General features: G+C 45.3%; 3 protein-coding genes across 4 annotated transcripts; 1 reads left to right on the top strand and 2 right to left on the bottom strand.

The window, feature by feature from the left end:
• Positions 1-39,171: 39,171 nt before the first annotated feature.
• Positions 39,172-44,745, bottom strand: LOC109751515 (casein kinase II subunit alpha-2). Its single transcript, XM_020310405.4, has 10 exons — positions 44,256-44,745; positions 44,009-44,138; positions 42,567-42,761; positions 41,813-41,970; positions 41,254-41,344; positions 41,110-41,175; positions 39,892-39,974; positions 39,735-39,798; positions 39,592-39,660; positions 39,172-39,486 (listed from the first exon to the last, which is right to left on the bottom strand). The coding sequence occupies exons 1-10, from the start codon at positions 44,579-44,581 to the stop codon at positions 39,427-39,429; spliced, it is 1,242 nt and encodes a 413-aa protein (XP_020165994.1). The 5' UTR covers positions 44,582-44,745; the 3' UTR covers positions 39,172-39,426.
• Positions 44,746-52,084: 7,339 nt separating this feature from the next.
• LOC109751514 (uncharacterized) lies at positions 52,085-54,854 on the top strand. Of its 2 annotated transcripts, XM_020310401.3 has the most exons (4): positions 52,085-52,173; positions 52,246-52,336; positions 52,441-52,872; positions 52,951-54,854. In XM_020310401.3, the coding sequence occupies exons 3-4, from the start codon at positions 52,555-52,557 to the stop codon at positions 54,505-54,507; spliced, it is 1,875 nt and encodes a 624-aa protein (XP_020165990.1). In that variant the 5' UTR covers positions 52,085-52,173; positions 52,246-52,336; positions 52,441-52,554; the 3' UTR covers positions 54,508-54,854. The 2 variants fall into 2 exon arrangements, with proteins under 2 accessions (XP_020165990.1, XP_073354334.1); XM_073498233.1 differs by having other exon boundaries at positions 52,085-52,336.
• Positions 54,855-57,297: 2,443 nt separating this feature from the next.
• LOC109751517 (QWRF motif-containing protein 2) lies at positions 57,298-62,021 on the bottom strand. Its single transcript, XM_020310407.4, has 6 exons — positions 60,584-62,021; positions 59,481-59,600; positions 58,711-58,824; positions 58,527-58,616; positions 57,850-57,957; positions 57,298-57,756 (listed from the first exon to the last, which is right to left on the bottom strand). Exons 1-6 carry the CDS (start codon positions 61,880-61,882, stop codon positions 57,691-57,693), a joined length of 1,797 nt encoding a protein of 598 aa, XP_020165996.1. The 5' UTR covers positions 61,883-62,021; the 3' UTR covers positions 57,298-57,690.
• Positions 62,022-72,089: the final 10,068 nt, after the last annotated feature.

The raw sequence follows: 72,089 nt of genomic DNA, 5'->3' as shown, positions 1-72,089 counted from the left end.
TGAGCTTTTGCCAATCTTTATCCTTATCATTTTGAGCGGTCCACATCTCTTGTCCATGCCATGGCAATCATTGAACATCATGTAATATTTATCTTTAATGGATATTTGTTCAATGAGCTATATGTTGTTATGAATTACAAAAACCACCCGGGGATTAGTTGCACTTTGAAAGGGGTTGCCAATCCCTCGACGGTTACACGCAAGATTAAATTGTATGGTGATAGATATATAGATCAAACAAAAATATAGAATAAAATAAATAAAAGAAAAACGCAGCAAGGTATTTTTGATTCTAATATATGATACAAGATATACCCGGGGGCCATAGTTTTCACTAGAGGCTTCTCTCTTGAAAATAGCATACGGTGGGTAAACAAATTACTCTTGGGCAATTGATAGAAAAGCAAATAATTATGACAATATCCAAGGAAATGATCATATATAGGCATCATGTCCGAGACAAGTAGACCGAAACGATTCTGCATCTACTACTATTACTCCACACATCGACCGCTATCCAGTATGCATCTAGTGTATTAAGTTCATAAAAAATGGAGTAACGCCTTAAGCAAGATGACAGGATGTAGACAAGATAAACTCACGCATGAATAAACCACATCTTTTTACCCTTAATAGCAATGATACATACATGTCATGTCCCCACCAATCAATGGGATTGAGCACCGCAAGATCAAACCCATTACAAAGCATCTCTTCCCATTGCAAGATAAATCAATCTTGTTGGCCAAACCAAATCAATAGATCGGTTAAGAAATACACGGCAATAGCAATCATGCATAAAAGAGTTCAGAGAAAACTCAAATAATATTCATGGATAGATCTGATCATCAACTCAGAATTCATTGGGTCCCAACAAACACACCACAAAAATTCATTACATTGGATAGAACTCCAAGAACATCAAGGAGAACATTGTACTGAAGATCAAATAGAGAGAGGAAGCCATCTAGCTACTAACTATGGACCCGTAGGTCTGTGGTAAACTAATCATGCATCATCGGAAGGGCAGCAAGGCCAATGTAGAGCCCCTCCAGATGGGATCTCGTGGTTCTGGAACTTGCGGTGGCAGAAAAAGTATTCCGGGTGTCTCTCTGATGTCAGGGGAATATTTGAGTAGTTATAGAGGTGGCATTAGGGTTGGAGCCATGAGGGGCCCACAAGCCTGGGGAGGGAGCCCCCCCCCCCCGGGACGCGCCCCTTGATAACCCACGAGTATAGGGGATCGCAACAGTTTTTGAGGGTAGAGTATTCAACCCAAATTTGTTGATTCGACACAAGGGGAGCCAAAGAATATTCTCAAGTATTAGCAGCTGAGTTGTCAATTCAACCACACCTTAAAGACTTAATATCTGCAGCAAAATATTTAGTAGCAAAGTTGTATGGAAGTAACGGTAACAGTGGCAAAAGTAACAGTAGCAGTTTTGCAACAATTGTAACAGTGGCAGCGGAAAAGTAACAGAACAAAGATCAATATGAAACGAACTCGTAGGAAATGGATCAATGATGGATAATTATGTCGGATGGCATTCATCATGCAACGGTTATAACATAGGGTGACACAGAACTAGCTCCAATTCATCAATATAATGTAGGCATGTATTCCGAATATAGTCATACGTGCTTATGGAAAAGAACTTGCATGACATCTTTTGTCCTACCCTCCCGTGGCAGCGAGGTCCTATTGGAAACTAAGGGATATTAAGGCCTCCTTTTAATAGAGTACCAGACCAAAGCATTAGCACTTAGTGAATACATGAACTCCTCAAACTACGGTCATCACCGGGAAGTGTCCCGACTATTGTCACTCCGGGGTTGCTGGATCATAAAACGTAGTAGGTGACTATAAGTTTCAAGATAGGATCAAGAACACAAATATATTCACAAAAACATAATAGGTCCAGATCTGAAATCATGGCACTCGGGCCCTAGTGACAAGCATTAAGCATAGCAAAGTCATAGCAACATCAATCTTAGAACATAGTGGATACTAGGGATCAAACCCTAACAAAACTAACTCGATTACATGGTAAATCTCATCCAACCCATCACCGTCCAGCAAGCCTACGATGGAATTACTCACGCACGGTGGTGAGCATCATGGAATTGGTGATGGAGGATGGTTGATGATGACGATGGCGACGATTCCCCTCTCCGGAGCCCCGAACGGACTCCAGATCTGCCCTCCCAAGGAAGAATAGGACTTGGCGGCGGCTCCATACCGTAAAACACGATGAATCCTTCTCTCTTATTTTTTTCTCCCCGGACGTGAATATATGGAGTTGGAGTTGAGGTCGGTGGAGGTCCAGGGGGCCCACAAGGATAGAGGGTGCGTCCTAGGGGGTGGACGCGCCCCCCACCCTTGTGGCCAGGGTGTGGGCCCCCTTTAGTTGATTCTTTCGCCAATATTTTTTTATTTATTCCAAAACTTATATCCATGAAGTTTCAGGTCATTCCGAGAACTTTTATTTCTGCACAAAAATAACACCATGGTAATTCTGCTGAAAACATCGTCAGTCCGGGTTAGTTCCATTCAAATCATGCAAATTAGAGTCCAAAACAAGGGCAAAAGAGTTTGGAAAAGTAGATACGATGGAGACGTATCACCCCTAGGGCTTGTCGCTCCCTCATGGCTCTTCTGGCCTTCTCCCGAACCTTCTAGGGTCTCTTCTGGTCCAGAAAAAATTAATCCAAATTTTTTCTCCATTTGGACATCGTTTGATATTGATTTTCTGAAAAGCCAAAAACAAGCAGAAAACAGCAACTGGCATTGGGCACTAAGTTAATAGGTTAGTCCCAAAAATGATATATAATTACATCTAATGACGTGTAGAACATCCAAAATTGATACTATAATAGCATGGAACAATCCAAAATTATAGATACGTTGGAGACGTATCAACTCACAATCATAAAAGATGTCCAAGATAGTATATTTATATGTGAATCTTCTCTTCCCGTATTAACTCTTTCAAGAATTGCATCATTGACCAATGCTATGTTTGCTAACTTCCAATAAATTTTACCACCTGCACTTTTTTTATGTGATGTCATTACTTTCCATAAGATTAGCATATCATATTTTCCATTATTTTCATTTGTATGATTGGAACATAAAAGTAAAGAAGAAAAACTCAAAGTACTCTTTATTGTATGACTCTCAGCTCGATTACATAGATAGATAGATCGCGAAACTAGCACTAAAAATAGATCATACTAAACTATTATTCTACTAAATCACGAAATAGCTGAGGATCAAACTAAAATAGGTAAAGATAATAAAAGTTATGGTGATACGATACCGGGGCACCTCCCCCAAGCTTGGCACAAGCCAAGTAGAGTGTCCATACCCGTGTACTCAAGTTTCTTTCTTCGGTGATGATGGTGGTGATGAGATAGTGGGCTTGTCCTCCGGCTTCCATGGCATAGGTTCCCCACCATAAAAGGATGAGCAAGTCTCTGGTGTCCTGAAATTGGCAACTAAACTCGTACCTTTAAATCTTGCCTCATACTCAACATTTTGATTTTGAAGATCGCAGATTTGGCCCTGAAGATAGTCAATTCGATAATTGATCTTGAAAATAGTGTCTCCAATCTCCTTTCCATTCACCCTATGATCATGGGTGAATTCCCTGATCATGGAGTTCTTCACGTCGAGTCCATGTTCCACCATCCCTTAGCACTTGAAGATCTCTTGCTCCACCACTTCGAGCCTGGCCTCCACACTTCCGGTCTTCTTGGGCCCTTGAACGTCCCGGATATGAAGCACCTTCTCATGCATCTCAATGGCTTGAGGGTGTTTCAACACCTCCGATAGGTAGGGTTGATGACCTTCTCGTAGAAGTTGTTTGTAGCGACCAGACCTCAAACAGTCTAGTCTCTGTGCATCAGTGTCATCCCTGGATCGGTAATGCTGACACGCATAGTACTTGAAGGATTTATAACAGAGTAGCAATCACACACTTATTACATCGAATGTCTCAAAAAGAGAACTTATTACAATAAATACGGCTTAAGGCCATCTAAAAACGATAACAGCGGAAGGCTTGGAAGATAAAGTGAGTCCATCAACTCCAACGGCATCACTGAGTATAAGACCACGACCTATGGCACCTTACTCATCGTCTGAAAAGTCTGCAACATGATACGTTGCAGCCCGAAAATGGGTCAGCACATGGAATATGCTGGCAATATAACACACAGAGAGTAATGAACAGAATAATGCTATCACTACATGCATGTTTGGCTGGCGGAAAGCTCTATGGTTACAGTTTTGCGAAAAGCCAATTTTTCCCTACCACAAAGGAATAAATTTTATTTAACTATCATGGTGGTTGTTAAACATTGAGAAGGTACCTCCAACTCAATCCCAATTAAGAACGTGATTAACCCAATCAAATTAAATTAAGTAACATGATGATGAGATTCACATGATAATCCAAGAACTAGATACTCAAGATGTCCATAACCGGGGACACGGCTAACCATGATTAGATTGTACACTCTGCAGAGGTTTGCGCACTTTTCCCCACAAGACTCGATCGCCTCCGCTTGATTTCTCGCACTACATGGTGTTTGAGAAACGGATGACCGAGACACAGTCTTTTAGAAACAATACTCTTTACTCCGGGTGGACAGTTACACCTACTTTCCCCTACATCTGCTAGCCCACCTCTTCAAGAGGTCATGTAACCTGCTCAACTATGCTAGAGCCCATAATAGCTTGTGGCCGCACACGGAAGTTTCTAGCGTGGAAAATCTCATGATCCCTTTGAGTCTGGGTGGCGGTCCATAGGATGATCACACGGGTACTCCGGGATATCCAAAAATACAGGCAACACTGGGTTCTCCAGGTGCCTCAATCCACCCAGATGTAAATTAAAGTAACCACCTTAAGTTGAACCATTAATTAACAATCTCACATCTGTCATGGAAAACTCTCAAACCCAATCCACGTCTACGAGCATAGCATAGCAATATAAGCAAACGTAGAAGTAACTCCCAATGGTTTGATATAAACAGGGCAATAGGTACTACCTCATCTACTTCCCAAAACTCACATTTTAATCAGATCCTAATCATGCAATAGTTTGAGGATTGATCTAATGCAATAAAACTGGGTGGTAAAGAGGTATGATCAAAGTGTTACTTGCCTTGCTGATGATCCGTGAAACCTAGAGACTCGTAGTAGCACGCTTCGCACTCCGGGTACTCTATCACAAACAAACAATACATACATAAGTAATCGAGCAAGGGTGCACGGGTAAAACTCATAATAAAAGATCTAACCAGAAATTTCAACTTAAGAACTCCGGTTTGCAAAAAGAATCAAATCGAACGAAGCAACGAAACTCAAACGGCGAAAGAAACAAGCTTCGTTTACTAATCTAGACCTAAGTCAAATTTTACAGTAGCAAAACTTGTTTGAGTTGGTTAATCAGAAAGAGGGTTTCGAGACGAAACTCTAGGCGCTTCAATCGCCTGAGTCCGATAAACGAGCGAAAAGTTTCGCGGGGCAGCGGCGATGGCGGCGGCGGCGGCTAGGGTTTCGCGGGGCGGGCAACGGCGGCTCGGGCTAGGCTGCGGGGCTCGGCCTCCCGGCTTATAAAGGTCGGCCGGGCCAGAGTCCTAGCCGGACACGGCCCGGTAGGTCGGTTCGTTTTTTTTTAAATCAGACATGCAGAAAAAGAAAGAAAAGAAATACTAAACGGACTCCAAAAATCACGAAATAAATTTTCCCTGTCCTCTAAAAATAAGCCGGACAAGATGAACATTTATTTGGGCCTAAAATGCAAATTTTAAAAACGCGTATTTTTCCTAATTCAAATAAAATCAAATATTTGTTTTTAATATTTTTCCTCCAATATTTCATTATTTTTGGAGAAGTCATATTATCCCCTCTCATATATTTGATATGAAATATTTTCGGAGAGAAAATAATTAAAATAAATGATCCTATTTTCAAAATTTGAGAAAACCCAAATATGAAAATAACGAAATCCCCAACTCTCTCCGTGGGTCCTTGAGTTGCGTAGAATTTCTAGGATCGCAAAACAAAATGCAATAAAATATGTTATGCATGATGATCTAATGTATAACATTCCAAATTGAAAATTTGGGATGTTACATTGTCCTTGGAGGAGCTTGGTGGAGCCATGGCGATCTAGATCTATTCCTTTTCAGGGTTCTGGAGTGTTCTGGAAGGTCTCTCTTATGTATTCCTCCGGTGTCATAGTTTGGACAATGTTAGTTTCAACATTAATTGGTGTACCTAAGATATAATGCTTAATTCTTTGTCCATTGACCACTCCCGAATTAGTGCCTTCGGAGTTCTTGATTTTAGCTCCAGAACGAAAAACTTCTTCGATGATATACGGTCCTTCCCATTTAGAGAGAAGCTTTCCTGCAAAGAATCTGAAACAAGAGTTTTACAATAGAACATACTCACCCACTTTGAATTCCCGTTTTTGGATTCTTTTATCATGCCATATTTTAACTTTTTCTTTAAACAATTTGGCATTTTCATATGCTTGAGTATAAGCTCTATTAACGGTCTTTTGCAAGATTAACTTGATTTCTCTATTGCTCAGTTCAACTTGTCCACTAGACTTAGGATGATGAGGTGATGCAATTCTATGGTTAACATCACATTTAGCAAGAAGTTTTCGGAAAGCGCCATAAATAAAATGTGAACCACGACCAGTCATTAAATATCTAGGGACTCCAAATCTCAGGAAAATAATTTCTTTAAGCATTTTAATAGAAGTGTTATGATCAGCACTACTAGTTGGAATAGCTTCTACCCACTTAGTAACGTAATCAACAGCAACTAGAATATGAGTATACCGATTAGAGGAAGGAAAAGGTCCCATGTAATCAAATCCCGAAACATCAAATGGCTCAATAACAAGTGCATAATTCATAGGCATTTCCTGACGTCTACCAATATTACCAATTCTTTCACATTCATACAAGACAAGACAAACTTACGTGCATCCTTGAAGAGAGTAGGCCAATAAAAACCAGATTGTAATACATTATGTGCAGTTCTGTCTCCAACATGGTGTCCTCCATAAGCCTCGGAATGACCCTTTCGTAGAATTTGTTCCTGTTCATGCTCAGGTACACAATGTCTAATAATACCATCTACTCCTTGTTTATAAAGATGTGGATCATCCCAGAAGTAATGGCTTAAATCAAAGAAGAAAATTTTCTTTTGTTGGTATGTGAAACTAGGTGGTATATATTTTGCAACAATATAATTAGCATAGTCTACATACTAAGGAGTATTACGAGAAGCATTTATAACAGCTAGTTGTTCCTCAGGAAAACTATCATCAATAGGTAGTGGGTCAATAAGAACATTTTTCAACCTAGACAAATTATCAGCTGCGGGATTCTCAGCTCCCTTTTTATCAATAATATGCAAGTCAAATTCTTGTAGCAATAGAACCCACCTAATCAACCTAGGTTTAGCATCTTTCTTTCCCATAAGATATTTAATAGTAGCATGATCGGTGTGAACAATTACTTTAGGATCAACAATGTAAGATCTGAATTTATCACATGCAAACACAACTACTAAAAATTCTTTCTCAGTAGTAGCATAATATCTTTGAGCACTGTCTAGAGTTTTACTAGCATAATGGATAACATTCAATTTCTTATCAACTCTTTGTCCTAGAACAGCACCAACAGCATAATCACTAGCATCACACATAATTTCAAATGGTAAGTTCCAATCAGGTGGTTGAACAATAGGTGCAGAGGTTAAGGCTTTCTTAAGTGTTTCAAAGGCTTCTACACAATCATCATCAAAAACAAATGGAACATCTTTTTGCAAGAGATTAGTAAGAGGCCGAGAAATTTTAGAGAAGTATTTAATGAATCTCCTATAGAAACCAGCATGACCAAGGAAACTTCTTATACCTTTTATATCTTTAGGACATGGCATTTTCTCAATTGCATCAACCTTAGCTTTATCTACTTCAATATCTCGTTCAAAAATTTTATGCCTGAGGACAATGCCTTCATTTACCATAAAGTGGCACTTCTCCCAATTCAAGACAAGATTAGTTTGTTCGCATCTCTGCAAAACTCGATCAAGGTTGCTTAAGCAGTCATCAAAAGAAGTCCCATAAACGGAGAAATCATCCATGAAAACCTCAACAATCTTTTCACAAAAATCAGAGAGTATGGCAGTCATACATCTTTGAAAGGTGGTAGGTGCATTGCATAAACGAAGAGGCATACTTCTATAAGCATAAGTTCCAAAGGGGCAAGTAAAAGGAGTTTTCTATTGATCTTCTTGTGACACAAGTATTTGAGAGAAACCAGAATATCCATCAAGAAAGGAAAAGTGTGTGTGCTTAGATAGTCTTTCTAACATTTGATCCATAAAAGTCAAGGGGTAATGATCTTTTCTAGTAGCTTTGTTTAATTCCCTAAAATCAATTACCATCCTATGACCAGTTACAATTCTTTGTGGAATGAGTTCATTTTTATCATTAGGAACGACAACTATACCTCCTTTCTTAGGAACACAATGAACAGGACTTACCCATCTACTATCAGCTATGGGATAGATTATACCTGCTTCCAGAAGCTTTAATACTTCAGTTCTTACCACATACTTCATCTTAGGATTTAACCCTCATTAGTGATCAACAACTGGCTTAGCGTCAGGCTCCATATTAATTTTGTGCTTACATAGAGTGGGACTTATGCCCTTGAGATCATCAAGAGTATATCCAATAGCGGCACGGTGCTTCCTCAGAGTTTAAGTAATCTCTTTTCTTCATGCTCTGAAATGTTAGCACTAACAATATCGGGATATATTTGTTTTCAACAAGATAAGCATATTTCAACGTATCAGGTAATTGCTTTAACTCAAACACTGGGTCATCCTTAGGTGGAGGATGACCTCTAAGAGTTTCAACAGGCAAATTATGTTTAACGATAGGTGCTTGCATTCGTACAGCGAGCTGCTATACAAACGGTTTTTAACCCCTTTCCGCGACGGCATTTTAAACCGTCGCCAATGAGTGTGTGAGATAGGGGGTCCTTCCCACATGAACCAAAAATTGTCGGGGATAGGGAGCCATGATGCAGACGCCTTGCCAAATGGAATTGTACGTGATGCAGCACACACCAAATTATGTCACACGTGTGGGATCGGTGATTAAATGATTCTAATGATACAGTGAAACCAAACGATGTGTCGTAATGAACCATTTGGGAAACTGTATCTAAGGCACACGGGCCAACATATGAACTGTGTGCGATATGTGCCCCATCGCACACAAGTTTTCTACGGAACTCGTTTGCCATGCATGACTCCATCGCACACCTTTCCGAACAATTACCGTGTGCGATAATGTTCTATCACAAACAGTTCAAGAGCCCTTTCGCACACATACAAGTGTTGCAGACCGTTTGTGATTTGTTGTGTATCACCGACGATTGCAGTAAGAGTGACATGTGCTTTTCGTTTGGGATCCCACATATTTCCTGAAAAAATTACGACTAGGGTTATATTTTACATTGGGCACGGTTTACTCTGAGCTCTCGTGTGCAATAATGTGGTACCACAAATGGTTCTGGAGCCCCTACGCACACGTAGTAGTGCTGCAAATCGTTTGTGATCTGCTGTGTATCACCGACGGTTCCGCTATGATTGACGTATGCTTTCCGATGTGGATCACACACACTCATTTAGTTGAACCGTGTGCGAAGCAATTGCTAGGTTAAAGCAAAAATATCCCCTTTGAATTGGCATACAAAAAGAAAATTTGCCACAATATGCAACTGAACAAATAGTGTCCACGGGAAGAATATTCATCAGATTTCACAACAATTGCAATTGAACAAATGGTAGCTAAATTCCAATGATTTGTCGACATATATATGCATCACATAATTAATCATAGTGTACGAAATACGAAGACATCATCAGATGGAAAACAATGGATCCATGTGTGTATGTTTAGCGGCAAACTCTTACTCAATATTTCAGGAGAAGGCATGCTGAAATCTTCATTATCACCAGTGGGATTGATGTAGTGATTCAGGAAGAAGTCGCTGATAAATCTCCAAACCATCAACAATTCACCAGCGGGGAGCGGTTCAAGGGTCCTCGGTTCTAAGATGAGCTGCAGTATTTTTAAGATCAGAATGTGCCATATGAGTGGAGTAGAAGATATTAATTAAGATAGACTTACTGGTAAAAATTCACGAGCATCTTCACAACTATCAGCAGATTTGCAGATGGAGATCATGTGTCTGCAAACATAGTATCCACAAAGGTTGGTCCCTGCTTGTTGCTGAGGACACTGAAATTTTTTGTACAGAATTAGTCATGTATTTGTCCTGTTACGAACAACCTAACCGGTGTTAGATGTTTTTTTTCTTTGGACAAAAATAGAAAGAGGTTTATTTAGAAGCTTGAACATTTGACTAGCGTAAGAAAACTTATTTGCAGACTATTGGATACATTTTCCAAAAATAACGGATTTCAGTGTGTTACCGAAGAAACGATCTCGTGCTGCAGAGGTAGTTCCCTCTTGAACAAGTTCCCTGGTTTAGTTTTCAACAATGCGAACACACTGTAAATGAGGATGAATTTTCACAACATCAATTATTTAACCAGATATGAATGAAAATTAATTTCAACGGCACAGAATTCAATACCTATCCATGAATTGCTGAAGATGCGTCAGATCCTAAGCGTTTATTGACTCTCTGAGAATCCATGTAGTAAACTATGTTCTTGTTTGGAACAATGAATGCCAAGATCCAGTGATTGCTACATATTAAGAAAGCCATGAACTTATGAATTATGTCAAAATCTGAAAGACAATCAGTGTATGTGTGGTTGTTTATTTGACTTACCGTTCATGATATGGCCAGAGAATTGATTTTGCATGGGACGTGTTTTGGAAGATACAGGTGACCGTGTTAATGGCCCACTCCCGTTCATCCTTACCATGTAATGTTGTGCCATTTGCTAATGCAGGATCTACGAAATACACACTCTCCCTTTTTCTTCTCTGCGCGTTCAATCCCTAAGAGGAATAAAATGCAGTTACCTATTTATCATTTACAGCCTTGTATGGAGAAGTTGATCAGAGTTTGTTAAGTACTTACAAAATCAGGCATCTAACAAGAATGGCAACGAGCTCATTGAAGTTGAAGAAGAGATGTAAGTCCTCAAAATTCACACTGATGGAACCAGGATCGTGTCGGAAATGATCTATAGCAGACTAGTAGAACATGATGACCTGCTAACATTTGATCCATGCAATATTTATGTAACTCATGGCAACTGGAGTTGCACCCATCAAAGTATTCGCCAACAAGAAATGGCTGGCCATGGACGTAATTGTGTGCTTCAAGTACGTCCGCTTTATTTTTAGCAAGCACCAAGTCTATTTCTGCATCATTCATGCCATCAGAAATAATATTACTCTCTGATTCGAACAACTTGTTGTTAATTTGGTTTTGGGCGATGAGTGCTTTAAATAAGAGGCAATCGTTCTCATTCATGTTCGCTCTCTGGGCACGCTTCCTCACGGGTGCAGCCTTTTTGCCCGCTTCCTTCTTGGTACTTGAAGCACTTCTAGTACAAGGTCTGGATGGCTGAAAGGCAGACTGCCGGGCAGACGGTAAAGCTTCAACGGACTGCTTAGCAGACGGTTTAGCTATGCCGGACTACTGATCTGGCGGTGCTGCTATGACAGGCTGCTAGGCTGTAGGAGCAGAGGCATCGGACTGCTGACCATGCGTTGAAGCTATGTTGAGTTTCTGCGCAGGTGGTGCTAACTTGTCGGTGTGCTGAGGAGGCCGTGCCAACGCGTTGGTTTGCTGAGCAGGCAGTGCTGACGCATTGGTATGCTGATCACGCGGCTGTGGACCGACGGACTGATGAGCAGTCGGTTCTGGACCTACAGACTGCTTAGCACGCGGTTCTGAAGCATCAGACTGCTTAGCAGTCTGTTCCACCAGGTTGGTTTGCTGAGCATGTGGTGCAGCTGGGTCTCCCCCCCCCCCCCACCCCCGCTGCTTCAGCGGCCGGCATCTGAACCGGTGGTGTGTCTTCGACAGTTGTAGGCCTTGACACTGGCTTCTCTGGGGTGGACGATGACATGGCCTGTACGGCACAAAGTCGGGCGAGCTGATCACAGGTTGATGCATCAGCCGTCGAATTACGAGTATTAGGTTCCTTGGGGGAAGCACGCGGGAGCTGCTATGGCAAGGAGAGCGTCACCGGTTGAGGGGCAACATTGGTTGCTCTTGGCGGGGCTTCAGGGATCTCATCCATGAAGTTTATTTCCTTTCTTGGCCACTGGATGTGATGTAACAGTGTTTCTCCCAAGGTCCTATGCTCATCAAAGTCCCCTAGGACATTCTTCAGGGCAAATTCACTAAATCCAGGCTTTACTTCAACCGCGTAGCACTTCACACAGCCCGGCTTCAATGGCACATTGTCTAACAAGAGGCCCTCTTCCAAGAAGCGTGGGCAAACCTAGGTTGTTGCACATTTTAATGTTCCTTCATAATGTGTAAGCACGCCCTTCAGTCTGTCTTTCATTCCAGATAGATTAGATATAGCATCATCATGAGCAGATGCATTCTCAGTGTCGCTTGGGTTAGCTGATGCACAACTACTCTTATGCGGTGTTGTCGCGCAATAACCAGCATCCTCCATGCCCGCCTCCCCTCCCATCTGCTAGCTATCTGTCAGTGTTAAGAGTCTTTTGCATCATCATTGACTCCTCAATTTCCTTTCGAACAGTCGGATACATGTCCTTCCTCAACCTTTCATACAATTAATTCTACTTCATTTAACTCCTCGCTTTTTTCATGCTGAGCCTCTCTTCTTTGCTAAATGTGAAAGCCCTCTTGTGCGGGAGATTAACATCTATACCCCTTGCACGGACAGGGGGCTCTCTTGTTTCCAGAGCATCGGACAGAATATCACATGGCCCTGAGTTCCTGTAGAACCTTCCAGGGATCTCGGAAGCCTTTAACATCGCGCGATATAGTTTTTCATCGTGTGAGTTTTAAAAGTAATAAGTTCCATCATCACACCTCCTTACACGTGCCCCTAAGTAGTCTCCAGCGCGTTCGCCCCTGATTTCACTAAAGGTCGGTTTCCCACCCGCAGCTACTGCTTCTTTGTCCTCCTGGTCCCATACGGTTTCACGCCGTAGTATCCTGCCACACCCATATGGTGGGGGTGTGTGTTCCTCTTCTGAAGTTCCGATTGCTTGGCACTCTTCTCAGCAAACTCTATAGTTGCCCTGACCCTTTTGAATTCTGCCCAGTCCGTCTTTGTAATTTGGGGGTATGCGGGGATTGGGTCCTTGCCTTCACTCAAGTACTTCTTGTACAGCACGTGCTTCCAGTTTCTCCAAGCATCCCAAGCCTTCTTCCGTGCAGCGTGTTCACCTGCATTCTCCACTGCTCTGGAACGCTGAAGTGATCCATGATCTCCCGGACTATCCTTTGTCGTGTTTCTGTGTCAGCCTTCCGAAATACTGGCAGATTAATGTTGAGCTTTGCCCTGCCAACAAATCCACACACACTCCTAAACCTCGTGCATGCTTTATCTGGTTTAGTTGGTGCCCAAGACTTTAAATCGATGTCGGTTACTTCATATACACCTTTAGGCTGGTTTGTGGGCTTCCTTTTAGCGTTCCTTCGTGTCCCGACTAGAAGGGTAATTGCTGCAACTCTATCCCATTCCAGATTACTTGATCCCTCACCATCCGCTGGAGACCTAGGGTTGTCGGACTCGGATGAAGATACATCGCCTGAAGCATGTGTTTTGTCGCTACTACTCGGCATCTACAAATAACACATGCGAAACTCGGGAAAGGAGGATAAGCATAAAGCTAACAACTTGGTATCAAGCTGTCTAAACATGTCGTGCAATAATCTAGAAAATGTACGGCTAATTTGTTAAGTTTGTGTGACTCGGGCGTCCATGATCTGTAAATCAACAGTAACTTATTGGAACAAATACAACTTATATGCACTAGTTAGGAAGGTAAATAATGAACATATATATGCTCTCCATTATTTTATAGCCAATTTTGGAACATACCGAATGAAATAGGAAGAGGGATTGTGAGGAAATATGGCTCACCGCGATGGAGAGCAGTAACTAACAGGTTTCTTGTGCAAACCTGGCAGGACTACAGCAGAGGCGAGGGTTACAGGATCGATATGCTCGAGGGTGGCTGGCGAGCAAACGAAGACGGCGAGGCGCAGGCAGACGTGTGTTGGGAACAGCAGTGGAGGTAGGGTTGACGCCGAAGAGTGGGCACACGTCCGGGTTGAGCACGCCGGCGCCTGAGAGGGTTCTGATGTGTATCTGGGGGAGGGGGGAGCTGGCGATGGAGATTGGGTGGACTTGAGTGAAACGCGGGCGGGCGGCCGGGGGTGTTGGCGGCCTAGGTGAACAGGGTGAAAAAAGATCCCCAGTCACCGCGCAGAAAGTCCTATGCAAACGGTTGCCTCTAAGCACTCGTGTGCACAAATGATAACCCACAAGTATAGGGGGTCTCAACAGTTTTTGAGGGTAGAGTTTCAACCCAAATTTATTGATTCGACACAAGCGGAGCCAAAGAATATTCGCAAGTATTAGTAGTTGAGTTGTCAATTCAACCACACCTGAAAGACTTAACATCTGCAGCAAAGTATTTAGTAGCAAAGTAGTATGGAAGTAACGGTAACAGTAGCAGAAACAGTTTTGTAGTGATTGTAACAGCACCACGGCGAAAGTAACTTAGCAAAGATCAATATGTGAAAAGCTCGTAGGCATTGGATCAGCAATGGATAATTGTGTTGGATAATATTCATCATGTAGCAGTCATAACCTAGGGCGACACAGAACTAGCTCCAATTCATCAATATAATGTAAGCATGTATTCCATATATAGTCATACGTGCTTATGGAAAAGAACTTGCATCACATCTTTTGTCCTACCCTCCCGTGGCAGCGATGTCCATAAGGAAACTAAGGGATATTAAGGTCTCCTTTTAATAGAGAATCGGAACAAAGCATTAGCACTTAGTGAATACATGAACTCCTCACACTACGGTAATAACCGGAAAGAATCCCAATTATTGTCACCTTGGGGTATGCGGATCATAACACATAATAGGTGTCTACAACTTGCAAGATCGAATCAAGAACACATATATATTCAAGAAAACATAATAGGTTCAGATCTTAAATCATGGCACTCGGGCCCTAGTGATAAGCATTAAGCACAACAAAGCCATAGAAACATCAATCTCACAACATTTAGTGGATACTAGGGATCAAGCCCTAACAAAACTAACTCGATTACATGATAAATCTCATACAACCCATCACCGTCCAGCAAGCCTACGAAGAAAGTACGCACTCCCGGTGGTGAGCATCATGAAATTGGTGATGGAGTAAGGTTGATGATGATGACGACGTCGATTTCCCCTCTCCGGAGCCCCAAACGTACTCCAGATCAGCCCTCCCGACGAAGAACAGGAGGTGGCCCGTGAAACGCGAGGAATATATGGAGTTGGAGTTAGGGTTGTAGGCGGTCCAGGGGCCCCACAAGCCTGGGAGGCGCACCCCCAGGGCTTGTGGCCTCTAGGTGGCCCACCTCGGTATCTTTTTCCGCCAGTATTTTTTATATATTCCACAAAAGTTCTCCATAAATTTTCAGGTCAATCCGAGAACTTTGATTTCTACACAAAAATAGCACCAAGGCAATTCTGCTGAAAACAGTGTCAGTCCGCGTTAGTTCCAGTCAAATCATGCAAATTAGAGTCCAAAACAAGGGCAAAAGAGTTTGGAAAAGTAGATATGATGGATACGTATCAACAAACAGCATAATTTCATTTGAAATGAAGACGTGCTAATTCTGCAATGAAGACGTGAGTTCATCGTTTTGCCTCTATTTTTTTCACTGTAAGCAATCGCCATTATACCACAGGTTTGAATTGCTAGCGCATTTCAGGTCTTGTGTGCTATATTTAAGCCATGTTTGGCATTTACCGTGCATTTTGGCATATAAATCAAATCCTAGCCGGAACTGCATGTGCTGATGAAAGGGATGAGGATTGCCATTCGATCTGGGAGCATCCAACGGTGCACACGTACGATCTGTGGGGTTTGGGTTCTGGCCAATCAGAACGCACGACTAAGATCGCGCGCGCAGCAGGGGGTGCATCGGCCACGGTTTGGTAGGCACATGGCTTTCGTGAGTGAACCGTGTGCTATTTGAAAACATTCCCATGAACAAACAACATATTTTCGTTTGAATGAAAACATGAGTTCATCGTTTTGCCTCGAATTTTTTTCACGGTAAGAAATCACCATTATACCCTAAGGTTCGATTTTCTCGTGCATTTGAGACCCCGTTTGCTATATTTGAGTCATTTTTTGCATATATATATATATATATATATATATATATATATATATATATAACCGTGTGCAACTACACGTGATGTTAGCAAGATCATTTATGTGTCGCTTTGCGAGTTTTCATTCATTGTCCGAGAAATAGGGAAAAAAATCAAACAGTTCGGCCGCAGGGTGCAGCCAGAGGCGTACGCCTTGTGGGTATTTTAATTATAGGAAATGCATATAGAGTCCGAAAATAACGAAAATCGGTGTGTCACCGTGGCGTGCTCTCACGACCCCATGGAAAAAATTTGGTAAAGTTTGCCACAAATTTTGATGCTCGCACCTTCCAAACCGGGGCATCTCACAAGAAGGATCATAGTTTCCAAAAGGAGATGCGGCACTTCAGACTCCAATCGTCGATGACTTCATCGTTCTGCCTTGAATTATTTTTCACGGTAAACAATCACGATATACCCTATGTTTGATTTTTCTGGCCCGTTTCAGGTCTCGTCTGCTATATTTAAGCCTTTTTTGCATTTACCTTGCATTTAGTGCATATAAAATCAAAACTCTACCACAACTACATGTGGGTGTTAGTTAGGAGGTCTACAAATCATTTGTGCGTCGCTTTGTGAGTTTTCATCCATTGTTCATGAAGCGGGGAGAAGTTTCAAACATTTTGGCTGCGAGGTGCGGCCACCGGCGTAGGCCTAGTTGGTATTTTAATTACAGGAAATTCAAATAGAGTCCGTACATCATCAAAATTGGTGTGTGACTGTGGCGTGCTCTCACGACCCCGTGGTAAAAAATTGGTAAAGTTTGGCACAAGTTTTGATGATCGCTCCTTGGAAACCAGAGCATCTCACAAGAGGGGTCATGGTTTCCTAAAGGAAATGTGTCAATTCAAACTCCAGTGGCCGGTGACTTCATCGTTTGGCCTCATAAAAATTTCCACGGTATGCAATCACCATTATACCACGGGTTTGATTTTCTGGCGCATTTCAGGTATCGTTTGCTATATTTAAGACATTTTTTGAATTTAACGTGCATTTTGTGCATATAAATAAAATCACAACTGGAACTGCAAGTGCTGTCGAAAGGGATGAGGATTGATGTTCGATCTGGGAGCATCCAACGGTGCAGACGTATGATCCGCGGGGTCTGGGTTCTGGCCAATCAGAACGCACGACTCAGATCACGCGCGTAGCAGGGGGGCATCAGCCACGGTTTGGTAGGCACATGGCTTTCATGAGTGAACCGTGTGCTATTTAAAAACATTTACATGAACTAACAGCATATTTTCGTTTGAATGAAAACATGAGTTCATCGTTTTGCCTAGAATTTTTTTCCACGCTAAGAAATCACCATTGTACCCTAAGGTTCAAATTTCTGGTGCATTTGAGATCTCGTTTGCTATATTTGAGTCATTTTCTTCATTTATCATGCATATATATATGTGTGTGTGTGTGTGTGTGTGTGTGTGTGTGTGTAACCATGTCGCAACTACATGTGGGTGTTAGCAAGATCATTTGTGTGTCACTTTGCAAGTTTTCATTCATTTTCCGAGAAACAGGGAAAAAATCAAACAGTTCGGCCGCAGGGTGCAGCCAGAGGCATAGGCCTTGTTGGTATTTTAATTACAGGAAATGCATATAGAGTCCGGAAATAACAAAAATCGGTGTGTCGCTGTGGCATGCTCTCACGATCCCATGGAAAAAATTTGGGAAAGTTTGGCACAAGTTTTGATGCTCGCACCTTCCAAACTTGAGCATCTCACAAGAAGGATCATAGTTTCCAAAAGGAGACGAGGCACTTCGGACTCCAATCGTCGATGACTTCATCGTTCCGCCTCGAATTTTTTTTCATGGTAAACAATCACGGATATACCCTATGTTTGATTTTCTGGCCCATTTCAGGTGTCGACTGCTATATTTAAGTCACTTTTTTGCATTTACCTTGCATTTAGTGAATATAAAATCAAAACCCTACTACAACTACATGTGGGTGTTAGTCGACAAAGAAGGTGTACAAGTCATTTGTGTGTCCCTTTGCGAGTTTTCATCCATTGTCCGAGAAGCAGGGAGAAGTTTCAAACATTTCGGCCGTGAGGTACGGCCACCAGTATAGGCCTAGTTGGTATTTTAATTACAGGAAATTCAGATGGAGTCCGCACATCATCAAAATCGGGGTGTGCCTGTGGCGTGCTCTCACGACCCCGTGGAAAAAAATTGGTAAAGTTTGGCACAAGATTTGACGATCGCTCCTTGGAAACCAGAGCATCTCACAAGAAGGATCATGGTTTCAAAAAGGAGACATGTCAATTCAAAATCCAGTGGCCGGTGACTTCATCGTTTGGCCTCATAAAAATTTCCACGGTACGCAATCACCATTATACCACAGGTTTCATTTTCTAGCGCGTTTCAGGTATCGTTTACTATATTTAAGACATTTTTTGTATATACCGTGCATTTTGTGCATATAAATAAAATCACAACCCAACTGTATGTGTTGTTGAAAGGGATGAGGATTGTCGTTTGATCTGGGAGCATCCAACGGTGTAGACGTACGATCCGTGGGGTTTGGGTTCTGGCCAATCAGAATGCACGACTCAGGTCGCATGCGCGGTTTGGTCGGCACACGGCTTTCATGAATGAACCATGTGCTATTCGCAAACCAGATTGCATATCTTATGTTCATACATACTGGAGTGAGATCAACTGAGTGTGCTACCTCTATGGTATAATAATATAATAATAATAATAAACAGTTCAAATTCATTGCCTAAGCTGACAGCATATCAAGGTCAACATATTAACGGTTCTTACATCAACAGAAGACCGGGCATAACTCACAAATTCAGTACACGCGACAGTTCTAAATTGAACGAATTAAGTTGCACGGTAGGCATAAAAACTAGTCTTATGGCTTAATTCCCATGTACATGGGGGAACTGGGATCATTACGTTGACCCCGAATGAACTTAGGTTTTTTGATGATTTTATGCTTCTCTGTTTGTAAGGTGCATTATCTCTTGGCTAGCAACTCAGCAAATTCATCGTACTCGTCCTCATCGGCAGTATCCTTGACGCCCAGTACCCTCCTCTTCCCATGCATCACTACATGGCAGTTCTTATGCAAGGGGTCTTCCACATAGAAAATCTGGGTAGCATCGCTGGCAAGAATGAACGGGTCCGCGTGATATGACATCGTTGTCCTGTTAACACAGGTCTTCCTGTAATCATCAACTTTTACCTGATTAAGAGGGATCCATGTGCACCTGAATAATGCCACCTTAACTTTCACATAGTTAAGCTCCCAAATCTCTTTGATGGTTCCATTGTATACCCTTTTATCAGCTTGACCTACAGTCATGCATTATATTCGAACAGAGCTGTTCTGGTATGAGGTCTTCTCATCATGTTCCTCAGTGTAGAACGTTGATGTCTCCCTGGCAATGGCGCCAGAAAGTCCCTTTTTATGTCTGCTAGAACTACGTCGGTATTTCCCCAAAGAAGAAGGGATGATGCAGCACAGCGACGGTAGGTATTTCCCTCAGTGATGAAACCAAGGTTATCGAACCAGTAGGGGAACCAAGCAACACAACGTAAACAGCACCTGCACACAGATAACAAATCCTCGCAACCCGACGGGTAGAAGGGGTTGTCAATCCCTTTCGGGTAGCGGCGCCTCAAGATAGGCAAATAGACGTGAAATAAATTGTAGTAGATTGATAGATCGAACGCCAAATAAAATAAATAAGAATAAATTGCAGCAAGGTATTTTTGTATTTTTAGTTTAGTAAATCTGAAGATAAAGGCAAAAGAAAAGTAGATTGCACAGGCAAATAATATGAGAAAGAGACCCGGGGGGCGTAGGTTTCACTAGTGGCTTCTCTCGAGAAAAATAGCAAACGATGGGTGAACAAATTACTGTTGGGCAATTGATAGAACTTCGAATAATCATGACGATATCCAGGCAATGATCATTATATAGGCATCACGTCCAAGATTAGTAGACCGACTCCTGCCTGCATCTACTACTATTACTCCACACATCGACCGATATCCAGCATGCATCTAGTGTATTAAGTTCATGAAAAAATGGAGTAATGCAATAAGAAAGATGACATGATGTAGACAAGATCTATCTATGTAGAGATAGACCCCGTCATTTTATCCTTAGTAGCAACGATACATACGTGTCGGTTCCCCTTTTGTCACTGGGATCAAGCACTGTAAGATCGAACCCACTACAAAGCACCTCTTCCCATTGCAAGATAAATAGATCAAGTTGGCCAAACAAAACCCAAATATCGGAGGAGAAATACGAGGCTATAAGCAACCATGCGTATAAGAGATCAAACAAACTCAAATAACTTTCATGGATATAAAAAGATAGATCTGATCATAAACTCAAAGTTCATCAGATCCCAAGAAACACACCGCAAAAAGAGTTACATCATATGGATCTCCAAGAGACCATTGTATTGAGAATCCAGCGAGAGAGAGGAAGCCATCTAGCTACTAACTATGGACCCGAAGGTCTACAAGGAACTACTCACGCATCATCGGAGAGGCACCAATGGAAGTGGTGAACCCCTCCGTGATGGTGTCTAGATTGGATCTGGTGATTATGGACTCTGCGGCGGCTGGAATTGATTTTCATCGACTCCCCTAGGGTTTCTGGAATATAGGGGTATTAATAGAGCAAAGAGGCGGTCCGGGGGCACCAGAGGTGGGCACAACCCACCGGGGCGCGCCTTGGTGGGTTGTGCTCCCCTCGGAGCACCCCCCCCCCCAGGCGCAGCCTTGGCCCCTTGGTGTCTTCTGGTCCAAAAAAATTCTTCGTGAAGTTTCGTTGCATTTGGACTCCGTTTGGTATTGATTTCCTGCGATGTAAAAAACATGCAGAAAACAGCAACTGGCACTTGGCACTATGTCAATAGGTTAGTGCCAAAAATGATATAAAATGATTATAAAACATCCAAGATTGATAATATAACAACGTGGAACAGATACGTTGGAGACGTATCAAACGTGTAGCCATTTATGTCATATGCTTGGTACATCAACACTGTAGGTGATGGCTTTTGTGCCAACAACGTAGCAATGTCATCCATGGATCCTTTTGCCAAACGATTCGCCAGCCATCCGGCGTAGTTCTTAGTGTGCTCCTTCATCTCCACATCTAATGGATACACCATTGGTAAGAATCTTTGGCGTATCTCCGCCAAGTGTTTGTCAGCATAAGCGCTGAGAACTGGGTTGTTAAGCAGTACCGTCAAATGGGCTTTGTCAGCCAAATATCCAGGTGCAGCCTTTTGCGTGCCAGCAAGAACCAGCTTACCTTTCAGCCTTCCCTCGTGGCGAGAGAGGCAAACCTATAGGTCTTTGTTTCATGTATTCGGTGCAAAACTCAACCACCTCCTCCGCGGTATAACCTTGTAGGATGCTTGCCTCTGGATGGCTTTGGTTCCGGCAATAGCGCTTCAGTATTCCCATGAACCGCTCGGAGGGATACATGTTGCAAAGGAACACAAGACCACAATACTTTATCTCGTCGACAAGGTGCACAGTGAGATGGACCATGACATCAAAGAATGACGGTGGGAAAAACATCTCTAGGCTGGACAATATTCTTGCAATATCCTCTTGCATATGATCCAACTCTTTAGGATCTACAAATTTCTTCCATAGTTTGTTGAAGAAATCATAGAGTTCAATGAGTGTGTTTCTTATATCTTTGTCCAACAGATTCCTGATGACCACCGGGAGGATTTGTGTCAACATTACGTGGCAATCATGTGACTTCATGTTTCCCAACTTCATTTTACCTGAGCTCACATCCAAGAGACATCTGATGTTTGCGGAGTAGGAAGAGGGTGTCCTAACTGACAACAAATAGTTGAAGAACTATGTTTCCTCTTTTGTACTGAAATTGTAACTCTAGGGAGCATGGAGGAATTTGTTAGCATCTTTGATTCACTCTTGTGTTTTGATTGATCACCAAGCATATCGAGTCGTGCACCGTCACCATCCTTTTTTTACCTTTAATCTTGAGTAGAGTACCAAGGATGCTTTCACATACGTTCTTCTCTACGTGCATGACATCGATGCAGTGACGTATACGTAGAATCTCCCAGTAAGGTAATTTCCAGAACACCGATTTCTTCTTAAACACTTGATCCCTGGGTGTTTATTTCACCGTCAAAGCGTGGTTCTTGCCAAGCACAACATTAATTTGTTTAGCCATGTTGTGGACCACCTCCCCAGCATAAGGTCTTGGGCCCAAACCTACCTCTGCCGTACCATCAAATTCAGCTTTCATCTTTCAGTATGGGTGATTTCTCCGTAAGAACCTACGATGACGCAAATACACGGTTTTGCACGAGTTGGGAAGAAATCTGCTAGCTGTCCTATCCATGCATGTGATACACCCTACATCTCCCTTTGTTTTTTGCCCCGATGTGTTGCCTAATGCCGGCATATCTTGAATGGTGTGCAGAAGCATTGCATGTAGATCGAAAATCTCCTTTTTGTAAGCATCATAACATTTTACAGCAGGCTCTTTTACCCACACTGTCAGCAGTTCTTCTACCAGTAGCTAAAAGTAAATGTCGATGTCTTTTCCAGGTTGCTTCGGGCCTTGGATAATCATTGACATCATAATGTATTTTTTCTTCATACACAACCAAGGAGCTAGGTTATATATGCACAGAAGCACCGGCTATGTGTTGTGTTTGGTGCTCATATCGCCAAAAGGATTCATCCTGTCAGTACACTCCCCGAGCGTTATACTTCTAGGATCCTTGGCAAAGTCTTTAAACTTGTTGTCGATTAATTCCCACTAAGACCCATCTTTTGGGTGCCTCATATATTTATCCGCAGTTCGCTCATCATGATGCCACCACAACCTCTTTGCCTCTCTAGGGTTTGCAAGCAAATGCTTCAACCTTAGAATTAAAGGCAAGTACCAAACAACCTTGAACGGGATTCCTGTCTTGATCTCGTCATCCAATTTGTACTTGTCCTTTGCTCTCCTGTGCTTGTATCGTGCATGCTTGCATATGGGACATGCACGCAAATCTTTGTACTCACCACGGTACAATATACAATCATTCGCACAAGCGTGTATCTTCTGTACTTCAAGTTCCAATGGGCAAACAATTTTCTTCGCTTCGTTCGTGCTTTTGGGGAGCACATTATCTTCCGGAAGAATTTCTTTGAGAAGACCTAACAACTCTGATCGTTTGCTGCTTTAAATCTGAGAAGCGCCAGTGCGGCACTCAACTTGGAATATTTCTTTTTGCAACCTGGATACAAATATTTCTTGGAGTCCGCATCAATGGTTGGCAGATCCTTGTACCCAATCATATCCTTTTTTGGGCCCTTGAAATCTGCAATCCTAGCAGCAAAATCTGGCATATCAAGGTCATCGTCGTCTGTGTTGCCGTCTTGGTTTTCCAGTGGGGGTTTCGGCTTTTCGCTGTTCCATTGGTAGCTTGACGCCTCAGCCCCGATGTTAGATTCAACATCCATGTGACTCTGACTAGGGTTTGGCATCTTACAGCCCTGGATATATTCATCCATGACCTGCTCTTCACCGTGCCTAGTCCAACGTGTATATCCATCCATGAATCCCCGGGTGAGTAAGTGGAACTTGACAACTGTAACTTCATGTGACTCTGTATTGGCACAATGACTGCATGGACACAGGATGTAATCCTCATGACCAATTCTCTTCTTTGTACTTTCAGCCAAACTCATGAACTCCGTCACGCCACTGATAAAATCTGAGCTTCTCCGATTCTTCATCCATTCAGACCGTTCCATCTGCACCACACGAAGGGTAATTAAAAACAAAACAACAACATTAATACACGAATTAACTGATGCCCAAAGATGCGTGCATAAATCACAAGATTTTATTTCATAATTCCTGAGGGCGCTCCATATTGTTATCCAGCCGTGCGATGACAAAAATTAATGGCCAATCAATTTACACGCAGAGTACTACAACACTACCCTTAGGAATTGAATACCTTAATTAAGCCACTCACGAAAAGAGTACCTTAATTAGTTAGCCGCGTGGCGGCCTCCACCCAGCAGACAGAGATGCGCGATGCGGTGGCACACTGAGATAGCAAGGTCGAGGAGCAAAGCTTAGTGCGGCTACCGCCTGAAGTTCAACCTCCACTATCCCGCCATCGACCGCGATGGATGTGCTCCAATCACGCCGCCGCCGACCTCGATGGTTGAGCTCCTCCTATCTCCTGCCGCAGACCGAGGATTGAACTCCTATGACACCGCCACCGCCCACCGACCGAGGATTGACCTCTTATCCGGTAGCCGCCGCCTCGGCCGCCGCCGCCGCCGCCATCTCTATCTGCAGAGCGGCTGTTTATTTTTTGTCGGATATCCGCAGAGCGGCTGTTTACACTAAGTATTACTGTAACTCAATTATTGCAGGCCCATATGTACAGGGTAGTACATCACATATGGTTATGTCACGACAACCGTGTCTCACCTACGTTGTCTTCTCACACGGTTTGGTGCGGAAATCGTGTGTGAAGTTGTAATACCTAACACAAACGACATGTATAAACAGTGTGATGTATACAACATAGTGCGATAAGTAGTTCCCGACCGTTAGCCTATCCCCACAGTTTCCCATTTCCCCCAAATCCCTAGATAGCCTCCAAATTCCCTTGCGTGGCGTTGACATTGGGGGAATGCGGACGAGTGGTGCTGATGGTTTCGGTGCGGCTGCTCCTGCTCGTATCGCCGCTCTCGGCAGGACCGCCACGACGGCGGTCACCGTCGATCACTTGCCTAAGGTCATCAGAAGGCAGGTGTACTACGGATCTGAATCATCCTGTCAGGTTCCAATCTATCCTGATCTTTTTTAGCATGTCCAAAGTAGCTCCCTGCTGAATCTGTCCTGAATGACCCCCCCCCCCCAGGAAAGCGATCAGCTACCGGATCTGGTGCATGACTCCAGACTCCCGCAACACGAGTTCGACTCCGAGTTTTGCGCCACCGAGAAGTACCAAAAGCTAAGTTGGCAGACGGCTTCTCAATTGCCCCTTAGAGGTTAGTGGTAAGTTCATCATTTTGGTTGAGTTAATGCCACCGCTCATCCTGAATACTATTTAACATTGGCAGGGATATGAGGCTTATGCCTTTGTTAACTGGCTGGATGAAGAATGGCTTGGCAGGGCTCAGAGTGTTATCACCAAGCTCGCAGAAGATAACGTAAAGCAAAGAAGAAACTGACTGATCTGGAGTGTACAATCAGTACGATGAAGCAAGAAAGAATCAATCACAGGTAATAGATGAAAGCAAGAGACAAGAAGGAACTAGCATACGTAGTTGTGGTTGTCACATTAGCCATGTTCTATGCGCTGTTTGCAATGATGATTAGGGGTTTTGTTTGACAGTATTGCTAAAGCACATCTAGATGTGCTCTAAGTAATGCACATCTAGGTCCTATGCCATTGATGTTACACGAAGATTCATGCAGATATTTTCCTTTGTCTTTTTTCTTTTCCTTTGTGGTTTGATTATTACTGGCTTCATCAATAAGAAGAGCACAATCTATTGCTTGCCAACTGTCCTACTCCATTCGTATCGGTGCATAAGTCACATTAGGAAAGCCAAATAATCCCAAAACTCGTTCCTTGTTTTTTGTCCTGAAAAAAGAAATCAGCCAATAGGAGTCCTCGGGCTTGTATGCATTCAATGACTTCAGACTACTTAGCATAACATGCAATGGTCAATTCTCTGCACGCAATGGTATTGATTACCAAATAATCATCAAGTTCTCTCATTTTTTTCCACCTAGGTCGACGGTACGGAGGGAGTAGTACTATGAAAAATGCTTGTTTCATATTTGGATGCTCCAACGCGTGTGCGTAATTATCACATTGAGAATTGTGCAACCCCGGGAATTTGGACTGACTGGGTACAAATAATTGTGGTTGATTATATCAGTGGTTAGATAATACGTAGTCCCCCACTTCAGTTGACATTCCTCTTCTCTGCATACCCCGCTTAAGTGTCCACCATCTTCATCGTCCCCGGACGGCCGCGCTACACACTTGCACACACTCTGCAATATCGCTTTGTCACGGTTTGTATACATACCGCAGCCATGTCGAGCGACACCGAGGACGATAGTTCCACCAGCAGTCTGGCGCCCGGTGATAGGTCAACATCGGAATCATCCCGCTCGTCTTCCATGAGTCCGGTGTCGAACCCAGACCTCGATTTTATCCGGATCATGGAAGGGACGCCGCCTCCGGAGTCGTCAGACGACAACCAGACGGACGAGGAGCCAACGGAGGACGAAGAAGAGGACGATGATGATGATGACGAGGAATGGTCGAACAAGGAGGAGGACAACGACGAAAGCAATGACGACGATGAAGGCGGCGGCGGTGAAAAGCCAATGGTCAGCGGCAAGAAGCATCCTCGCCAAGACAATGTCGCGAGGCCATCCAACAACAACAAGAAGAAGAAGGACTAAATAAAGCAGACTGTATATATCTCTATTTCCGTTCGCTCATATTACTTCGTTATCTCTGTTTCCCCTGTCAATATCATCGCAGACGGTTAGTAATATGTATTCGACAGAGGTCTTTTACATTATCGCCCACAGGTTGGTTTCTTGAATTGTGTGCCCTATCGAGCACACAATTCACAAAAAAGACTGTATGGGCTATCTATAATGATCGCACACAATTCTGATTACCGACCTGTTTGCCGGGTATCACACACATCTTGTTACGCTGAATCGTTTGTGTTCAACTCGATCATCGCAAACGGTTCATCGGAGCGAACTGTATGCCGCATATCGCACACACAACTTGATCTGGCTGCCCGTTTCTGTTGGTCTGTCTCATCGCAAACAGTTCGTATGGATCAACCGCATCGCACACGCAACTAAAATCTGAACTGTGTTTGATGTATCCGCCATCGCAAACGTTTTGCATCTTTTTTGACGTTTTTTTACATCACCGTTCGCGATTAATGCATCGCACACAATTTCGTCGAAGGGTCGCTGATTGTAGTGTCGCGTTAGCAGCATCCTGCAGTAGTGTTGATCAAAGAATATCTTGTATATCTCATTTCTTTCATTCATATGCATATCATTTTCATGGTCTAGCAAATATTGTTCTAGCAGATGTGTAGGAGGCATGGCAATAGAAGCAAGACCAATAGTTTTATCCTTACTAGACAATTCTTTTTCATGAGGTTGTTTATTAAACTTAGAGAAATTGAATTCATGAGATACATTGCCAAATTTAACTCTAACCTTTTCTTTGACACAATCAATTTCAGCATTAACGGTATTCAAGAAAGGTCTACCAAATATAATTGGGCAAAAATTATCTCGTTGAGAACCAAGTACTAAGAAATCAGTAGGGTACTTAATCTTACCACACAAGACTTGAACAGCTCTAACAATCCCAAGTGGTGAAATAGTATCTCAATTTGCTAGCTTAATAGTCATCAATATCTTGAATCTCAGCAGGTGCAATGTCATTCATAATTTCTTGATATAAAGTAGAAGGAATAGCACTAACACTAGCACCCATGTCACATAAACCATGATAGCAATGATCTCCAATTTTAATAGAAACGACAGGCATCCCCACTACGGGTTTATTCTTATCTAGCATATCTCATTCACTTCTAACAGGTTTGGCAATTCTAGCAGCATCATCGCAAAAGTAAATAAAATGCCCATCAATATTATCGACCAAGAGATCATTAACCATAGCAATATTAGGTTCAACTTTAACTTGTTCAGCGGGTCTAGGTGTTCTAATATTACTTTTATTAACCACAGTTGTAGCTTTAGCATGTTCTTTAATCCTAACAGGAAAAGGAGGTTTCTCAATGTAAGTAGTAGGCACAACTGGGTCAACATTGTAAATGATAGTTTCAACCTTAAGTACAACAGGTTCCTCAATATTTTCTTTAATAGGGGGGTGATATTTAAACAACTTCTCCTTAGGGAGCTCAACATGAGTAGAAAATAATTCACAAAAGGAGGCTACTATCTAGAAGTCAAGTCCGTATTTAGTGCTAAACTTATGAAAAAGTATCAGTATCCATAAAAGATTTAACACAATCAAACTCAAGTTTTATACTTGACTCTTCTCCTTTGTCGACTCCCCAACTTTCAGAGTTGCATTTAATTCTTTCCAAAAGATCCCATCTAAATTCAATAGCCTTCTTCATAATGGAACCAGCAGAAGAAGAATCGAGCATGGTTCGATCATCATGAGAAAGCTGAGCATAAAAAATTTGTAAGATAATTTCCCTCGAGAGCTCATGATTGGGGCATGTGTACATCATGTACTTAAGCCTCCCCCAAGCTTGAGCGATGCTTTATCCTTCACAAGTCCAACAATTATATAAATAATTCCGATCACGATGAACCAGATGCATAGGATAAAACTTTTGATGAAATTCCAATTTCAATCGGTTCCAATCCCACGTTTCAATATCATCATATAGCCTATACCATGTCAATGCCTTTCCCTCCAAAGATAAAGGGAAAACCTTCTTCTTTAACTCCATCTTCAGAAACATGCAGGCTTAAATAATCCATAAACTTCATCCACATAGATTAAGTGCATATCGGGATGTACTGTTCCATCTCCTGCATAAGGATTAGCTAGCAGTTTCTCTATCATACCCGAAGGAATCTCATAATAAAAAAATTCAATGCGTGCAGTAGGTTGAGGGGCAACTCTTTGTACCTCCGGTCGGGGTGAAGATACCCCGAACAAACCCCTCAAAGGATTGTTTTCCATAGTAACAAGTGACAGTAAATTTCAGCATATAATATGAATGTTTCCTTGCCAAATTCAACTTACCAAAGGCGCTTCATTCCCCGGCAACGGTGCCAGAAAATATTCTTGATGACACACAAGTATAGGGGATCAATGTTAGTCCTTTCGATAAGTAAGAGCATCAAACCCAACAAGGGGCAGAAGGAAATGACAAGCGGTTTTCAGCAAGGTATTTTCTGCGGGGACTGAAATTATCGGTAACAGATAGTTTGATAGCAAGGTAATTTGTAACGAGCAACAAGTAACAATAGTAACTAAGGTGCAGCAAGGTAGCCCAATCCTTTTTATAGCAAAGGACAGGCCGGAACGGTCTCTTCTAATAAGTTAAGCGTTCTTGAGGGCACACGGGAATTTCATCTAGTCACTTTCATCATGTTGATTTGATTCGCCTACGTTACTTTGATAATTTGATATGTGGGTGGATGCTTAGGTGTTGTTCTTACTTAAAAAAGCCTCCCACTTATGATTAACCCCTCTTGCAAGCATCCGCAACTACGAAAGAAGAATTAAGATAAATCTAACCATAGCATTAAACATATGGATCCAAATCAGCCCCTTACGGAACAGCGCATAAACTAGGATTTAAACTTCCGTCACTCTAGCAACCCATCATCTAATTACTACTCCACAATGCCTTCCCTTAGGCCCAGAGATGCTGAAGTGGCATGTAGTAGACGTTCACATAACACCACTAAGGGAAACAGCAACATACATATCATCAAAATATCGAACGAATAACAAATTCACATGATTACTTATGACAAGACTTCTCCCATGTCCTCAAGAACAAAAGTAACTACTCACAAATCATATTCATGTTCAAGATCAGAGGGGTAGTGAATAGCATTAAGGATATGAACATTTAATCTTCCACCAAATAAACCAACTATCATCAACTATAAGATGTAATCAACACTACTAGCAACCCACAGGTACCAATCTAAGGTTTTGATACAAATACTGAATACAAGAGATGAACTAGGGTTTGAGATGAGATGGTGATGTTGAAGATATTGATGAAGATTGATCCTCCCACGGTGAGAGGGTTGCTGGTGATGTCAATGGCTTCGATTTCCCCCTCCCGGAGGGAAGTATCCCCAACGGAATCGCTCCGCCGGCGAGCAAAAGTGCTCCTGCCCAGGTTCCGCCTCGAGACGGCGGTGTTCCGTCCCGAAAGTCCTCTCCTTATTTTTTCTAGGGCAAATGGGCTTATATACCAGAAGATGGGCACCGGAGGCTGGCCAGGGGCCCTACAAGCCACCAGGGCACACCTAGGGGGTGGGCGTGCCCTGGTGCCTTGTCGGCACCTGGGTGGCCCCCTTTGGTATTTCTTTTCTCCAATATTTTTTATTTATTCTGAAATAATTCTCCCTGAAATTTCAGCTCATTTGGAAATGTGCAGAATAGGTATCTCTGACATAGCTTTGTCAGGTCCACAATTCCAGCTGCCGGCAATCTCCCTCTTCAAGTAAATCTTGCAAATTAAGAGAGAAAAGGCATTAGAATTGCTCCACAAAGTATTATATTGATCAAAAACATTACAAATAACAGCAGGAAAAGATGATGCAAAATGGACGTATCAGCCGCCCCTTGAAGAGGTTGCACCCCTGGACGGACAAGAACCTCGACTGGGGGAACAAGGAGGAGGGCGTGGAGCTTCAGAAAGGGCTAAAGTCCCACATTGACGAGGGCATCACTTTAGTGGATGTGATCCACGTCATGCTCCACAACAGGGTCCGACCCCTCTAGGCCCAAGCATCTCCTTTATGGAGGTATGTAACAAACAGTGAGGTTTCGGTGATCTGAAACCTCTGTAGGGGGAAGGACCTCGGCGGGATGTTGACCATCCTCTGCAAGCCCTCGGCAAAGGATAACACCTCCCGGACCATGGGAGACGACGTAGGCCATAGCCGAGCATGCCGAGCTGGCGAGGTTTGTCTTTTATTCCACCTTCACTTTGTGGTAAGACTTTTACTTCCTCATTCTGAGCCGAGTAATTGAATTCAATTAACCATATCGCAGGACTGGCGTACCTTCGCCAGAACGGTCGGATCACGAGCGCCTCGGCGTGGGGAACCCATGAGCGTTGTGTTGGAGAACTTATTGAACGAGGACCATATGTGGTCACGGTCAAGTCGAAGAAGACCAAGGGGCCCAAGAACACTGATTACTTCCTTTGGTGATCCGGAAATGGAGCAGAAAGGATTCTTGCCTTTTTCCCCAGAGGTGAACCTGAGTTATCGAACCCATGGGAGGATGATGCCCTTTAAGGTAGGGTCACAAACACGCTTTTGTTAAAGAAACAATTGCAGCTTTTGACCGGATCAAAATCAAACAACCGAAGGGAAACATTTATAATAAAAATAGGCATGAGTATGAAATCTTAATGCTTACAATTGTATATTGTGGAGAGACCAGATATGATCTTAATTTGTGCGCCGGATGTCACCCATCGAGATGTGCTTCTTACGAACCGAAGTGGGGGATGTGTCCAAATTACATCTTAACCGACACACGTCCTGCATCAAGAGTCAGCTATCCAACCGAAGGCCCTAGCCATCTCACGGGGTTGCCTCAATAATTAAGATTGCAATAATCAGACAAAAGCACTGGGCGTTTAATGACTACACTCGTGAATCTCCAGAGATAGGATCCGTGTTGTCGTACTAAACCTTTTTGCCACTGGTGTTCAGAATAACACTCCTCTGTGTGGTGTTTTTGCCTTTGCACATAAGGTTACAAGAGAGTTCAACCCTCACCATGGTGCCCTCCTCCCGGCTTATACGGAGTGCGCTAGGAGAGGTCTCATAACGGGCTGGTATAAATGCTAACATTAGAGGGCAAGCACATCCGACATTTCATGGCCATAGCTAGGTGATAATGGAGTGGAGCGTTTTGGTGACCAAGCAGCCCGGTTTTCTTTTGAAATATTCAAAATTTAAACTTTCCGTTTCAAAAAAAACTAGAAAAAACGCAAGTACACAAGGATGAAATGTATATGTGTGTAAAAATTCAGGGTGAAATACGACCTGTGCAAAAAAACAAATTCATGGACTTTGAGGATTAATAGTATCATGTGTTAAAAAGTCTCAGATTTGTTTGTATTTTGCACAGCCCTCATTCCAACGTATTTCGTCTTGAAAAATTACACACATGTACATTATGCCTCCATGTATATGTGTATTTTTTCATAACTTTTTTGAAACGTAGAAATATGAATTTAAATGGATTTTAAAAATTGCAAATGGAGGCCTCTATGGAGCTCGGCCTTCAAAAGCAATTTTCGGTGATAATGGTTGTATTTAACTAGATATTGCACTGTTGAAGATCGTCGACTACATCCCTCTTCATCCGCTAGCATGTGATGTCCGACCTAACCGGGGAACGACTGTTAACTAGTCACCGACTGAAAGAAGCCCATCTACTTGATCGTCTTATGAGTTGTAATCTTTATGGGCCCGGGCTTTTGGTTAGGCCATATGTCGTGGTGGGCCTACCGTATGCGTTCCCCCATCACTACGCTCCAACAGAAGACAAGCACACCTAAAAAACATAAGGCAAGCTCAAGACAATCGCCTCGGATGGTCATCAAAGCTAAATTCTACTCCCTTCGTCCCATAATATACGAGCGTTTCTTATACTAGTGCCCATAATATAAGAGCATTTCTTACACTACACTCGCTCTTATATTATGGAACGGCGGGAGTACTTGTTACTTTTTTAGTCAGACCTCCAAGAAACCGTTAGTGAGTTACCAGACAGGAGGTAGTGAACCACCATCGTTGTCGTGCCGGATACGAAGCCCCGGTCCCTCTTGAAAGCTCACATGTGAGAGTCATGGACCATATGAAACCTCTTCTCCCTCCAAGAATCACAGTTTTAAAAAACGGCAGTCATCAGTGACCACTAGGCATCTAGGAAGCAGCCTCGCTCTAATCCTGGATTAGTGCCCTGTTAAACGCCGATCTCGTGGAGCACGGATTGATTAAATACCCTAGTCAAAGTTAATCCTCACATTTCTTCACTGCTAACCTAGAGCGTGGTGCTTTGACTCCGCGCTCCACACTGTGCAAGTGGCATACGAGGAGTACTCCTGCAAAGCCAGGTTTTTATGTGGCTCGATGCGTCCATGGATTAGATTAACGTTGCGGCATTAATTATGGTCCCAGGTTGGAGCATGCATATCGATTGGGTCGCACGGCCACTACCCAAGTGTCCTGGACCATCGCCAACTTTGCGTTAGTTAGTCTAGGCTTCATCAAGCATCGAGACCATCGACCAAATTTTGACTTTGGAACTGATCTATACTCCGTTCAAGATCCATAGATCGCCACTGGTACGCCATTTTCACGAGCATGCTGCCATGCGAAGCTCATGGGCCCGGTATCTCCTGGGCTTGGTCGGTCGTGATCAACACACACACACGGTACGTATTGGGCAGTGTCTTATTACGTTTCTTTAGTGGAGCAGTGTACGTGAAGTGATACGATGCGATTTGTCTCGGACAAGACGATCAATCTCGTACTCTGGTCGATAGTATCAGAGTGATTGACAAAAAACTACCATTTTAAGGGTATCCGTCCCATAGAACTACCAATTTTTAAAAAATGACCGAAAACTATCAAAAAATTTTAATTTTGTGACTAAAAACTACCAATAGATAATGACAACTTTAGATGATTTAAGCCTGTTTATGACAGGCGGGCCCACCCATTAGGGCTGACTTGGCAGATAAGTCAACTCCTTCTACCATGTCTTTCGTCTTTCTCCTGACGTGCCTGCACAGGAGAGGCGTCGATGACGAGCGCCGGCGCTTGGAGGCTCGTCGGCCGGCGTCCGGCAGGGGCGGCTGCATCGGGAAAGAGTCGAGGTCGGGCGCGAGTTCCACACCGGCGTCCTGCAGGGGTGACTGCGTCAGGGCCCATGCGGGCCGCGGCAACGCGAGGAAGCTGGGCACGAGCAGGGCTGGCAGCTGCTGCGGGGGCGGGACATCGGGCCCTCCCGGCTGAGCTCGGGGACGGAGCGACCCGCACGACGCGCCGGAGCCGGGCATGAGCGGCCCCGCCGCCGCCGCCGGACTCACCCGCGACCCTCGCCGCCGACATCGGCTGCTGCGCGGCCCTGCTCTCCTATGAGGCTGCGCATTGCGCCTGGCCCGACGCTCTGGCCATGCCGCCAAGGACGAGGCCTGCGTCGCCGCCGACATCACGAGGCTCCAATCTATGCACGGGCCCTTTCATGCGGCCGAGCTCAACGCGTCCGTCGGGCCGGGGAAGTGGGACGCCGCTGCCGCTGCCCGAAACTGGCGAGAGGAAGGAGGAGGAGGAGGCGTTAACCGGCGAGGTGGTGGAGGGCCAACAGCTACTGCTGCGCGGCCGGGTACGAGCGGTGTGGCGCGACGTCAGGCACGAGCAGCGGGGCCAACTGCTACTGCTGCACGGCCGGGTATGAACGACGTGGCGCGACGTCGGGCACGAGCGACGAGGCACGACGCAGGCAGACGCTGGGGCGAGGCACCCGGCGCCGACGAATGTCGCGGCCATGGGGGTGGAGCGCGGAACAGAGGAGCCGGAGGAGGTGCGGATGGACACGGTGCGGGCCGGGGCGCGCCTCGCCTCGCCGGAAACGCAGATTTTCGACAGGCGAGCGCTGGCGGTGGAGGGCGGCGGAGGTATAGCGCAAGTGCACACGAGGTGTTCGAGAAAATGCCATGAAGAGAGGAGGACGAAGATTGATGCTGGCGTGTGGGACCTGTCTATAATAACAGTCAACTTAACGGTCAACACGTTTAAATCATCTAAACCGGTCATTATTCGAAAGTGGTAGTTTTTAGTCATAAAATTAGAAAAATTTGATAGTTTTCGGTTAGTTTTTAAAAAGTGGTAGTTCTGTGGGATGGTAACCCTAAAGTGATAGTTTTTTTGTCAATCACTCATAGTATCACGGTGGCGCATTCTGGCGGGTGGTTTACAAGCGGAGACATGGACGCAGAGCCAGCCTTCTGGTGTCCAGTGGTCGGACGGCTTGTATGCATGCCAGTTGGAGCAACTCCCGAACGACAGGCTGATCGAATTTTATCACGTCGCATGGCGGTCGATTGATTCGCAAGCTTCTCGGGTTAGACGAACTAATCAGCAGTACTGGAGTACTAGATGCTAAGCTGTGGCCAAATTATTGAATTGCCTAACTGGACCCATAGTCTAGTAATCCTAGTCCTATGACCTCGTTGCCACATTCTGCATCACGTACAGTAGCAAGCGCCAGGATATTTTTTGCATTGATAGATCTGCCGGCGGGGACATGCAACTTCAACGCGGTCCTCGAACCGCCCGCAACAGTTTAGATCATGCAGGTTGGAACATGTTTTGTCATTTAATACGGTCTTGTCAGACGTGAGTTTTCCCGCAAACTAAAGATAAAGTGGAGGGTTTTGCGGACGTCCAAACAGGTGCCACATCCGCGTCTTGCATTTCTCGCATGTGTGTGTTCCCGACGCCGGCACGGAGTGGACGCGACCTATTACTACCAGCATTTGAAGCGGCGTGCCGGCCGAGAGAGCGCCGCCCGCTGCACGCCCGGCTGAACACGCCTTCTCTCCGCATTCAAACGGCTACATACTGCCCGCGTACCTCCATTAAACTCGCACGTGTGTCGAGAAATCTACTCCGACAACACGTCCGTTCGAGAGCCGACTGGCATTAAACACAACGCCGGTTGGCTCCTCCCGTTCGCCGCTATTTAAACGAGGGCAGAAGCCAGATGAAGAATCGCACCACACCTCTGCTCTCCATCTCCTCCTTACACCACATTCTCCACACTCATCATGGCATCCGGTGAGCAGGAAGAGGAGTTCTCCGGCATAAAAGCCGGCTAGGTGGGCCGCCGAGCCCGCTGGATACGAGCCAGGCAACTCGCTGCTCCACCTCCCTCGCCCCTCCAGGTCGTCAGTACCATGGGCGAGGCTCCAAGCCGGCGTGTGGTTCGGCAACTTGTCGCTCCAAGCCAGCTCACGGAGGAGTGACGAGTTGCTTCAGGCCGGCATGCGAGGGAGCACGGTAGCACGGGCATCATGGTTGCCGTGGATGAGGTCGTGTCGTACCGGTCATCCCGTCATGCGGTCGCGCTATCCGCCGTCAACATTTGCGGGACCGCGCCCTGCCGGCGGAGAAAGAAGCCGGCTTCACGGAGATCGACAAGGCGGCGGCCGGCACATCCACGGCGGCCGCCAACATCGAGAAAAGTAGAACATGGGAGGCCGCGCCGCTTGGTCCCAGTAAGGCCACCGCCGGCGCGTCCCCGGCGTGCACAAGTGGTGTCTTGCCCGCTTCGCAGGACACCGTCGTCCCCCGCCCCTAAAACCAACCCTGATCCATGCTTCATGGAAGCGGAGGCCACCCTTCCCCTCCGCCTGAAGCATATCCCTCCGGTGCCACTTTGATGAGCGACGCGGCCAAACAAGACGGAGGCTATTCCTCTCCTCTCACTAAATCATATCCCTCCAGGGCTCCCGGCATTCTGGCGAGCGGGCTGCCGGACATGGGGAAGACATGTCGTGGAAGTGGAGATCTGTCACGGCAGGCATTTTAGACTAGGTTTAGCCTAGTTCGATATAGTTTAGCTAAAATATGTCCGAGATGTAAATGTTTTCGTCCGTTTTGCATGTAGTCCGTCCGTTTATTTTAAACCTTGTTTGAGTTGTATGTGGATAACATTAGATGGCCTGCTCCTGCATCTGAAATGGAGACCGGACCAGATGTCATTAATGAAAAGAAGCGAAGTCTACGGTAGAGGGAGGCTAAAGCTTCAAGAGCGCCCTATCACTAGACCAACATAAATGGAACTTATTCACGGACTGGTCCCCGTGTCAGTGGATGAATGCATGAGTCAATTTGCGGGTCAACGTTGGAGATGTCCTAAGACTATCTACAACCACGGTTACCTAAATTGAGTTGCCAAACGCCTGCGGAAGCTTCTAGGCGCATCTGCAGACAGTGACTGATCAGACCCCATATTGCAACTCCAAGAACCATAGTAGAGCCGATTGAAACGGCAGGCAGGGGTTGGTAATTTCAACCTTGCGACCCCGAGGGTGCAATTACCATTTGGGGCCTAGAGCCCAGCCAATAACCAACAGTCAGATTTCAAACTCACCCGACAACTTTACTTGAGGAACAAACAAAGTTGACTCCTCTGCTAGACCAATTCTCTTGTAGTCTAGAAGAACTTCGTCTCTGGCTGGCAAGTCGCTATTTTTCACACTAAGAGATTTTTCTCATCTAACTTGGGATATTTTTCAGTTAAGCATCATACAGCATCATACAGACATAAGTCTCAATGCTCTGATCTCCTCCTAATAGTACGGTGGTCCTATGACCCAATGAAAGAAAATGAAAGAACGAAAATGCTACGTCTTCATTTCTCTTGATGCGGTCATTTTCTCTCGGACGCCTCGCGTACCAATTGCTTCGACTTGGCAATAATTTGGGGGTCATCTCCGGCACGCAAACTCTTCGATACCAATCTTCCCAATTACCTTAGCATTCTTCTCTACTTCGCAGATAATAATCTTCTGAGTTTACAGCAAACTTCTCTGAATTCCAGGGACCTAATCTCTTTGTGTGCACTACCAACACTTTAGTCCCGCGCTGTTTCTGTCCAACAATCTCCAAAACTCTCGGGGCACTCAATTACACCAACACATGATTTTGAATAGGCGGTCCAAAGTCCGAACAGACGACCCCGAAGACAATCTGGGTTGTGGCCATGGCTGGTTTGATCGTTAATACAATTTTTTCTAAGACGGAGGCAAAAGATTTGATTCATTGATTACTTAAGCCGGAGAGAGTTGCTCAGTTAATCAACAGAAACCCAGGCGAGAATCAAGCTGTCAACATCAGTTTGACCTGGAACCCATGGTGCGTGGCACAAATCATCTCCGGAAGTCCGGATCAACGGAATGGATTTGAGCGGGAACTGGGAAGCACTGAAATTTAACTAATAACCTGTCACAAAACCAACCAACAATGATCCAGGCATTCCAACCTAACTAGTGTGCTGAATACGGCCGCAAAGGAAAAGGAAAGAGTCCTAGCCGGGACATGAGAGGAAGAAGACAGGAAACAAAGCTTTGGAGGTGTAAAGCACTTGAATTGACAACACAAGGTAGTGTGAACCAGACCCTAAACTCTAACCCCTAGACGGGGCCGGCCGGCGTTGGTCGATGCCGCGGACCGCCGGCCTTGACACACGGGACCACCACATATGTCGTGGCTTTACCGTACCAGGAGCGAGCAGGCACGTAACGCTGTCACACGTACACGCAGGCAAGTACGTGTGGTGCCAGTGCCCAAATCCTGATCTCCGTGGACAGTGGTGCGTGCATGAGAGTAGGGCATGCGAGGCCTATAGCATCCTGTTTGCTAAGCCAGGGACCACGACGCGGTAGAGCACCGGCCCACGCCGAGGGGCTCATGAGAACGTGTCCTGTGGAAACCGTGGCGTGCACGGGTACAGCCGATGCACACGACGGCGTGTCCTGTTCGGCTATTTCGACACTTTTTTCAATCACTTCAGACGTTCGGTTTAAAATCGACGGCTCGTGTTTTTATTCTTTCGGTCTACTACCACCTCAAAAATTGACCGTGCTGCAGGATATCCGATGCTTGCACAGCAGACATACCACAGCACACGATCAGGAAACAACAAACACTTGCAACAGGCATACATGTAAGATCAAGGGACGTACATGTACATAGATAAGGGAACTCATAGTGAAATAACGTCCGAGCCCCTCGCAAACAAAACCTCTGTGCAAAACAATATGAGAATAATGATGATGCCCAAGATTTCTGGGTAAGGATGTACGTATAACCCATTACTTTTGGACTTTTTACTGGCATGGATTCTTATTGATAAAAATAATAATTCAGAGCGGTCAACAGCGAAATAAGAATTAATTCAAATATAAAAAAATGACATGACTATTACATGCCGTTCAAAGCAGGGTTTTTTTTTTGGATAAACCATGGATGCGCTATCAAAATCAAATACACTCACTCTCTGTTAGTCTATGTGTTCGACATGCTGTTTCAAAATTGTCAAATATGCCATGTTCTTCGAACAATGATGGTGTAGCAAATCACTATTGAACATTCTCCCGGGTGCTTTCAGAGCTTCTTACTGGGCCAAAATAGGGATGAGCCTGCACAGCAAAATGATAGATTTTTAAGTGAAAACAATGTAGAAATTGTAATATCTCGTATTGATCCGGCTAAATGATTCTTGGATGTATGAGTGGGAGAGATACCATGGCTTCCTTTGCTGTAAGCCTTTCCTGGTGGTCATAACGAAGAAGCTTGTCTAGAAAATCAATAGCCTGCACAGGTGAAATCATGTCAATAACACATCCAGTGAGTAGTGGACCAGGTTGATTAAAGGAACGTGAGTCACCTCAGGGCTCACTAAGTGTCGGTTCCCTGAGTCAACAAATTTCTCCCATGGCTTCTTCCTGTGTCTGCAGCCATAAATATATAGTTAGATCTTGCTGTTATGTTAACTGTTTTTCTGAAAATAATTCTCCCAAGGATAATCCAAATCAATCCATGACCTTCCAACAAGCATTTCAAGCTGTGGGTCAAGCCGAAGACCGTATTTTTCGAGGTACCGGTGGAAATCTTCTGTGCCAAGAACCTACAGCAGCAGCATGTAGTGCATATATTAGCCGTATCAAACACTATCAATTCATTCAGAAAAATGGACTGCAGAAAGCAATAGATTCTTTGGAACAAGAGAAGCGAGTATCATAATTCATCTTGCCGCTAGGCCATAGCTATGAAATAGAATTACTAAATGTGTTAAACAACCATTTCTTCAGCGCATTGGAACAAGAGCAAACTGTTCAACTAAAACTGCTGACAAAAAATTACTGTAAAACTAAAACAACATATATGGTAGCCAGTCATAATGACCTTAAGGGCAGTAGCACTCGTGTTAACAAGGCAGTGCAAACACCACAATTGCATAACGCAGTGCAATGAGATATGTAGTACTCCCTCCGACCCATATTAATTGTCACTGATATTTAAGCACTGTCGGCAATGTGTTGCACTAGGAGGAAAAACATGTATCATCTTGTTATTGTTGCATGTCTATTCAAAGCAACTCATTCCCAACAGAACAGAGCAAAGGCATATTTGCAATGAAGTCAAAGATGAAGCCAAGAGGCAAGCGAAGGGAGGAAAAGGACGCATCATCTTCTTGCAGTTGTTGTATGACTATCATCTTCTTGCAGTTGTTGTATGACTATTTAGGAGCCATAACAAACCCGTGGTAGAGCTAGAGGCATAACAGACATACGAAAAGGAATGGAAAAAGACGATAATTTGTGTTCTAGTGATTGTGGTATGCCTATATAAGATCCATAACAACACAGCGACTTACCTCTAGCGATCACGAGGACTATTTAAGATTCATAGGAACACATGCCGTGTTAGAATGTATGTAATTGTGTATAACATAGTGGATGTCGAGTCAGGGGGAAGTGCAAAAGAAAAATGTGCGTCCATAGTTTGTTTATCTAAGGTCCGCAGCAATGCACAGGTACTCTACTAGCATGATCAATTTATAGTTCAAACATCTCGTAATTAAAGATGTCATTTCATAACAACAACAACAACAACAACAACAACAAAGCCTTTAGTCCCAAACAAGTTGGGGTAGGCTAGAGGTGAAACCCATAAAAGATGTCATTTCATAGCGTAAGAGTAAAATGCCAGTGAGAAATACTAGAACAGAAGTTGGCCGCTTTAAGAAGCTGCAAACATACCTTGGTTATTTTGACTAATTGTTGGTAGTTATCCTGACCATGAAAGAAAGGGTCCACACGGAATATCTGTTAAGAAAATCAGAATGTGTATCATTAGAAGTAAGTTAATAGAGATGATTGCCTGATCATAGACTTGCTCCTTACCATTGCTGCAAACATGCAACCAAGGCTCCACAAATCTAATGAGTAGTCATAGTCTAGCAAATCCACAAGTAATTCAGGGCCCTTATAGCATCTGTCAACAGCACAGGATGCAGTAAGCCATGGATAAAAAGAAGAAAACTAATAGAGAATATCAACCAGATAAACAGAAGAAAAATAATAGAGAATATCAACCAGCAGTTGCAACTATAGACACTAATAGAAACATTGGAGACGGTTACTTTGATCTTTATATATGCAGATGATACTCTAATGGCATAACCTACTGTGAATCCCTACACGACTCATTCCAATGAGTCAGGTAGGTGAATTTAAAATTGCTATGGGCAAAACCAAGCAGGTCCAACATAAAGGAGCTCTAGAATTGAGTCCCGTTTCATAAATCTGCTAAAGTCATACAGAACAGAGGACCGTAGGAGGTCCACAAGTGAATGCAATATTAAAAATTTACATGCATAAGTGTACTTAAAAATTAAAATACCCTTACTAGCAAGTTGAATAAGTCTAATGACATCCAACTTCCAGAGCTTGTGGTACTAACCTTGAAGCAACTCTAACATTATATTCCATCCTAGGGTGGTAGAACTCAGCGAGACCCCAATCAATAAGACGAAGCTGGCGTTTCTCATGATCAATCATGATATTGTGGGGCTTGACATCTCGATGCATGATACCCCGTGAGTGAGAAAAATCTAGTGCCTACACAAACACCTGGAAAAAGTTAAAGACCATCAAATTAAATGCTTGTTCAGTATGTTGCATCCAGTGTTGGCCACTGAAGTAGTGCAAACTTCAGCAAACAGAGTTGCTCTGCAAAACTGTGCCAGTGACATACTGATATGTTTGAATATTGCAAAATAGGTAGTAATATTGTAGGTCATTTGTAGAAGTACACATTGACGCAATTCGACTCTGTCCACCCATGAGATTCTACCAACCCAAACAAAATCAAATGAAAGAAGCTAAGTATGCTATTAACTCTCAAACAGTGTAGTTTGTAGAAAGAGATGTCACTCTTGGTCCACAAAAGTACTAGTATTTTTCAAAATACAGCTACAGAACAAGGGGAGGAAGGCAGCAATTATGAAATCACACTACAGATAAAAAGAATTCATGTATTGGGAAAACATGATTAGAATGAAACAAGCCACAATGCTCTACAGTTTGCCGATTATGCAATATTAATACTAATATTTTTAAAATAAGAAAACAGAAATGCACCAAGAAAAATCAATATAGAGAAGACCATATGAATATTATCCACGTCAGAATACTTTTCCAGTTCAGATTCTTGCCTTTAATAATTCAAATATATAGTATCTGATATCGTAATCCGATAGTGTGGGGTAGAGTACTCTGAAGTCAGTATTGTTGACATATTCAAAGATCAGACTAGGCGTCTTTGAATCATCATCTCTGACAACATCGAGTAGCTTTATAATGTTAGGTCCGCCATATAAGTTCTGAAGTATCTTTATTTCCCTCTTTATCTGCATCATCATAAAAAATTCAATAAGGTTTGGTAGTAGGACACATCAGGTACATTACAAGATGCAATGACAGTAATTTGCAATGAAGCAAATAGATAACCAAACACATCAGCATAGGTGTATCATTGAACTGTATTTGGTCCTAAAGTGAGGCATATGCTAACACATCAGCATAGGTGCATCATTGAACTGTATTTGGTCCTAAAGTGAGGCATATGCTAACACATTCTTAACACCTAGAAACAACCAAGTAATTTGTAATCACTATTTCCCAAGTTAGATACAAGGGAAGAAACTTCTATATGGGAATAAGGACCAGTCCATGATACTCCAATATGCAGTTAGATGGGCAATAGACCAAACACCAGATTTCTTCGATACCCAATTGCTAGGGTTTACAGCATCTGAAATTAAAATTGACCAGTAATCACAACTTTTACGAAGGCCTAGAACAGAGTCAAGGACAGTTCTAAGGATGACCCTGAGAAGTTTTGAGGAGATAGTTCCAACATGGCTTAACAATGAAAGAAGGAAATAGAGATGACACATGGAAACAGCGATTTACTACAGGACAACTATTTTGTTCACAGTCAAAATTTTAATTTCAACTTTCTTGTCTTCTGATGCTGCTCACCAGTGATCGGTGAGAAGCCCCCACAAAAAGACTTAGCTTGCTGACTCACGCCGGACGCAGTGGTTGTTGAAGCATCCGCATCCAGCCTATGCACACAATAGCTCATTGGCCCATGAACACGTGACAAGGAGGGAGGGAGGGGGGGGGGGGGGGGGGTAGAGGGCCGTCACCTACAAGGAACCCTTCACCAAAACTGGATGTGAGATAGGGAAGGGGAGAAGAGGAGGTTTTCTACTGTGCCACACCCTTAACCACCTATGGGGGAAGTGGTGCATGGGGGCTCTCAGAACTTCACATCTCTAATTTCTCACTGTTTCCATTGCATCTGCTTTCGCATGGTTAAAATCTAAAACCAAATATGTGCTTCATCTGAAATTGTTCAACACACACAATAACACAATAGTTCCATGGAGCCACGTTGTCACACCCTTCCACAACCTCCTGAATTATTACCAAACCACATCGACCAATGATAAGATTTATAAACCATTTGTACGAAGCTAAGTTTGCATTATCCAACTAAAGATTGTGGCACCCTAGCCATCTTCAGATTTAGCATCGAACAATATCAGATAAATGACATAACACAACAACCACAGAGGCAGCATACTACCTTCTTCTTCCTCACGGGCTTGAGGATCTTGATGACGCACCTCTCTTCGCTCCCGGTCCGCAATCCCTCGAACACCTCGCTGTACTTGCCCTTGCCCACCTTCCGCAGCACCTCGTACCCATCCTGCTCCCTGCACGCAACGCAAGCAAGCAAAGCACGCCCGCAGAGGGGCAGCCAGCATCAGAGCGCGAACCCTAGCCAACAGCAAATCTGGAGTGTCACGCACGGGCTCCCACCCCTCCCTTACCCCCACTCGATGTCGAGCGCCTCGTAGTCCCAGTACTCCTTGGGCCGCTGGGAGTTGGCGTCGGCGTAGACGCGCGCGATGGGGGTGGCCCCCGCGGGGTGGCGCGTGGCGCGACCGATGGGCGGCATGGGGCGCGGCGACTCCTCGGCCGCGGCGGCGTAGGCGGCGGGCGAGTGGCGGCGGCGGTGGTGGTGGCCGTGGGAGTGGCGCGGGGCCGCGGTGGAGAGGAGGCAGAGGAGGAGCCGGTGGGGCGTCGCGGCGGCGGCGGCGGCGGAGGAGGAGGGGGAGAGCGGGAGGAGGCGGCTGCGCAGGGCGCACCAGGCCATGTAGCAGTTACTTGACGGCGCGACAGGATGTGGACTGCTCACGCCTCACGCTGCCGCGGACGCGGAGCGTGAGAGAGCAGCGCGCCGCACGGCACGGGGACACAGGGACGGGGGAGCCCGTGGAGGCCCGGCCCGCGAGGCCTGCGTATGCTAGTGGGCCGCTCGGTCCAGCCCGAGGCAGTCTCACGACCTTACCCGGAGCCGGAGGGAAACTAGCCGCCGGCTACGCCCCCCACCCGCAACACGCCGCCGGCTTCGCCTCCCCTGCGACTTACGCCGAGCGCGCGCGGCAAGCTGCCACGGACGCTGGTTGGTGAGCTTAGCGCGAACCTCGGCGGCGCAACGTCCCCCGAGCGCAGGTCAAACCCTAGCTCTGATGCCCCCATTTTGTTGCCTTGTAGCTGTACGCTATGCCTGTGCGCAATGCATTGCTGCATTTCCGTGTGCGTCTCGGCGATTTCTGTGAGGCTGGGGCAAAACCAGTAAGGTTTTGGCATGATGTTTTACAATAGGGCCAGTATGGTGTGATGCATTTGAGATGCAGAGTGCCAGAGTGTAGATTCTACCAGTGCTCAGAAATCCTTGGAAATTTGGCACGGTAGTTATAGTTCTTGTCGCCGGAGCTTGATGGTTAAGCTCGTGTTATAGATGAACCGTGGCCTGTGTTCCCCTAATCTACCGTCTAGCATACAAATGTTGTCACTCTTACATTTCTTGCTTGTGGAGTGCCTGATAGTATTGCACTTGACTACTTTTTTCTAGAACATGTGTACCTGACTACCTATGAGTGAATTGCATTTTTTTTCAATGTTTTAAATAGCGGGCTATGGAAAATAGCGGCGGGCCTCCAAATCAGCTATAGCGGGCTATTTGTGAAGGCGACCATTTAGCGGCACCCTGCTAAAAAGGCTATAGCGGGCTATAGCGCTATAGCCGGCTATTTAAAACTATGATTTTTTTTACCCTCCAAGTTGGCACAAGTGTACTCCATTTATGAAAAATTCCACCAATGTGATGGATTTAAAATATAAATACCAAAATGTACATTGTTTAACCATTTGCCCGGCTCCACCGAAACTGGTCCATTCCTGTGGCTGCTGTCTGGGATGACACATTGGAGGCGTAGGATAGAAGTAAAATCGATTCAAAAAATATATAATTAAAAAATCTAGTGTAATGGAGAATAATTTTCTGAAATTTTACAGAGAAGAAACGACTAGAACTGAATGTAAAATCAGCATCAAAAATAATAACTAAATGGTTCCAGAGTGTGCATTTTGGTATTCAGGTTATAAATCTGGTATGTTGGTCCCAAATTCCTTAAATAAAGTATTCACTGCCACTCCTGTCATATTAGAGGGTAAAAGGGGGAATTCGGTAAAAAAATATACTGCATCTATCAGTTTATGAACTGATATGCTGTCTTGTGTTGGTCATTATCGTCCTTCTTTGTTAGGCATATTACAGCAGCTACTATTCTCTGCTGGCTGTAAATGGAGCAGAACCTGGATCCTGGTCCTGTCGATAAATCAGTTCTTGTAGAGCAAGAGCTTCATAAATCTGAAGGAAAGCCCTCATTCTTCACCATTTCTGAAGATGGCACCCTATACTTCAAGGGCCGCCTAGTGGTGCCATGTGCAGAGAAAAACCTGGATATGACACAGGAAGTTATGAAAGAAGCTCATGATACGCCTCTATGTATCCATCCTGGTAGTACAAAGATGTACCAAGACATCCGTCAGAGATTCTGGTGGACTAATATGAAGCAAGACATTGCTCGTTATGTTGCTGAGTGTGACGTTTGCCGTCGAATCAAAGCAGAACATCAAAGGCCTGCTGGAACTCTGCAACCTATCTCTATTCCTGAATGGAAATGGGACCATGTTGAAATGGACTTCGTCACTGGATTTCCCAAATCGCAGAAAGGTAATGATGCTATTCTTGTCGTCATTGACCGGCTTTCCAAAGTTGCACATTTTCTGGCGGTCAAAGAAACGATCACTGCTAGCCAGTTGGCAACGCTCTATATGTCCAGGATTGTTTCACTCCACGGTATTCCATTGGTTATCAGCTCAGACCGTGGCAGCTTATTCACTTCAAGATTCTGGGCAAGTTTCCAAGAAGCAATGGGAACTCATCTGTCATTCAGTACTGCGTTTCATCCTCAATCGCAAGGACAAGTTGAACGCGTCAACCAAGTTCTCGAAGACATGCTTCGAGCTTGCGTTATTTCCTTCGGCAAGAAATGGGAGGAATCTCTCCCGTATGCTGAGTTCTCTTATAATAATAGCTATCAAGCTAGTCTGAAGATGGCCCCCTTCGAAGTGTTATATGGACGAAAGTGCCGAACCCCCCTGAACTGGTCAGAAACTGGGGAACGTCCACTCATCGGACCGGATATTATCCAAGATGCCGAAGAACAAGTCCGCATTATTCGCGAGAATCTCAAGACTGCTCAGTCACGTCAGAAGAGTCAGTATGAGCGTCATCATAAAGACATGGTCTATCAACCTGGCGAAAAGGCTTATCTTCGAGTCACACCTATGAAGGGTGCTCACCGCTTCAGGATCAAGGGCAAACTAGCTCCTCGCTATATTGGCCCATTCACTATTCTCGAAAGGCGTGGAAAAGTGGCATACCAACTGGAGCTACCGCCGAACCTTTCTCAGGTTCACGATGTGTTCCATGTGTCACAGCTCCGTCGTTGCTTCAAGGATCCAATCCGAGCTGTGGATCACGAAGTGCTCGAATTGCAGCAAGACCTCTCCTATAAGGAGCAACCGTTCCGCATTCTCGACCAAGCTGAACGCCGCACACGTCAGAAGGCGATCAAGTTTCTCAAAGTCCAGTGGTCGCACCATTCTGAAGATGAGGCCACTTGGGAACGAGAGGATCGTCTGCGCGAAGAATACCCCGCACTGTTTCCTTCTACCTCCTAAATCTCGGGACGAGATTTCTTGTAGTGGAGGAGATTTGTAACACCCTGAGAATCATGCTACAGTAACCCCCTGTGATTAAGCTAATCATGTTGCTAAACAGGGCTTGATCACATTTGAATCACCTTCCTTTCAAACTTCTAGCTCAAACTTCAAATATAATTAAAGTGAAAAATAAAAGTTTTCAAAAATTCAAACAAAAATGTTCAGTGGGTGCTAAATAATACACTGGTAATTATGGTGGAGAAAACACATTTTTATAAAATGTCTAAATACTTTTAAATGAAATAAAACAGAAAAGGGAATAAGCAAATAAAGAGAAAACAGAAAACAGAACCCAGGCAGAGAAAAAGAAAAAAAAAGGGAAAAAGGCCCGCTTCCCCCCCACTGCCCCCCCGGCCCAAACTGGGCCGCAGCCGCGCCCCCGGCCCAGCCCACCTCCTCCCTCGCCCCTTCCCTGTTCCCCCGACCGGGTCGGAACAGGGGCGCGCTGCCGCCCGACCCCCTCGCCGGCACCGACGCCGGAGGGGATAAGGTCGCCAGCTCCCCCGCCTCCTCGGGCCTCCCTCCCACTCACCCCGCTCTCCCTCTCGGCCCCCGCGCCTCCCTCTTCCCTCCCCCGGATCCGCGCCGCTCTCCTCTGCCCCACGCCCGACGCGCTCGCCGCCGTTCCCGTCGTTCACGCGGCCACCGTGCCCCACTCGCCACCTCGCCGTGTCGTACGACGTCGCCGCCCTCGACTACACCCCCTCCGCCTCTCCGTCGAAGCTCGGAGCCACTACAACGACCTCTCCGAGCTCGCCTTCATCTTCGGACGCCGGCGACCCCCTTCTTCCCCGGCGACGACCTGCTGCTACTAAGCCACCCACGGGCCTTTCTTGCGCCGCGCGGTGAGCTCCTCTACCTCCTCCCCCTCTCCGTTAGCTCGCTCGCGCTCCGTAGCTGCTTCCCCGCGCGCGCCCGAACGCCACGCCGCGGAGCTCGCCGCCGGCGTGTCTCCGGTGACCAAATGGTCACGGGCTCAAGCTCACAGCGCTCCCCACCGCACGTAGAAGCTCCCCAGCCCCTCCGCTTGCTCGACCGCCTGCCGTAGCCCTGTTTCCGTCGGGCACCCGTGCGCGCCGCCGCCTCCGCCGCTCGCCGGCGCCGATTCCGGCCGAGTCCGGCGAAGCCCCGGCCACCCCTGGATGCGGCGCTGCGAGTTCTTTCGAATGGGCCTAGCCCCGTTCCTCCCCGAGCCCCGTAGCGCAATTCCGGCCAACTCCGGCGAGGGACCGCCGCGGTTTTGGTCGCCGGAGTTGCGCCGGCGCCGGCCGCCGACGTGGCACACCTGGGGCCACCCCCTGGGTCACTGCCAGTGGCCCCCACGGGCCCCAGTTGACTGGGTTGACCCAGTCAACTGCTGACTGGGCAGGCCCAGTCACTGACATGCGGGCCCCGCCGCAAAAATTAAAAAAGAAAATGTTTTATAAATAAAAATAATTAGTTTAATTAATCTCTCACTGACAGGTGGGCCCAGTAGTTAATTAACTAAAAACTAATTAGTTTAATCCTCTGTTAACCCACTGTCTATGACAGGTGGGTCCCCCTTGTCAGTTTGACCAGTCAACCCGGACTGTTGACCGCTGACGTCACTCATACGTCATGCTGACGTCATATCCCTTTTTCTGTTAATTAAATAATTCCAGAAATTCAAATAAACTTTGAAAGTTCATATCTTTTAAACCGTAACTCGGATGAAAATGTTTTCTATATGAAAGTTGCTCAGCACGACGAGACGAATCCGAATACGCAGTCCGTTCGTCCACCACACCTCCCTAACCTATCGAACTAGCAACTTTCCCCCTCCGGTCCGTCTGTCCGAAAACGTGAAACATCGGGAATACCTCCCGGATGTTCCCCCCCTTCACCGGTACCACCTACTGTCGCGTTAGGACACCCCTAGCACCGCTCACTGTCATGTCACGCATCGTCATGCTTATGTTTGCATTGTATTTACTGTTTCTTCCCCCTCTTCTCTCCGGTAGACTACGAGACCGACACTGCTGCTGCCCAGTTCGACTACGGAGTCGACGACCCCTCCTACTTGCCAGAGCAACCAGGCAAGCCCCCCCTTGATCACCAGATATCGCCTACTCTCCTCTATACTGCTTGCATTAGAGTAGTGTAGCATGTTACTGCTTTTCGATATCCTATTCTGATGCATAGCCTATCCTTGCTACTACTGTTGATACCTTTACCTGCAATCCTACATGCTTAGTATAGGATGCTAGATTTCCATCAGTGGCCCTACATTCTTGTCCGTCTGTTGTGCTACACTATCGGGCCGTGAACACCTGGGCGGTGATCGCGGGTATATACTTATATACTATATACATGACACATGTGATGACTAAAGTCGGGTCGGCTCGTAGGAGTACCCGCAAGTGGATCTTTGTGGCGGAGCGACAGGGCAGGTTGAGACCGCCTAGGTAAGAGGTGGGCCTGGCCCTGGTCGGCGTTCGCGGATACTTAACACGCTTAACGAGATCTTGGTATTTGATCTGAGTCTGGCCATTTGGTCTATACGCACTAACCATCTACGTGGGAGTAGTTATGGGTATCCCGACGTCGTGGTATCAGCCGAAGCTCTTTTGACGTCAGCGACTGAGTGGCGCGCGCCGTGTTGGACCGCTTTGACGTAACCGCCGTGATCGTGTGGGTTGCTAGGTCTGCTCGCGGCCGCGTTCGCAACGTGCAGGTGTGCTTAGGGCGATGGGCCCAGACCCCTGCGCGCATAGGCTTAGACCGGCGTGCTGACCTCTCTGTTGAGCCTAGGTGGGGCTGCGACGTGTTGATCTTACGAGGCCGGGCATGACCCAGGAAAGTGTGTCCGGCCAAATGGGATCGAGCGTGTTGGGTTATGTGGTGCACCCCTGCAGGGAAGTTTATCTATTCGAATAGCCGTGTCCCTCGGTAAAAGGACGACCCGGAGTTGTACCTTGAGCTTATGACAACTAGAACTGGATACTGAATAAAATACACCCTTCCAAGTGCCAGATACAACCCGGTGATCGCTCTCTAACAGGGCGACGAGGAGGGGATTGCCGGGTAGGATTATGCTATGCGATGCTACTTGGAGGACTTCACTCTATTCTCTTCTATATGCTGCAAGATGGAGATGACCAGAAGCGTAGTCTTCGACAGGACTAGCTATCCCCCTTTTAATTCTGGCATTCTGCAGTTCAGTCCACTGATATGCCCCTTTACACATATACCCATGCATATGTAGTGTAGCTCCTTGCTTGCGAGTACTTTGGATGAGTACTCACGGTTGCTTCTCTCCCTCTTTTTCCCCCTTTCCTTTCTATCTGGTTGTCGCAACCAGATGTTGGAGTCCAGGAGCCAGACGCCACCGTCGACGACGACTCCCACGGCACTGGAGGTGCCTACTACTACGTGCAGGCCGCTGACGACGACCAGGAGTAGTTAGGAGGTCCCAGACAGGAGGCCTTGCCTCTTCGATCGTTGCTACTTTTGTGCTAGCCTTCTTAAGGCAAAATTTGTTTAACTTATGTCTGTGCTCAGATATTGTTGCTTCCGCTGACTCGTCTATGATCGAGCACTTGTATTCGAGCCCTCGAGGCCCCTGGCTTGTATTATAATGCTTGTATGACTTATTTATGTTGTAGAGTTGTGTTGTGATATCTTCCCGTGAGTCCCTGATCGTGATCGTACACATTTGCGTGCATGATTAGTGTACGGTCAAATCGGGGGCGTCACAAGTTTAGAGGTTTTCCTTATGTTTTTCTGTAAAGATGCTCCAGTAAGGTATTGACACTCTTCTGCTGTTGCCCACTTGGGCTAAAAAATGCAGGCGTACAAACCTATTAGGTTTATCGAACATGGCACAAGACTTAACCAATGGGAGGTGAAGCATGAGGGAATGCTTGCGATATTGCAGCGAGCTGGATTTTACCACCTGTGTTTCTTGAAGAGGGTTCAGTTGGACCATGCTTTGTTGAATGCTTTGGTCGAAAGGTGGCGGCGTGAAACACAGACCTTCCACTTGCGGTTTGGGGAGATGGCCGTGCTCTTGAAGGATGTGGCCGTTCTTACTGGACTTCGTGTAGATGGTACTCCTGTGACTGGTGCAACAGGCTGTCATTGGGAACAATTGTGCTTAGAGCTACTAGGCCAAGAACCTCCACAGATAAAAGGTGGTTCTATCAACATTGCGTGGTTGTATCACACTTTTAGTAACTTGCCAGAAGGGGCTAATCAGTCAGAAATAGAGCATGCTACACGGCCCTACATAATGTATCAAATTGGCTGCAGTTTATTTCCTGACCCGAGTGGGACCCGCGTGCACTTAAGATACTTGGCACTGCTTCATGATTTTGATGCCTCAGGGGAGATGGCATGGGGGGCTGCTGTTCTTGCTCATCTCTACAGAGAACTTGGAAAGGCTAGCATGAAGGGCAAGGCTAACTGTTGTGCTTTTCTCACTCTTCTTCGGTAGTATATTTCCCCAGCCATGCAGTACTTTTGCTTAGTACAGCAACTAATGGCAAATCAATACACATTGCAGATATGGGCATAGGAGCATATCCAGATAGGCCGTCCTGAAAGACTGGAGAATAAGTCTCTAACCGGCGATCAGCCCCTTGGATGCAGGTTTGTATTGTAAGTCATTCCCTTTATTTTGCTTTATTTTATTCCCGGAAATGAACATCATTTTATAATCAGTTGGGACGTACCTTTCAAGAACCGTGAAAATGTCCGATCCATAGACCAGGAATTTTACAGGCATGGGCTTGATACTATAGAAGATTGTCAGGTACGAATGTATGACTTTTCATAACTAAAGAATAATACTACATCTTATCCATGTGCACACTATAAGGAGCACAGCGCTACAGCTCATCTTTGCATGTTCTCTAGATAACATGGGACCCGTACAAACCAAGTCTGATCGATGGCCTGCCTGCGCTATGCACAGTTGGATCTGCCGTTTGGCGATCAAGAACTCCATTAATCTGCTTCCAGATAGTGGAAATGCATGTGCCTGATCGTGTCTTACTACAATTCGGAATGATGCAGCACATTCCAGACCAAGTTGAGGCAATTGAGCGTGTTACAATGCAGGGAAAAACTGATGAGGATTGGTCTACCTACCATGATAGGTACATTAAGCAGTGGGATAACAGACTCCATTCAGTCGCTGGCCAGCAGATTGCCGTGAATTCAGACCCTACTCATGCAAGGAATTGTTACTTAGAATGGTACTGGCAGATTACACGTCGATGGATCTCCACTCCAGTTGAATGTCCGGTTATACCCTATCAGTTATCTGGGCACAGTGAGAAATCTCTGGTAAGAATTGTAGAATGAAATCTGTCACTTTGCTGTCTGTATTATATGTCTTTGACAAGTGTATTTGACCACGAACAGGTTGATCTCGTAAGTACGGTGCAGGGACGAATTAGAGCGTTGTTATCAGGTGAAATCGACGGGAAGACGGTCAAAGAATCACTTGAAGGTATTGATATGTATATTACTGCTGAAATAGAGAAGGCGCGGTTTGCTATTACGCCACGTGCTAATGAACCAGGCTGCTTAAACTATACGGATCGACATATGGTTATGCCCTCAACTCCGCTGCAGGTTATGCAAATTGTTGTTCCAACTGAAATGAGAAATGTGGGTGTTGAGTCAGCAACGACCTATTCAGCTTCTGTGGATTTTGTTCAAGCTACTGTTACAAAGCTGGAACAAGTCACTGATGATTGCATGGAGGGAAATACCATACTACAATTGGACCAAACGAGGGGAATTCAACCTGCAGGAGGAACAGCTGCAGCTTCTCATCCTACAGGAGATGGCACCACCAACCGGAGCGAGGATGTGCATCATCAGAAAGAAGATCCTCTTTCTGTGTCCATGACAGAAGTCAATCTGCGGGACATAATGAGCACGCCTGTAGAGGATGCTGTGACTGAGTTTATGAATACATCTCCTAAGGATGCTACACTGGAGGAGGCTTCAGATGCAGAAATGAAGAATGGAGAAGGTCATCTGCTAACTTCATGTGTGCTCATTGAGACCGTGGAGGTGCAGGAGGATGTTGAACCTATGGATAACAATAAGATCCAGGAGAAGGTTACTCATGAACCACAGGAGAGTGTTGATGCACCTGTGATTAACAGTGCAGCTGAGGAGATCGTTCATGTATTCACGAAAGACAATTGCATGGACGCCGCTCATGTTGATCCTGACAGCGTTGCAGATCAGAGAACGAAAAACAAATTGTCTGATGGTCAAGAATTTGGCAAGATCTTGGGTGTATCTTCACATGATGATCAACTGCAAAAAATCACTAGTGCATCTGAGAAGGATGATGCAGTTGATGACACTGTGGACATGAGAATAGACGTAAGTACAGGTCAGGGGGCGATTGGTGAACCTTTCAATGCCACTGGACTTGGAGAGAACTTGAATGCTTCTGAGAATAAGCCAAGTTCAATGAAAGAAAATGCTGGACCTCCATCAGGTTCTGAACAGGAAGAACCTGCTGCTGCTGCAGTGCCAGGGTGCGGTGAGGACCATGTTGTTGATGCGGCGCAGAACCTTATCTTGCAAGCGGATGTTGATGACCAAATTGGGAACGACACTTTGGACCCTCCAGTCTTGCAGAAAATTGCTGTGCATGTCACTAGTGTTGGAGAGAACCGTTTTAGTTCATTCACTGTCGAAGCAACCGATACACTTGAAAAGGAGACGTCTACCGGTGATGGGTATCCTGATGAGTATGAAATATCTAGTAAAAGGAGGAAAGTGGCGGCTTCTTGGCATGAAAATGCAGGGGCTCCAGATACTAAAATAGAGGGAAATGCGAAAACTGATGAGCAAACTTGCCGGCATGTTAGAACTGGCAGCGCCCAAGCCCAGATGGTAGCAATCACAAGAAGGAAAACAAATAATGCAGAAGTAATGCAGTCTTCTCCCTGACTCCTGATCCTCTTTAGGCTGCGTTCGGTTGACAGGGATTGAAGTGGATTGAATCCTCTATAAGTCAAATCCCCCCCCCCCCCCCCCCCCCCAAAATCCCCTCCAATCCCCTTCATGCAGGGTGTAACCGAACAAAGCCTTAGTAATCTAAACGCTCTTATATTTCTTTACAGAGGGACTATTTTATTAAGCAATATGTTTTTAGGGCTGGTTTTCCTTATGTATGTATGTTGTATGGATGCGCATACTGGGATACAAAAAATTGTTTCTTGCCAACTATGTAGAATTGGATATGAAAAATCTTTGCTTGTATGTTTTTTGGACAAGATTTCTGCGTTTTCCGGTCCTCTGCTTTTGTGTACACATAGTACATTCCTGTGTTTTAGAACCTTATGAACAAAATAGGCTTGCTCATGCTTGCCATTCAATTTCCCATTTGGTAGAAGACCACGCACCTTTTTCTCCCCTCTCCTGATATAATGACCCTAAACTTAAACATCAGGAGCCACTAGTTCCAGATCACAAGGGTTTTCCACCCCTTGGCCGGTGGTGATAGCTCGCAAAGCTCCTTCCGTTGGTGTCGGTCGTGCCATCAGCTGACGCCGTCCTTGGGCCGGCACGGCAATCGTCACGGGCCCTCCCTTGGAGCCGGCGAAGCTTCCTGCCGCTGATGTGACCGTGCGTGCAGCCGACCCAACGGCATCGAATGGGAGGGGAGAAATCTTCTCAGGTGGGCACGGCAGGCGCTGTCCCCAGCCTCCCTCTCCGTCGTGCCCGTGAGCGCAATCACGCACTCGAGTGCTGCATTTATGCCGCTCCGGGACATAAATGTTGCCCATCTCTCTCTCTCTCTGGCCTTCAGGGCAGGTGTTTGGCGCACCTGATTAGCACTGTGTGCATCGTCCCATTTTGTTGCAACTCATCTTGGTCATAAACATGGTAGGGGCATCTCCAAAGCGGATCTTAAACCGGCCGCATCCGTCCGGACCGCGTGGTTCAGACGTGTTTTGCCATCTAACGTTGTCCTATATCGATCCGTTGACCAGTTTAGACGCGCTTGTTTCGCAAATTAGAAATAAATTTTGCGTCTTTGCGGGAGTCCGGACAGCAGTCACGTAGAAATCCGACACCTTGGGCTCACTCAAATCTCCCTCTCGGTCCCATTCTCTTTCACTCCGTCCCTGCTTCCCCTTGTTTGGCATCCGCGCCCTCCTCCTCCGACGCCGCCGCTGTACCTCTCCAGTCGCAACCCAGAAATTGTCAGACGTCCGCAACCACCACCCACGCGGTCGTCCACCCAGAATCCTTTCGTAGCCAGGTATTCTCCGGCCCACTGTCGATGATGTCCATGGCGGATACCACGCCCGGCAGGTGTTCGATCAAATTCCATTGAACTTATTTTCAAACTTCATGTCGGTTTTTTAGAGTACGAAGGATGGCGGTGTACTCGAGAATGGAGGATGAGTTGTTGTGCGATGCGTGGTTGGCTGTATCCGCGGATTTCGTAGGCAGGAGCGGAATGGGGCTCTACTGGCATGTGCATGATTCGTTTCACACATGAAAGCACATTGCACCCTACGACATGCACATCATCCATGAACGCAATGTGAATTCGTTAGCGTATTGGTGGTACACCATCCAGACCACCGTCGTCAAGTTTTGTAAAACGGTTGATCAGCTAGAGGCAATGTGGCCATTATGCGCGGCAACTGTGGAAATCATAAGTTTTGCTTCTTCTTACTCAACTTGATGATTGATTGATTCATTCATTTAATGTTGCTCTACTAAATATGTAGCATGTACGTGTTGTCGTGATGCACCACAGGTTAGAGGGCAGACCATTTATGCACATACGTTGTTGGATAAAACTCAAGGGGCAGTATGTGTGGAACGACATGCTCCGTTCATGATAAACTTGTTGAACATCCGGTTAATGTCGTTGAATTTGAACTATTGTTGTACTAGACTTGTTTGCACGCTATGTATGGATGATTTGTGTTATTTTCTATCTGAATTTTGATGAACTGTGTCGTGTTTGATGAATTTCATCCGGTTAGTTGAAACCCGGTTTGAAATGTATGCGGATAGTGTTGAATGGCTAGCTCCTGCATCAGTGTCTGCAGACTGGTCCTCTGTTCGCAAACGAATGCAATGTCCAATTTACGGGTCGGCACTGGAGATGCCCTAATACTAGTACTGCACTTTGTTGGCTCACAGTTGCTACTGTTTCGTATTACAACTGAAGATGCTCAAAGACTGGCTCCAACTTGTGAATGTTGATACTTCTTCATGGTACCTCTTGAGATCCATCAAAAATTGGTGGGTGGGCCTTTCTAACAAATGAGTCCCCAATAGGAAGGTGATGACCTCGCTCATCATGCTCGTTGCTAGGACCATTTGAAACAAGAGGAATGCACGTGTAAGTGTTCTGCCCTCGCCAATGTCAAAAAGGAAGTCAAGCTATGGTTCACCGTGGGTGCTAAAAATTGGGTCAAATGATGTCGCAAGAGTAGTGAATCTTTGTTGCTCAGGATGTTGTAGCACTATCCGTGTCGTGTTGTAACACAAACTATCCTCTTCTTAACTGATGAACGAGGCAAATCGTTTGCCTCTTTAAAAAAATCAGCTACGAAGCAAACATGGTATTCCGTACTATTCTTATGTATTCCACTATGGAACACATACGAATGTATATAGATGCATTTTAGAGTGTAAATTCACTCATTTTGCTCCGTATGTAGTCCATAATGAAATCTCTACAAAGACTAATATTCAGGAACGGAGGGAGTATACAAGAGAACTGAGTACCAGTGGAGGATTATATTGCATTTGCCATGGCGCGGAAGGTCATCTGATAAACAGGAACCCAATCTAAAACTAGCTACTATTAGACCTAATTGCTCATCTAATAAGACCAACAAAAGAAAGAAAGGAACTACAGCTATATATACACGTTGCCCCCTACATCTGTTCTGCATCACTGCATATTCAACTTAGCCAATCAGAACCTAGCCAACCACCACCATGACAAGAGCACCGGAACTTCATTAGACCGCATCGATCGACCGACCGAGGTAACTTCCTCGAAAGTCATATTGCTCAGCGGGCAAACCGAGCAAGCCATCAGATATAGCAGCTCCACTTACGTAGGCTCTTCGGTTAGTGAGTTAAGCCTAGTGTCAACTACGAGTGCTTGAGCCTCCTGTGAGTTGTCTGTACTCGCTGCCCTTGTAGGCTACAGTACTTGACCTGTTTGTATCATAGTTGAGAGGTACAGATTAGAAGTGCTCTATACTCGTTGCATATAAAATGAAACTGAACCGAGCAGATTGTACTACTTACGTGCATTGATGCGAGTGCGGACAGCAGTTCCCTGGACTGGTCCATTAGAGAACGCTCTTGCGTGGCGATTCTGGCAAGGTCAGACACCAAAATACTTGTCCCAGATAGCTGCAGGATGACATGAATTAAGCCAAATTAAACAATTAATGTATGAAGCACCACATAACAAATATTGCACGGAACATTCTATCGGAACTAGTTCTATGCTCTCTATACTCTAGTTAATATGAAATCCTTCAAACGTGTTTACATGCACCACCATACAAGCTACAAGAAAGAATTGACTGTACAATGCTGCTAATGTTTGTTAACAAGATGCTTGCAGCTGCAAAGTGGCATGAATATGTAAACCTCTTCATGTAGCTCAACTAGAAAATAAGCCAAAGCGAATGTGCACAGTCCTAGGGCTGGACCCTCAGAGAAGGGACAAAGTAAGATATCTTGCATTATTCCAAAGCTTGAAGGGCTATCAAAGACGATATGATCTGGGAGATGGTTGGCCAGAATTAGCCTAATCAACACAAACAAATTGACACCTGATACGCTCCAGCCAATCCAACCATCCATTCCGGATCAGAAGACTTGTAAAACTTTTAATGTACCAAGTATATTTTGTAGGCATTACAATCATTCTTGCAAGGAAATGCATTGGTAGACATATGTGAAGCAAACAGTACCTTAGCCAGCAACGAACATATTGAACTTCCTATTGTTTGCATGATATCAATTGCAGATCCAACAGCATTTTTTACATCTTGGATATCGGCCTGCAGTTCAGGAGGTAGCAAATAAGGTCTGAGATCTAATCAACATAAGACAAACACATGACAATAAGTTAGCAAGATGGCACGCTATTCCGACCTTTGCTCCATCGACAGGAAGGCACAGAATGGTGGCAGTTAGAGCTTCCACAATTCCAGATATTGAATCTGCATACTCCATCTCTAGTGAAGACCACTCCTCCAAATATGGCATCTATGTCAATTGAATTCGATCAGATTTCCAGAGTTATGCAAATTTATAATGAACTTCGATGCAAAAGGATATTGTTCTAGTATACAAAATGACCTGATGGCTGTGCTGACCTAACTAGTTGATACCTATCACTTTATTAAGTCAAAGCTATTACCAGCTAATATGGATGATTGTGAAGCAGTGTAGTTATGAGTTCTGTATATTTGTCTAATATCCCACTGCAGAAGCTACATACTGATCTTGTTCCCATCTCAACTTCATAGTTATGCATAAGAAAGGGCCATGTGCGATTTACTTAATAGAGGAAATAAGTAACAAAATGGCTCAGTTTGCTACTCCCTCTGTCCCAAAATAAGTGTCTAAAGTTAGTACAAAGTTGAGACACTAGGGGGGGGGGGGGGGGGGGTATTAATTATCCCAATCATTATACGAACGAAATAATCATATTAATGGATCAATTGTACAAACTGCAAAGACTGGAAATCACTCAAAGCAGTAATTCATGTTTACAGCTAGCTGACCCTACAGTTCTTTCATGCACTTCTTGTCCTGTTGGCAAAATAGTCTCTTGCTAACTATGCCCGGCAGGAAACTGCGCCGCATATTTCAAAATAATGCAAAAATATCATAGGTACCAAAATTTAAGAAGTTCTTACCTGTCCCTTTAGAACCGTCATGAGTTTCCAATTGTTTCGGAATAATTGTAGCTGTAACCTTTTAAGAGCAACAGATTTGCGCATGCTTAGGGTAGTAATCCATGCATCACATAGGTCTTTCTGGTAAAAGAAAAGAAGAAATGTCAGCAAACAAACAAAGAAAAAGTAGTAGCAGAAATGGCAACATTTGACTGCTAAAGTCATCTGGCCAAAATGAATCCTTTCCTTATTTCTAAATGTAGGTTTTATTAGGATATCTATTTCGCAACTTCAGTTAAGCACTAAGATAATAAAGTTCACAGAATTCTACTAGTTCATGTATGAATGCACAGTTCAAACTTAAATTCTTAAATCATCGTAATTTCAGCATTAGATATGATATTCCATCTGTTTCGAAATACAGTGTTCATTTTGACTGTCCAAATCTATGCTTTGACCAACAATTAATCCAATAGTAGGTTATGTTACACAAAATTGATACCATTGTATTTGTATTCAAAAGCATTCCTTGTCATTGCAAGAAACAGAGGGAGAACACCTTGAGAAGTTTAAATATATTAATACTTTTTTTCCTTTATGGCTCCAACATACAGAAAAGATTTTCAAAGCTGTCAGTTCTTTCTTTTATCCTACCACTATCCTACATATTTGGTGCGCAAACTATTTTTCAGCTGAATAAGATCTGGTAACATGACTGAATATTATTGACAATTACACATAAATAGACAGGTTATCTTTAGCGTGAAAGCTGATCCCAGTAAAAATTACATATTGTGCACTATGTTATAAGCTATTGCATGAAAAATGCATGGGAGTTACACTAATATTACATGGAATCAACTCCTGCTATAAGAGAACTACGTGTTGCCATAAAGTTTCGTAAGCCAGCTGTTCAGACTTGTTTTTACACACTAAATGTAAGTGGCCTTATATCAGGTAAAATTTAAAGTCTCGAGCTATTATCATATATACACATGAATATCACCAACTTCTATTTCTTGATGTTTGACAAGGAGAAAAGAATATGGCAATAATATTCAACACTGATTAGACACTTGGTATACCCATGATTTATGATTTTATTGATTAACAGGCACACTCACCTCTGCAGTCATCTTCTGTGAAGCAAGTGTGGCATCAGCCTGCGCATTTACACACCGCCACTGCAAATGTCGATTGCACAAGATTCTCAATAGGTGCTCCCCATCAACCTTACTACCCCCAACCCACCTCCTACCGTAACCAGACGAATTTCTTCCCTGCTGATCCCACGTTGACGCACTCGTCCCCATGGAGTTCCTTGGGCGGGATGGACTTGACATTCTCCTCGATGAATTGCCCACAAGCTTACTTGGTGAAGACTGCCTAACTGGTCTGTTGAGTGAAGACGAAACAAACCCGTTCAACAGCGACTTCTTCACCGGCGCTGATCTTGGTGACAATGCCAATCCAGAATTATTATGTGTCACGTAGGGTGTGCCTGGGTCTGCAAAGCGATGCATCCTGCTGCCAGCAGCATCATGCAAGAAGCGTGCAGGCACACTCATCCCCTTTGTCGATGGACGTGCTCTGTGAGCAACGCCATTCCCGGCATCCTGGGACTCGGAATTGCTCCCTGATGACAAGCTCTCTGTGTCTGACGACATCAAGTAGTCCCCGCTGTCAAACGAGGTGCGGCGCACCCCGTCGTCGAACGCCATGGACTGCCGCAGCGATCTGACAGCGGCCAGGACAGCGGCGCCCTTCTTGTCCAGAGAGCAGTCGAGGCTCTTGGTGAGCGGATTCCCCTCGAACCCGTGTGCCGACATTGGCCACCTCTGGTGGGTATGACCCCCTTCAGACCCCTTGGTCCTCTCCGGCACCGCGCCCGCAGCAGGCCGCCTCCTCTCCGGCGTGGTGGAAGCCACCGGCGGCGCCGCGGGCCGCCGCACCGGCGACGGGGACATGGCCGGCTTGGCCTTGCTGGTCTCGAGGAAGTAGGAGCGGCCCTGGAAGGCGACGGAGAGGCTCCTGGTGGTGGTGGTGGTGGCCCCGTTGGGCCCCGCGGCCTCGGCGGCGGCGGCATTGCCCCCCGCCGGGCGCGGCCGGTCGACGGACGAGGAGCGCCTGGGGAGCGGAGACGCGAAGCGGCGGGAGGGCGTGGAGGTGGAGGTGGAGTTGGAGGAGGAGGTGGTGGTGGTGGATGTGGATGTGGATGTGGATGTGGAGGTGGAGGTGGACTTGGAGGAGGGCGCGAGGAGGTAGCGGGAGGGGACGGCCTTGGGGCGGGGCCTGGCGGGCCGGGCGTCGGCATTGGCGTTGGTGGATTTGGACGGGGAGAGCGCGGAGGCGGCGCGGCGGCGGTGCGGCGACGGCGAGGGGTTGGGCCGGGGCGCGGCGGCCGCGGCCCCGGCGGCCACCATGGCGGCGGGATCTCGCGGAATCTCGGCGCGGGGCTTGGCGTGGGGTTTGGGGTTTCAAGATGGGGAGGAGCAGCAGCAGCGGCAGCGTCCGGGCCGAAGCGCTTCCAGGGAGTGAACTCGTGATGAGGCCGATTGAAACGGGGGAGGGGGGAGGGGAGGCGAGGGGTAAAGGGTGAAAAGCGGAAAGTGGCGGGGGTGGGGCGGGATAAAGGGCGTGGTGGTGGGTACGGGGCGGACGTGACGGCGGTGATGGGCAGTGGCCATGGGCGCGTTGCCGGCGCCGGCGGCGTCAATCCGTTCCGTCCCCGCCTCTTCTTTCCTTCCGTCCCACGGGGTTTGGATGCATGTGTACGTGTTATCCACCGCATGGCGTACAGTATAACGGGATCGTACGCCCATTTGTCATTTCTCATTTTTGGACCGTAGTTTGTTTTGTCTTTGGTCGCTGTGAAACGGCCTATGGAACTATGTCTGGTCATACACACGAAACTTTGGTAGATCTAGGATGCAATAGAAACAAGTGTTAATTTTATAGTTTTCTCGCTCAGTCAGAATTACCTTGAGAGAGAAATATGGTTTGATCGCCGATTCTTTTAGAGGTTGAAAGGCTAGCCTGGACACAACGTTTTTTTTTTTTTTTGCGGGTTGGACACAAAGTTTCTGATCCCGTGCTAACATGAACCTGGGTGAGCAGTGAGCATCGATGAGTGTTTCACCTTTTTCGCAAAAATTCGTGATGGGATATAACATTTGTAGAGGTCAAGAAAACAGAATCGATGCTCCAAAAAGACTATTTTAAAAAAAAATTGAATCATCGATTTTGTTTTCTTACCCACACCTCCATGAATGTCATTTTGTCATGATATTTTGCATCGGATGAAACACACATCAATGTTTGTTGCCAAATTTTTCAGAATTTTTGTAATAAAACTAGTAATCCCCCGCAAAAAAAAGGAGAAGAGAAAACATGTCATGCCCGATGATGCAGAGGGTTAAGGGAGTAGGGCCTCTTTTAATATGAAGGCAATTGCTTAGAGTGTCATGTCCACTTGAATCTTATCAAATTTAAAAACTGCGGGATTTTAGATGAAACAATGTTTGGTAACATAGGGGAAACGGAATTCTATCAAAAAGTTTTGAGTGGATGCAATTTTCTCCACAAAATAGAGTGCAGATGAATCGTGAGAAAAAATTCCTAACAATGGCAATTCTATGAATCAAATGATCAATGCAGGAAAACTCTCAATGAACTAAATCATATGAAATTCCTTTGAAACAAAGGAGACCTTAGGGTTTGAGCAGTGGTGCTCTTACCATCGCTAAGGGGACATAGAAGAATGGCCTTAGCCGACAGAACATTAGCATTACAGGCTCGCATAGTTTATGATTGGGGAGGGACGATCGAGGAAGGAGTTGGATGGAAGAGGTGCGTCGGCGAGGTCAGGATGGCTAGGAGGTGCATCATGACTGAGCAATTTGGGAGCAAATACAACGGCATGTTTGCGGCTCGTTTTGGGGGTGGTAGTGGTTGTTTGATGGTTCATGGTTCTCGATTTATCTTTTATTATGTTTGGGATTTGTACTTATGATGATCCAGAACCTTTATAATATATCCGGGTACTTTCGCAAAAGTAGAAACAACAACTTGGTTATAGGTTAGACTGATAAAGATAGATTAAAATGGATTTAGCTATTGATAAAACAGTGTTGACCTTAATAGAGATAGATGGAAAGAATTGACCTTTGACCATGGAAAACAATTATCTCTAAACCGATACTTCCTATCAAGTTGGTATGCAAAGTGAGAGTTTACATGATTTCGAGTGAAACATATGATTCCCATACGTACACGAAATCAAGATACCCAACTTTACCTGATGTTAACCATCTGGAAATATAAATTAAAACCTTTCTTACTCTCCCTGTGATCCAAATTAATTGGCGCATACTTAATACAACTTTAGTATAAAGTCGTATAAAGTTGTACTAAATGTGCGTCAATTAACAAAGGTGTACGTATGCGTCAATTAATTTGGATCAAGATAGTATAATTAAAACGAAATCCAAAAAAAATGTCCTGGCGAACAGGAAAACCATGAGTGCGCACATTCCCGTATCAAGTGGTTTACGTGTTTATTTTGAAATTTCAGACACAATTGTGCTATGATCTGATTTCTTAAACATGGCGTCGACGTTTGCACATCCAAGTGAAGTGCATGGTGAGTACACCAAACGATCTTCGCTTGACAAATGCTCGTATGTAGGCACCCCCACCATCTTTCCCGGTAATTTTTTCTTGTGGTCGGACAACAAAGACGCTGCATGTGAATGGCTCGAGTTTGTCTACGACCATTAACTACCCGTGGAGACGGCCTGACACCATCATTTTCTTTGACAGCGCGAGGATTTAGGCTCCGATCGAGGCTTTAAACAAGTGCGTGGCCGAGGGAATTAGGGAAATGCGCTCCTCCGCCCTAGTTTATCCCATGTGTCAACGTGCGATTAGCCTCACGGGCCCCGTCGCACGCACTAGCCTTGAACCGGATGAAGGCTCACGATTCGGATAGATACACCATCCCTCGGCTCGGGTGAAAGTGGACAAATCTGATTATTTTCTAGAACTTTAGTTTAAAATGAACGCAATCCAGAAATGTTTTATAAAATGATCCATTTGCATGGCGCCCTGGGCCGAGACGCCGTGCTAGAAAGCTCTTTTTGGAGCCGGTCTATTTTGTGCTGAAGTTTCGAAAAAATGGTCAAATCCGCGGCGGCACAATAATTGAAAGATTCAACCTGCTAAGAAGTGACAAGTGAGGACTGCAGCGATTGTTCGGCCTGAAACTAGCCTTTTGCGGTGCAGGACGATGATTCCTCCACGGAAAAAATGTACTGTGTGGGATCAAATTCACACGCATAGGAACAAACTATGGTTCAAAGCATGTGCCTTCGAGTTGGAGATGTTTTTGGCACGTAGCTGCCACGCAGCAACAGGGGAAATCGCTCGTGCGTCAACAGTGGTGGGTTTCATTTCATTTACCGGCAAACTGAGCAGTTGATGGTACGTGACAAGAGACGAGGGCGGGCGTACACGCACGCAGGTGTCCGGCACGCAAATGTACGCAGGTGCTAGACAGGGCAGCTGGGGCACACAGGACGTCCGTGTAATAAACTGGGAGGAATATTTGAGTATGCACCTGCTCTGTGGACTATGGCACCACTGTAGAAGCTATGTATACTTCTTTAATTCTTGGTTGTTTATGTTTGGTTTGTGACTAACTTTGTCAAAGGTTGTCACATCTATGGTTAGGTAAATTTGATCAACTTAGGGGGTGTTTGTTTTCAGGGCCTTTTTGGTGTAGGGACGACAAAAAGTCCCTTTTAGAGACTTTTTAACCAAACAGAAGGGACTACTAGGGACTAAAAGTTGCTTATTGGGACTAAGTGAAGAAGACTCTCAAGGAGAGTCTTTTTTGAGACTTTTTGGGACTTTTTCAACAATGCCCCTCCCTGCACCCATTGCTCCGCCGCCTCATGGTGTTGTTTGGTTGTTATTTTTCTGTATACTAGAGATAACGTGATCTTTTACATGTCATTTAATAACCTCTAGGGAGGGACTAGGGACTTTTTAGTCCTTGAAAACAAACCGAGAGAGACTTTTTAGGGACTAGGGACTTTTTAGTTGGGACTAGAAAAAGTCCTAGGACTTTTGAACCAAACAGGGCCTTAGATGAGTGTTTGGTTCAAGTCACACTAGGGCCCCCACATGGAATACACACAAAAAGTGTGACAAGATTTTCTTACACTTGCCAACTTATAGATCTTATTTTGATAAACTAACTTTAGGCAAGCTTGACAAAAATATGTGGCAAAATATAGCAACGCAGGGCTAGAACCGACCAGCCCTAAGTTCAGGTTGGTTAGTACTGCTAGTTTGTTTTATTGCGTCTAATAGTGTCACGTCACCACGGGTCAACAGAATCAGATTCTGTCTCGTGATCTCTCTGCGTGCATGCATGGCATATGCAAATTGTACCGCTCCCAGTGCCAGAACAGTTTCTTACATCACTGTGCTGGCTCACTTGTTTACTCCCACTTGCTTTCGTCGTCCTCTTCTGTGCAGCTTAGCATTACTTTCCTTTCAGGCTGGCAGTACATGTATAGGACTGTACATACGATTATAGGAGGCAGAAGCTACTGTAAACGACTGTAGAAGCTAGAGTGTGCATGTAATTAGAGAGCTGTTGTGTGGGCCGTGGCCCTAGAGAAACAGGGTTGAGCACTCAGCATTACGTTTAGTAGCCCTCACAAATTTTAAAAACACAGCACGTTTAGCTTCTCGTGCGACAAACATCGTGGTCGTGGGGCAACTGTACGGGTCTCTAACCACCGAATCTCGCCGTCAAAGGTCCCCAGAACCAGAAGTGCTCCCAAGTAGGGGTCCGGTCAAAAATTCGAAGCGAGATAGTACTACTCGAGAGTAGCAGTACATCTGTTATTTATATACGTGTTGTTGGCATTTGCTCTACTTTTCGCACTGCCAATTGTAGGAGCTGATAGTTTTAGTTCGGTTGTTTGATCGGGTGGCCAATCACTCTCGCAAATCTACGGTTTGTCTCGACGGCAATAGATTCCACCTGCACCTTACCGGTGGAGCGCCTGCTGTCACCTTTCGCAGCTGCAGCAGATGAATCTCTTAAACTCTAATATAATCAACGTCGCTTAAAAGTGCAAAGCCATTGTATTATTGACCTTCCGATCGGTGGCTAACCTTGTGTTAGGAGGCACTGAGCAAGCAGATGTCGCCATTCAGTCACGTACTGACCAACTAGAGACGGAAAAAAGCGAGTCCAAATTAACAAAGTTGACGTGCGTGGGGCCTCAGAAAATGAGTCCTGATCCATGGCCATGTGTGGCAGCACGACGTTACCCTGATCGACCGGCCGCTTTTCCGGCGACGGCGACGTACCACGTACGTACAGCTACGATCTCGATCCGCTGCTTTCCGTGAAACCACTTTGCTTTGCTTTTCTCGTCCAGCCCGGGCCCCGCGCGCGCGTGATGCGCACTGGCCTCCGTCTCCTTTCCGTAGAGTGCTACGGTTCTATCCGTATCCGCATCCGCACGACACGGCGACGGCGGCGGCGGGGCCGGAGAATACTCGATGCCGCCAGATCGTGCGGCTAATGATCACGCGTCGCGCCGCGCCGGAATACCCGTTAGACAGAAGACCGGCTCGGCTCCGGTGGCTCTGTGCCACCCTGACGTACGTGCACGGCCGTGCTCTGCGGCGCGTGTGATCTTTCGGGCTGCAATTGGCCGCCGCCGCCTGCCGGCCGGCCGGGGATGGATGGATCATGGATGGGACTTGGACGATGGACGTGCACTGAAGCCGGGAATCGAACGTGTCGAGTTCGATCGGCTCCAGTGACTCCGTGAGCGTACGTACTTGAGCAATGGAGCAGCTCGCGTTCGACGTGCACGTCCACCTGAGCGACGGGATGCATGCCTAGCCTAGCCAGGCTCGACGAGCATTTTCAGCCAAGCCGATGAAAGGGAGCTAGGTGGGCGTCGGTAAATTCCAATATTCGGATTCCAACTCAACAGTCAACACTAGCGAACATATATACGTGCACGGGATGATCAGCTGAGCTATGCCGAGTCAGATATCTTGACACATTGTGGCCTAGTACGACATGAGTTTCATCAACCCTAGCCAGTGAAAATGACAGTCATTTAGTTGCATCCGGTTCAGCGTGGTTGGACGTAGCTGTCAAAATATCAAGCCAGGCGCCCATCCATGGACAACACTTTTCTTCGTCAAGCTTGCATAGGAAGGAAGCGCTAGCTCTCATGCACGACACTTTGTGGGGAGATCGCCGCTTGTGCTCGTCATAAGTGCTCTCGACTTTGGCCGGCCCCGTTCAGATTGTACAGCCGAAGGAGTGCACCAATCAACGGTAGGATCTAGTAACAGTTTTCAGATTGCAAATTAGGATGCGGGTAGCTAGTTTTTCACCTTTTCCGGAGTGGAAAAGAGAAAGCCGAAAGGCGCCGGCGCCCGCAGATGTTTATGTTCCACTGACGTGCCGCCAGCTAAGTCGCTATGCATGGCGGGATGCTTGTGAGTGGCGTTGGAAGGACCGAACCTTTCTTCAACGGTACTGGTCTTCTCTTCTAAGAGAAAGGATCCCCCATCTCAAAAAAAAAAAGCGAAAGGATCCGACACCAATCATGGTCACTGGCAGAGGAACGGACGAGACTTGCCTGCTCCCTTCCATGCTCCCATCCGTGCTCCCGCATACGTGGCTTGATTTGATTGGAAGAAAATAAGGCCCGGCCCCACCCCCTGAAAATCAGGGGGGAGATGATTAGATTAGAAAAGAAAAAGGGAAAAGAACAGCCGTAGGATGAAGTGGGAGCACGGATGGGAGCATGGAGAGGAAGCAGGCAAGCCGGATCCCGGAGGAACTACTATGAACTAATCTGAAAAAACCCGGAAATGATAGCGTTCAGGATTTTACCATGACAATCAAACGTTTTTTTATCGCAATTTTAGTAACGAGAGGATGACAAGTTTAGTTCGCATGCACGGTAATTTTTCGGGCAGAAAATACACAGAGCAGGGAGTTGCTATACTTACCAACTAAAATTGTCATCCTCGCGTCACTAAAATTACCATGAAAAACGTTTAATTTGTCGTGGTCAAATCCTAAACATTCGGGCGTTATCAGATTCCAATTAAAAAAACTACTAGGAACCAGGGGACACAATGGCGCACCGCAAATGATATGTATTGCTATAGCGATACGTATCATTCGAGTCGCCCACTAGTGCACGAACATCGGCCGGCGCACTAGGAACCCAGTGCTTTGGGCGAGTTAGGTCTTGAACTTTGTTTGTGCTAAAAAAAGGCATTGAATTTTTTTTGTTCTAAAAGGCACTGGACTTTTTTTCTGAACATTTTGAAGCTGGTTGTTGGAGCCTTTGATTTGGTTTTCTCACCGGTTTTTTCTATATTTTCTTTTTCAATTTTTCATCCGTTTCTTTGCCCGCCTTATGGGCTCTGACCGGTTTGGTTTTTGTGAACATTTCCAGCTAGTTTTCTGCGATCGTCCATTTGTTTTTTTTCACCGATTTATCAGTTTTCTCATTTTTGTTCTTTTTCACCCGGTTTTCTATGCCCAGTTTCTGGTTTCCTGGCCATGTTTTCTATATTTATTCTGCCTCTATTTATTACAAATGTTCAAAATTTCAATTTTTGTGTTTTTAAAATATTTGAAATTACAAAAAGTGTGCACAATTTAAAAAATCCTCTACATTTGAAAGAAATGTTCAGAAATTCAAAACATTGTTCACATTTTGCAGAAAACAAATTTGGATTTCAAAAATATTCGTGAACTTTTTCTGTATTCACGTGATTTTATATTCACCAAATTTTCTGAATTCATGGAATTTTTTTTGAAGTTGTAATTTTTTCTGAGATCACAAATATTTTTAAAATCATGATCATATTTTGAATTCATGAAGATTTTGAAGTTTGCATTAACATTCACTGAATTCACAACTTTTGTCTTTGTATTCTTGAGTTTTTTTTCAAATTAAAATCAAACTGGCTGAATAATGAAATGAAAAAAAAACAGGTTTGTGGTCTCTCGATGGGCCAGACCCATGTCGCGCGGGCCATGCAAGAGACGCATTGTGTATTGCTCGCAATGAGCAATACATAACATCGCGAGATTACTGAAGGAAATATGCCCTAAAGGCAATAATAAAGTTATTATTTATTTCCTTATATCATGATAAATGTTTATTATTCATGCTAGAATTGTATTAACCGGAAACATGATACATGTGTGAATACATAGACAAACAGAGCATCACTAGTATGCCTCTACTTGACTAGCTCGTTGATCAAAGATGGTTATGTTTCCTAGCCATAGACATGAGTTGTCATTTGATTAACGGGATCATATCATTAGGAGAATGATGTGATTGACTTGACCCATTCCGTTAGCTTAGCACTCGATCGTTTAGTATGTTGCTATTGCTTTCTTCATGACTTATACATGTTCCTATGACTATGAGATTATGCAACTCCCGTTTACCGGAGGAACACTTTGTGTGCTACCAAACGTCACAACGTAACTGGGTGATTATAAAGGTGCTCTACAGGTGTCTCCGAAGGTACTTGTTGGGTTGGCGTATTTCGAGATTAGGATTTGTCACTTCGATTGTCGGAGAGGTATCTCTGGGCCCTCTCGGTAATGCACATCACTTAAGCCTTGCAAGCATTGCAACTAATGAGTTTGTTGCGAGATGATGTATTACAGAACGAGTAAAGAGACTTGCCGGTAACGAGATTGAACTAGGTATTAAGATACCGACGATCGAATCTCGGGCAAGTAACATACCGATGACAAAGGGAACAACGTATGTTGTTATGCGGTTTGACCGATAAAGATCTTCGTAGAATATGTGGGAGCCAATATGGGCATCCAGGTCCCGCTATTGGTTATTGACCGGAGACGTGTCTCGGTCATGTCTATATAGTTCTCGAACCCGTAGGGTCCGCACGCTTAACGTTACGATGACAGTTTTATTATGAGTTTATGATTTTTGATGTACCGAAGAAGTTCGGAGTCCCGGATGAGATCGGGGACATGACGAGGAGTCTCGAAATGGTTGAGACGTAAAGATCGATATATTGGACGACTATATTCGGACATCGGAAAGGTTCCGAGTGATTCGGGTATTTTTCGGAGTACCGGAGAGTTACGGGAATTCGTATTGGGCCTTAATGGGCCATACGGGAAAGGAGAGAAAGGCCCCAAAGGGTGGCCGCACCCCTCCCCATGGACTAGTCCGAATTGGACTAGGGAGGGGGGGCGCCCCCTTCCTTCCTTCTCCTTCTCCCTTCCCTTTTCCTACTCCAACAAGGAAAGGAGGAGTCCTACTCCCGGTGGGAGTAGGACTCCCCCCTTGGCGCGCCCTCCTCCTAGGCCGGCCGCCTCCCCCCTTGCTCCTTTATATACGGGGGCAGGGGGCACCCCATAGACACAACAATTGATCTATTGATCTCTTAGCCGTGTGCGGTGCCCCCCTCCACCATATTACACCTCGATAATATCGTAGCGGTGCTTAGGCGAAGCCCTGCGTCGGTAGAACATCATCATCGTCACCACGCCGTCGTGCTGACGAAACTCTCCCTCAACACTCGGCTGGATCGGAGTTCGAGGGACGTCATCGAGCTGAACGTGTGCTGAACTCGGAGGTGCCGTGCGTTCGGTACTTGATCGGTCGGATCGTGAAGACGTACGACTACATCAACCGCGTTGTGTTAACGCTTCCGCTTTCGGTCTACGAGGGTACGTGGACAACACTCTCCCCTCTCGTTGCTATGCATCACCATGATCTTGTGCGTGTGCGTAGGAATTTTTTTGAAATTACTACGTTCCCCAACAGTGGCATCCGAGCCTGGTTTTATGCGTTGATGTTATGCACGAGTAGAACACAAGTGAGTTGTGGGCGATATAAGTCATACTGCTTACCAGCATGTCATACTTTGGTTCGGCGGTATTGTGAGATGAAGCGGCCCGGATCAACATTACGCGTACGCTTACGCGAGACCGGTTTCACCGTTGCGAGCACTCGTTGCTTAAAGGTGACTGGCGGGTGTCTGTCTCTCTCACTTTAGTTGAACCGAGTGTGGCTACGCCCGGTCCTTGCGAAGGTTAAAACAACACCAACTTGACAAACTATCGTTGTGGTTTTGATGCGTAGGTAAGAACGGTTCTTGCTAAGCCCGTAGCAGCCACGTAAAACTTGCAACAACAAAGTAGAGGACGTCTAACTTGTTTTTGCAGGGCATGTTGTGATGTGATATGGTCAAGACATGATGCTAAATTTTATTGTATGAGATGATCATGTTTTGTAACCGAGTTATCGGCAACTGGCAGGAGCCATATGGTTGTCGCTTTTTTGTATGCAATGCAATCGCCCTGTAATGCTTTACTTTACCACTAAGCGGTAGCGATAGTCGTAGAAGCATAAGATTGGCGAGACGACAACGATGCTACGATGGAGATCAAGGTGTCACGTCGGTGACGATGGTGATCATGACGGAGATTCGGAGATGGAGATCACAAGCACGAGATGATGATGGCCATATCATATCACTTATATTGATTGCATGTGATGTTTATCTTTT

This window comes from Aegilops tauschii, chromosome 5 (genome assembly GCF_002575655.3).
Source record: "Aegilops tauschii subsp. strangulata cultivar AL8/78 chromosome 5, Aet v6.0, whole genome shotgun sequence".
In the NCBI taxonomy this organism is placed as follows: domain Eukaryota; kingdom Viridiplantae; phylum Streptophyta; class Magnoliopsida; order Poales; family Poaceae; genus Aegilops; species Aegilops tauschii.
The sequence above is the reverse complement of the archived record's forward strand: the minus strand, read 5'-3'. Positions and strand labels throughout refer to the sequence as shown.

Bases quoted from the DNA above. Each gene is read 5' to 3' on its own strand.
- LOC109751517 (XM_020310407.4), bottom strand. From the start codon at position 61,882: ATGGTGGCCGCCGGGGCCGCGGCCGCCGCGCCCCGGCCCAACCCCTCG. The intron at 59,601-60,583 runs GTGAGTGTGCCT...TTCTTTTACCAG, and splicing joins CACAGAAGATGACTGCAGAG to AAAGACCTATGTGATGCATG. The intron at 57,757-57,849 runs GTAAGTAGTACA...TGATACAAACAG, and splicing joins CCGCACTCGCATCAATGCAC to GTCAAGTACTGTAGCCTACA.
- LOC109751515 (XM_020310405.4), bottom strand. From the start codon at position 44,581: ATGGCCTGGTGCGCCCTGCGCAGCCGCCTCCTCCCGCTCTCCCCCTCC. The intron at 41,345-41,812 runs GTTAGTACCACA...TGCTGTTGACAG, and splicing joins AATGTTAGAGTTGCTTCAAG to ATGCTATAAGGGCCCTGAAT. The intron at 39,975-41,109 runs GTATGTTTGCAG...CTGCTGCTGTAG, and splicing joins AATTAGTCAAAATAACCAAG to GTTCTTGGCACAGAAGATTT.
- LOC109751514 (XM_020310401.3), top strand. From the start codon at position 52,555: ATGCATGTGCCTGATCGTGTCTTACTACAATTCGGAATGATGCAGCAC. The intron at 52,873-52,950 runs GTAAGAATTGTA...GACCACGAACAG, and splicing joins GGCACAGTGAGAAATCTCTG to GTTGATCTCGTAAGTACGGT.